The sequence below is a fragment of the Engystomops pustulosus genome, chromosome 4 (assembly GCF_040894005.1).
Source record: "Engystomops pustulosus chromosome 4, aEngPut4.maternal, whole genome shotgun sequence".
Lineage (NCBI taxonomy): Eukaryota > Metazoa > Chordata > Amphibia > Anura > Leptodactylidae > Engystomops > Engystomops pustulosus.
The window spans coordinates 5,352,877-5,424,965 of NC_092414.1; the positions used below are offsets into that span (position 1 = coordinate 5,352,877).

At 46.3% G+C, this 72,089-nt stretch overlaps 1 protein-coding gene across 2 annotated transcripts; it reads left to right on the forward strand.

The window, feature by feature from the left end:
- The first annotated feature begins 1,318 nt into the window (after positions 1-1,318).
- BCL2L14 (BCL2 like 14) lies at positions 1,319-31,768 on the forward strand. 2 transcript variants are annotated; one of them, XM_072144863.1, is made up of 6 exons: positions 1,319-1,406; positions 10,347-10,696; positions 10,768-10,905; positions 16,559-16,626; positions 30,614-30,880; positions 30,980-31,768. In XM_072144863.1, the coding sequence occupies exons 2-6, from the start codon at positions 10,387-10,389 to the stop codon at positions 31,034-31,036; spliced, it is 840 nt and encodes a 279-aa protein (XP_072000964.1). In that variant the 5' UTR covers positions 1,319-1,406; positions 10,347-10,386; the 3' UTR covers positions 31,037-31,768. The 2 variants fall into 2 exon arrangements, with proteins under 2 accessions (XP_072000964.1, XP_072000965.1); XM_072144864.1 differs by lacking the exon at positions 1,319-1,406 and adding an exon at positions 1,439-1,519.
- The last annotated feature ends 40,321 nt before the right edge of the window (positions 31,769-72,089 follow it).

The following is a 72,089-nucleotide window of genomic DNA, read 5'->3' on the forward strand; positions in this document are numbered from 1 at the left end:
ATATCCTGTGTGAGAGGTAGTCACAGCCCCGCCCCCTGCCTGTATATCCTGTGTGATGGTAGTCACAGCCCCGCCCCCTGCTTGTATATCCTGTGTGAGAGGTAGTCACAGCCCCGCCCCCTGCCTGTATACCCTGTGTGAGAGGTAGTCACAGCCCCGCCCCCTGCCTGTATATCCTGTGTGAGAGGTAGTCACAGCCCCGCCCCCTGCCTGTATATCCTGTGAGAGGTAGTCACAGCCCCGCCCCCTGCCTGTATATCCTGTGTGAGAGGTAGTCACAGCCCCGCCCCCTGCCTGTATATCCTGTGTGAGAGGTAGTCACAGCCCCGCCCCCTGTCTGTATATCCTGTGTGAGCGGTAGTCACAGCCCCGCCCCCTGTCTGTATATCCTGTGTGAGCGGTAGTCACAGCCCCGCCCCCTGCCTGTATATCCTGTGTGAGAGGTAGTCACAGCCCCGCCCCCTGCCTGTATATCCTGTGTGAGAGGTAGTCACAGCCCCGCCCCCTGCCTGTGTATCCTGTGTGAGAGGTAGTCACAGCCCCGCCCCCTGCCTGTATATCCTGTGTGAGAGGTAGTCACAGCCCCGCCCCCTGCCTGTATATCCTGTGTGAGAGGTAGTCACAGCCCCGCCCCCTGCCTGTATATCCTGTGTGAGAGGTAGTCACAGCCCCGCCCCCTGCCTGTATATCCTGTGTGAGAGGTAATCACAGCCCCGCCCCCTACCTGTCTATCCTGTGTGAGAGGTAGTCACAGCCCCGCCCCCTGCCTGTATATCCTGTGTGAGAGGTAATCACAGCCCCGCCCCCTACCTGTCTATCCTGTGTGAGAGGTAGTCACAGCCCCGCCCCCTACCTGTCTATCCTGTGTGAGAGGTAGACACAGCCCCGCCCCCTGCCTGTATATCCTGTGTGAGAGGTAGCCCCGCCCCCTGCCTGTATATCCTGTGTGAGAGGTAGCCCCGCCCCCTGCCTGTATATCCTGTGTGAGAGGTAGTCACAGCCCCGCCCCCTGCCTGTATATCCTGTGTGAGAGGTAGTCACAGCCCCGCCCCCTGTCTGTATATCCTGTGTGAGAGGTAGTCACAGCCCCGCCCCCTGCTGATGACATGATCAGGGTATAGTGCGGGCTGGTGCAGGGTGTTGTGTATATACTGTATATATATAGATGTGGGCGGCGGCTCCTGTGCGGTGCGGGGGTCATGTGCTCGGGGTCACTGCTGTCTGTGACCTCTCTCTGGTTTGGGGATTTCCCCTCTGACCTCAGATCTTGCTGTCATGTTGACTCACTGTCTGACACGGGCGACGCCCAGCAGGGGGAGGGGTGACACCCAGTGGGGGGAGGGGCCTGTGGAGAGTCTCCTGTGCTCCCTGGAGAAGACATTAGAGCGGAGGAGCGTCTCCAGCAGGTGAGGAGTCCTGCGCCCCGTCCTGTCCTGAGGGAGGGGGGGGTAGAACATGTACGGGGTCTGCTGGAAGTATTCACCCCCCTGAGTGACCCCTGTGACCCCTCAGTAATGGGGTAAGTGCTGGGGGGTGAATACTTATGCAATGGCTGATTCCGGCTCTTGTAGCTGGTGGGGGGTGAATACTTTTTGATGGGCGGGTCTCTATATCACACACCTGGCACCTGGCTCCGCCTCTTCCTAGTTATAGGCGGGTGTAAAGTGATGACATAAAAAGGTCGATATTTCTAGGATCTCTGCTTGCTGTCAGTAAATTTTCACTCTCCTGCTGACATTCGGGTACTGAAAAGCCGCTGCTTCTCAGCTGAGGGTTTGTTACAATGTGTCCAGCTCAGATAAAGCGACACTGCCCTGATACTTTCTTGCCTCTATTGATACATTGTAGCAGCATGGATGTTACTGTAACAAACCCCCAGCTGTGAGGAGTCTGAGGTTACGATGGTCTTGTGTAAACACAGGGCAGGAAAACCCGAATTGCACCACAACCCACAAGGCAGTATCGTTTTTTTTATTTGCTGAGAACTTTGAACTTTTTAACCCCCCCCCCCCGCCCCTCCCATATATAACCCCAGACCAGTCCAGACTGTGAGCTGCTGCCTGCACACGGGGTGTAAACACTTAACCCTTCCTGCTCTACAGCACACAGGAAACCAGAGGGTTAACAGTGATGTCACGTGATCAGCGGAACTCAAATTCCTACGTGTAAAATAACAAGTCACAACCGCCACATACATGTCACAGGATCATTACTCATCAGTATCATAATAATACTACTATAATACTGCCCCCTATGTACAGGAATATAACTACTATAATACTGCCCCCTATGTACAAGAATATAACTACTATAATACTGCCCCCTATGTACAGGGATATAACTACTATAATGCTGCCCCCTATGTACAGGAATATAACTACTATAATACTGCCCCCTATGTACAAGAATATAACTACTATAATACTGCCTCCTATGTACAGGAATATAACTACTATAATACTGCCCCCTATGTACAGGAATATAACTACTATAATACTGCCCCCTATGTACAAGAATATAACTACTATAATACTGCCCCCTATGTACAGGGATATAACTACTATAATGCTGCCCCCTATGTACAGGAATATAACTACTATAATACTGCCCCCTATGTACAGGAATATAACTACTATAATACTGCCCCCTATGTACAGGGATATAACTACTATAATACTGCCCCCTATGTACAGGAATATAACTACTATAATACTGCCCCCTATGTACAAGAATATAACTACTATAATACTGCCTCCTATGTACAGGAATATAACTACTATAATACTGCCCCTTATGTACAAGAATATAACTACTATAATGCTGCCCCCTATGTACAGGAATATAACTACTATAATACTGCCCCCTATGTACAGGAATATAACTACTATAATACTGCCCCCTATGTACAGGAATATAACTACTATAATACTGCCCCCTATGTACAGGAATATAACTACTATAATACTGCCCCCTATGTACAAGAATATAACTACTATAATACTGCCTCCTATGTACAGGAATATAACTACTATAATACTGCCCCCTATGTACAGGAATATAACTACTATAATACTGCCCCCTATGTACAGGAATATAACTACTATAATACTGCCCCTATGTACAGGAATATAACTACTATAATACTGCCCCCTATGTACAAGAATATAACTACTATAATACTGCTCCCTATGTACAAGAATATAACTACTATAATACTGCCCCCTATGTACAGGAATATAACTCCTATAATACTGACCCCTATGTACAGGAATATAACTACTATAATACTGCCCCCTATGTACAGGAATATAACTACTATAATACTGCCCCCTATGTACAGGAATATAACTCCTATAATACTGCCCCCTATGTACAGGAATATAACTACTATAATACTGCCCCCTATGTACAAGAATATAACTACTATAATACTGCCCCCTATGTACAAGAATATAACTACTATAATACTGCCCCCTATGTACAAGAATATAACTACTATAATACTGCCCCCTATGTACAGGAATATAACTACTATAATACTGCCCCCTATGTACAGGGATATAACTACTATAATACTGCCCCCTATGTACAGGAATATAACTACTATAATACTGCCCCCTATGTACAGGAATATAACTACTATAATACTGATCCCTATGTACAAGAATATAACTACTATAATACTGCCCCCTATGTACAGGAATATAACTACTATAATACTGCCCCCTATGTACCGGAATATAACTACTATAATACTGCCCCCTATATACAGGAATATAACTACTATAATACTGCCCCCTATGTACAAGAATATAACTACTATAATACTGCCCCCTATGTACCGGAATATAACTACTATAATACTGCCCCCTATGTACAGGAATATAACTACTATAATACTGCCCCCTATGTACAGGAATATAACTACTATAATACTGCCCCCTATGTACAGGAATATAACTACTATAATACTGCCCGCTATGTACAGGAATATAACTACTATAATACTGCCCGCTATGTACAGGAATATAACTACTATAATACTGCCCCCTATGTACAGGAATATAACTACTATAATACTGCCCCCTATGTACAGGAATATAACTACTATAATACTGCCCCCTATGTACAGGAATATAACTACTATAATACTGCCCCCTATGTACAAGAATATAACTACTATAATACTGCCCTCTATGTACAGGAATATAACTACTATAATACTGCCCCCTATGTACAGGAATATAACTACTATAATACTGCCCCCTATGTACAGGAATATAACTACTATAATACTGCCCCCTATGTACAAGAATATAACTACTATAATACTGCCCTCTATGTACAGGAATATAACCACTATAATACTGCCCCTATGTACAAGAATATAACTACTATAATACTGCCCCTATGTACAGGAATATAACTACTATAATACTGCCCCCTATGTACAGGAATATAACTACTATAATACTGCCCCCTATGTACAGGAATATAACTACTATAATACTGCCCCCTATGTACAGGAATATAACTACTATAATACTGCCCCCAATGTACAGGAATATAACTACTATAATACTGCCTCCTATGTACAGGAATATAATTACTATAATTCTGCCCCCTATGTACAAGAATATAACTGCTATAATACTGCCCCTATGTACAGGAATATAACTACTATTAAACTGCCCCCTATGTACAGGAATATAACTACTATAATACTGCCCCCTATGTACAAGAATATAACTACTATAATACTGCCCCCTATGTACAGGAATATAACTACTATAATACTGCCCCCTATGTACAGGAATATAACTACTATAATACTGCCCCCTATGTCCAGGAATATAACTACTATAATACTGCCCCCCATGTACAGGAATATAACTACTATAATACTGCCCCCTATGTACAAGAATATAACTACTATAATACTGCCCCTATGTACAAGAATATAACTACTATAATACTGCCCCCTATGTACAAGAATATAACTACTATAATACTGCCCCCTATGTACAGGAATATAACTACTATAATACTGCCCCCTATGTACAGGAATATAACTACTATAATACTGCCCCCTATGTACAGGAATATAACTACTATAATACTGCCCCCTATGTACAAGAATATAACTACTATATTACTGCCCCCTATGTACAAGAATATAACTACTATATTACTGCCCCCTATGTACAAGAATATAACTACTATAATACTGCCCCCTATGTACAGGAATATAACTACTATAATACTGCCCCCTATGTACAAGAATATAACTACTATAATACTGCCCCCTATGTACAAGAATATAACTACTATAATACTGCCCCCTATGTACAAGAATATAACTACTATAATACTGCCCCCTATGTACAAGAATATAACTACTATAATACTGCCTCCTATGTACAAGAATATAACTACTATAATACTATCCCCTATGTACAGGAATATAACTACTATAATACTGCCCCCTATGTACAGGAATATAACTACTATAATACTGCCCCCTATGTACAAGAATATAACTACTATAATACTGCCCCCTATGTACAAGAATATAACTACTATAATACTGCCCCCTATGTACAAGAATATAACTACTATAATACTGCCTCCTATGTACAAGAATATAACTACTATAATACTGCCCCCTATGTACAAGAATATAACTACTATAATACTGCCCCCTATGTACAAGAATATAACTACTATAATACTGCCCCCTATGTACAAGAATATAACTACTATAATACTGCCCCCTATGTACAAGAATATAACTACTATAATACTGCCCCCTATGTACAAGAATATAACTACTATAATACTGCCCCCTATGTACAAGAATATAACTACTATAATACTGCCTCCTATGTACAAGAATATAACTACTATAATACTATCCCCTATGTACAGGAATATAACTACTATAATACTGCCCCCTATGTACAGGAATATAACTACTATAATACTGCCCCCTATGTACAGGAATATAACTACTATAATACTGCCCCCTATGTACAGGAATATAACTACTATAATACTGCCCCCTATGTACAAGAATATAACTACTATAATACTGCCCCCTATGTACAGGAATATAACTACTATAATACTGCCCCCTATGTACAGGAATATAACTACTATAATACTGCCCCCTATGTACAGGAATATAACTACTATAATACTGCCCCCTATGTACAGGGATACAACTACTATAATACTGCCCCCTATGTACAGGGATATAACTACTATAATACTGCCCCCTATGTACAGGAATATAACTACTATAATACTGCCCCCTATGTACAAGAATATAACTACTATAATACTGCACCCTATGTACAGGAATATAACTACTATAATACTGCCCCCTATGTACAGGAATATAACTACTATAATACTGCCCCCTATGTACAAGAATATAACTACTATAATACTGCCCCCTATGTACAGGAATATAACTACTATAATACTGCCCCCTATGTACAAGAATATAACTACTATAATACTGCCCCCTATGTCCAGGAATATAACTACTATAATACTGCCCCCTATGTACAAGAATATAACTACTATAATACTGCCCCCTATGTACAAGAATATAACTACTATAATACTGCCCCCTATGTACAGGAATATAACTACTATAATACTGCCCCCTATGTACAAGAATATAACTACTATAATACTGCCCCCTATGTACAGGAATATAACTACTATAATACTGCCCCCTATGTACAAGAATATAACTACTATAATACTGCCCCCTATGTACAGGAATATAACTGCTATAATACTGCCCCCTATGTACAGGAATATAACTACTATAATACTGCCCCCTATGTCCAGGAATATAACTACTATAATACTACCGCTATGTACAAGGATATAACTACTATAATACTGCCCCCTATGTACAAGAATATAACTACTATAATACTGCCCCCTATGTACAGGAATATAACTACTATAATACTGCCCCCTATGTACAAGAATATAACTACTATAATACTGCCCCCTATGTCCAGGAATATAACTACTATAATACTGCCCCCTATGTACAAGAATATAACTACTATAATACTGCCCCCTATGTACAAGAATATAACTACTATAATACTGTCCCCTATGTCCAGGAATATAACTACTATAATACTGCCCCCTATGTACAGGAATATAACTACTATAATACTGCCCCCTATGTACAGGAATATAACTACTATAATACTGCCCCCTATGTACAGGAATATAACTACTATAATACTGCCCCCTATGTACAAGAATATAACTACTATAATACTGCCCCCTATGTACAAGAATATAACTACTATAATACTGCCCCCTATGTACAAGAATATAACTACTATAATACTGCCCCCTATGTACAGGAATATAACTACTATAATACTGCCCCCTATGTACAGGAATATAACTACTATAATACTGCCCCCTATGTCCAGGAATATAACTACTATAATACTGCCCCCTATGTACAGGAATATAACTACTATAATACTGCCCCCTATGTACAAGAATATAACTACTATAATACTGCCCCCTATGTCCAGGAATATAACTACTATAATACTGCCCCCTATGTCCAGGAATATAACTACTATAATACTGCCTCCTATGTACAGGAATATAACTACTATAATACTGCCCCCTATGTCCAGGAATATAACTACTATAATACTGCCCCCTATGTACAGGAATATAACTACTATAATACTGCCCCCTATGTACAAGAATATAACTACTATAATACTGCCCCCTATGTCCAGGAATATAACTACTATAATACTGCCCCCTATGTACAGGAATATAACTACTATAATACTGCCCCCTATGTACAGGAATATAACTACTATAATACTGCCCCCTATGTACAGGAATATAACTACTATAATACTGCCCCCAATGTACAAGAATATAACTACTATAATACTGCCCCCTATGTACAGGAATATAACTACTATAATACTGCCCCCTATGTACAAGAATATAACTACTATAATACTGCCCCTATGTACAGGAATATAACTACTATAATACTGCCCCCTATGTACAGGAATATAACTACTATAATACTGCCCCCTATGTACAGGAATATAACTACTATAATACTGCCCCCTATGTACAGGAATATAACTACTATAATACTGCTCCCTATGTACAGGAATATAACTACTATAATACTGCCCCCTATGTACAAGAATATAACTACTATAATACTGCCCCCTATGTACAGGAATATAACTACTATAATACTGCCCCCTATGTACAGGAATATAACTACTATAATACTGCCCCCTATGTACAAGAATATAACTACTATAATACTGCCCCCTATGTACAAGAATATAACTACTATAATACTGCCCCCTATGTACAGGAATATAACTACTATAATACTGCCCCCTATGTACAGGAATATAACTACTATAATACTGCCCCCTATGTACAGGAATATAACTACTATAATACTGCCCCCTATGTACAGGAATATAACTACTATAATACTGCCCCCTATGTACAGGAATATAACTACTATAATACTGCCCCCTATGTACAGGAATATAACTACTATAATACTGCCCCCTATGTACAGGAATATAACTACTATAATACTGCCCCCTATGTACAAGACTATAACTACTATAATACTGCCCCCTATGTACAAGAATATAACTACTATAATACTGCCCCCTATGTACAGGAATATAACTACTATAATACTGCCCCCTATGTACAGGAATATAACTACTATAATACTGCCCCCTATGTACAAGAATATAACTACTATAATACTGCCCCCTATGTACAGGAATATAACTACTATAATACTGCCTCCTATGTACAGGGATATAACTACTATAATACTGCCCCCTATGTACAAGAATATAACTACTATAATACTGCCCCCTATGTACAGGAATATAACTACTATAATACTGCCCCCTATGTACAGGAATATAACTACTATAATACTGCCCCCTATGTACAGGAATATAACTACTATAATACTGCCCCCTATGTACAAGAATATAACTACTATAATACTGCCCCCTATGTACAGGAATATAACTACTATAATACTGCCCCCTATGTACAGGAATATAACTACTATAATACTGCCCCCTATGTACAGGGATATAACTACTATAATACTGTCCCCTATGTACAGGGATATAACTACTATAATACTGCCCCCTATGTACAGGAATATAACTACTATAATACTGCCCCCTATGTACAGGAATATAACTACTATAACACTGCCCCCTATGTACAGGAATATAACTACTATAATACTGCTCCCTATGTACAAGAATATAACTACTATAATACTGCCCCCTATGTACAAGAATATAACTACTATAATACTGCCCCCTATGTACACGAATATAACTACTATAATACTGCTCCCTATGTACAAGAATATAACTACTATAATACTGCCCCCTATGTACAGGAATATAACTACTATAACACTGCCCCCTATGTACAGGAATATAACTACTATAATACTGCTCCCTATGTACAAGAATATAACTACTATAATACTGCCCCCTATGTACAAGAATATAACTACTATAATACTGCTCCCTATGTACAAGAATATAACTACTATAATACTGCCCCCTATGTACAGGAATATAACTACTATAATACTGCCCCCTATGTACAGGAATATAACTACTATTATACTGCCCCTATGTACAAGAATATAACTACTATAATACTGCCCCCTATGTACAGGAATATAACTACTATAATACTGCCCCCTATGTACAGGTTTATTCTATAATACTGCCCCCTATGTACAGGAATATAACTACTATAATACTGCCCCCTATGTACAGGAATATAACTACTATAATACTGCCCCCTATGTACAGGAATATAACTACTATAATACTGCCCCCTATGTACAAGAATATAACTACTATAATACTGCCCCCTATGTACAGGAATATAACTACTATAATACTGCCCCCCTATGTACAGGAATATAACTACTATAATACTGCCCCCTATGTACAAGAATATAACTACTATAATACTACCCCTATGTACAGGAATATAACTACTATAATACTACCCCTATGTACAGGAATATAACTACTATAATACTACCCCTATGTACAGGAATATAACTACTATAATACTGCCCCCTATGTACAGGAATATAACTACTATAATACTACCCCTATGTACAGGAATATAACTACTATAATACTGCCCCCTATGTACAGGAATATAACTACTATAATACTACCCCTATGTACAGGAATATAACTACTATAATACTGCCCCCCTATGTACAGGTTTATTCTATAATACTGCCCCCTGGTGGTGACCACGGTCATGGTGTCGGTGCGGGATGAGGCGCTGGAGGAGGTTCCTCTGCAGGAGGAGGAGGAGGGCTTGGAGTTTCGGGTGCTGATGGTCTATGCTCAGCGCACTTTGCCCAGGAGTAGGTACGAGGAGCTGATGAAGGGGAGGTCCGGAGCGGTGGGAGATGTCGCTGCCTCTAATGGGGGACACCTGGAAGACCTCGGACCCTCAGTCCGTCCCAAGAAAGAGAAGAAGAAAAGTTTCCGGCGGATGATGACCCCCATGTGTCTGCGGCCGGCGGGAAGCAAGAAACAGAAGAAAGTGAAATCCCCATCCGGCGGTGAGTGGGGGCTCCGGGGTCTCGGCGCTGAGAGCTTCATCCGTACAACGCGATTCTCCGTGTGTTTGTAGAGAAGTCGGGAGACGCCCGGGTGAGAGGACTGGTCCAGAGACTGGCGGCCATCGTGCAGAGACTGCAGGAGCAGGACCACCAGCAGGTCGGGTTCAGAGGGGTCCGGAGGCTGTACAGCATCGAGCACGACGGAGACGGTGAGAGCCGAGCCCATCATCACAATGTATCACTCCCATCATCCCTGACCCCAGGAGCTCACAATCTAATCTCCACGTCACACACAGTGTATCACTCCCATCATCCCTGACCCCAGGAGCTCACAATCTAATCTCCTATCACTCCCATCATCCCTGACCCAGGAGCTCACAATCTAATCTCCACGTCACACACAGTGTATCACTCCCATCATCCCTGACCCCAGGAGCTCACAATCTAATCTCCTATCACTCCCATCATCCCTGACCCCAGGAGCTCACAATCTAATCTCCTATCACTCCCATCATCCCTGACCCAGGAGCTCACAATCTAATCTCCTATCACTCCCATCATCCCTGACCCTGGAGCTCACAATCTAATCTCCTATCACTCCCATCATCCCTGACCCAGGAGCTCACAATCTAATCTCCTATCACTCCCATCATCCCTGACCCAGGAGCTCACAATCTAATCTCCTATCACTCCCATCATCCCTGACCCCGGAGCTCACAATCTAATCTCCCCGTCACACACAATGTATCACTCCCATCATCCCTGACCCAGGAGCTCACAATCTAATCTCCCCGTCACACACAATGTATCACTCCCATCATCCCTGACCCAGGAGCTCACAATCTAATCTCCTATCACTCCCATCATCCCTGACCCAGGAGCTCACAATCTAATCTCCTATCACTCCCATCATCCCTGACCAAGGAGCTCACAATCTAATCTCCTATCACACACAATGTATCACTCCCATCATCCCTGACCCCGGAGCTCACAATCTAATCTCCTATCACACACAGTGTATCACTCCCATCATCCCTGACCCCAGGAGCTCACAATCTAATCTCCTATCACTCCCATCATCCCTGACCCAGGAGCTCACAATCTAATCTCCTATCACTCCCATCATCCCTGACCCCGGAGCTCACAATCTAATCTCCTATCACACACAGTGTATCGCTCCCATCATCCCTGACACCAGGAGCTCACAATCTAATCTCCTATCACACACAATGTATCACTCCCATCATCCCTGACCCCGGAGCTCACAATCTAATCTCCTATCACTCCCATCATCCCTGACCCCAGGAGCTCACAATCTAATCTCCTATCACACACAGTGTATCACTCCCATCATCCCTGACCCCAGGAGCTCACAATCTAATCTCCTATCACACACAATGTATCACTCCCATCATCCCTGACCCAGGAGCTCACAATCTAATCTCCTATCACACACAGTGTATCACTCCCATCATCCCTGACCCCAGGAGCTCACAATCTAATCTCCTATCACACACAATGTATCACTCCCATCATCCCTGACCCCAGGAGCTCACAATCTAATCTCCTATCACACACAATGTATCACTCCCATCATCCCTGACCCCAGGAGCTCACAATCTAATCTCCTATCACACACAATGTATCACTCCCATCATCCCTGACCCCGGAGCTCACAATCTAATCTCCTATCACTCCCATCATCCCTGACCCCAGGAGCTCACAATCTAATCTCCTATCACACACAGTGTATCACTCCCATCATCCCTGACCCCAGGAGCTCACAATCTAATCTCCTATCACACACAGTGTATCACTCCCATCATCCCTGACCCCAGGAGCTCACAATCTAATCTCCTATCACACACAATGTATCACTCCCATCATCCCTGACCCCAGGAGCTCACAATCTAATCTCCTATCACACACAATGTATCACTCCCATCATCCCTGACCCCGGAGCTCACAATCTAATCTCCTATCATGCCATGCATCACTCCCATCATCCCTGACCCCAGGAGCTCACAATCTAATCTCCTATCACTCCCATCATCCCTGACCCTGGAGCTCACAATCTAATCTCCTATCACTCCCATCATCCCTGACCCCAGGAGCTGACAATCTAATCTCCTATCACACACAGTGTATCACTCCCATCATCCCTGACCCCAGGAGCTCACAATCTAATCTCCTATCACTCCCATCATCCCTGACCCCAGGAGCTCACAATCTAATCTCTTATCACTCCCATCATCCCTGACCCCAGGAGCTCACAATCTAATCTCCTATCACACACAATGTATCACTCCCATCATCCCTGACCCCGGAGCTCACAATCTAATCTCCTATCACTCCCATCATCCCTTACCCCAGGAGCTCACAATCTAATCTCCTATCACTCCCATCATCCCTGACCCCAGGAGCTGACAATCTAATCTCCTATCACACACAGTGTATCACTCCCATCATCCCTGACCCCAGGAGCTCACAATCTAATCTCCTATCACACACAATGTATCACTCCCATCATCCCTGACCCCAGGAGCTCACAATCTAATCTCCTATCACACACAATGTATCACTCCCATCATCCCTGACCCCAGGAGCTCACAATCTAATCTCCTATCACACACAATGTATCACTCCCATCATCCCTGACCCAGGAGCTCACAATCTAATCTCCTATCACACACAATGTATCACTCCCATCATCCCTGACCCCAGGAGCTCACAATCTAATCTCCTATCACTCCCATCATCCCTGACCCTGGAGCTCACAATCTAATCTCCTATCACTCCCATCATCCCTGACCCTGGAGCTCACAATCTAATCTCCTATCACTCCCATCATCCCTGACCCTGGAGCTCACAATCTAATCTCCTATCACTCCCATCATCCCTGACCCCAGGAGCTCACAATCTAATCTCCTATCACACACAGTGTATCACTCCCATCATCCCTGACCCCAGGAGCTCACAATCTAATCTCCTATCACACACAGTGTATCACTCCCATCATCTCTGACCCAGGAGCTCACAATCTAATCTCCTATCACTCCCATCATCCCTGTCCCTGGAGCTCACAATCTAATCTCCTATCACTCCCATCATCCCTGACCCAGGAGCTCACAATCTAATCTCCTATCACTCCCATCATCCCTGACCCCAGGAGCTCACAATCTAATCTCCTATCACACACAGTGTATCACTCCCATCATCCCTGACCCCAGGAGCTCACAATCTAATCTCCTATCACACACAGTGTATCACTCCCATCATCTCTGACCCCAGGAGCTCACAATCTAATCTCCTATCACAAACAATGTATCACTCCCATCATCCCTGACCCAGGAGCTCACAATCTAATCTCCTATCACACACAGTGTATCACTCCCATCATCCCTGACCCCAGGAGCTCACTATCTAATCTCCTATCACACACAATGTATCACTCCCATCATCCCTGACCCAGGAGCTCACAATCTAATCTCCTATCACACACAGTGTATCACTCCCATCATCCCTGACCCAGGAGCTCACAATCTAATCTCCTATCACACACAATGTATCACTCCCATCATCCCTGACCCAGGAGCTCACAATCTAATCTCCTATCACACACAATGTATCACTCCCATCATCCCTGACCCCAGGAGCTCACAATCTAATCTCATATCACACACAATGTATCACTCCCATCATCCCTGACCCCAGGAGCTCACAATCTAATCTCCTATCACACACAATGTATCACTCCCATCATCCCTGACCCAGGAGCTCACAATCTAATCTCCTATCACACACAATGTATCACTCCCATCATCCCTGACCCCAGGAGCTCACAATCTAATCTCCTATCACACACAATGTATCACTCCCATCATCCCTGACCCAGGAGCTCACAATCTAATCTCCTATCACACACAATGTATCACTCCCATCATCCCTGACCCAGGAGCTCACAATCTAATCTCCTATCACACACAGTGTATCACTCCTATCATCCCTGACCCCAGGAGCTCACAATCTAATCTCCTATCACACACAATGTATCACTCCCATCATCCCTGACCCAGGAGCTCACAATCTAATCTCCTATCACATACAATGTATCACTCCCATCATCCCTGACCCCAGGAGCTCACAATCTAATCTCCTATCACACACAATGTATCACTCCCATCATCCCTGACCCAAGAGCTCACAATCTAATCTCCTATCACTCCCATCATCCCTGACCCTGGAGCTCTCAATCTAATCTCCTATCACTCCCATCATCCCTGACCCAGGAGCTCACAATCTAATCTCCTATCACTCCCATCATCCCTGACCCCAGGAGCTCACAATCTAATCTCCTATCACACACAATGTATCACTCCCATCATCCCTGACCTAGGAGCTCACAATCTAATCTCCTATCACACACAAATGTATCACTCCCATCATCCCTGACCCCAGGAGTTCACAATCTAATCTCCTATCACTCCCATCATTCCTGACCCTGGAGCTCACAATCTAATCTCCTATCACTCCCATCATCCCTGACCCAGGAGCTCACAATCTAATCTCCTATCACACACAATGTATCACTCCCATCATCCCTGACCCCAGGAGCTCACAATCTAATCCCCTATCACACACAATGTATCACTCCCATCATCCCTGACCCCAGGAGCTCACAATCTAATCTCCCTATCACACACAATGTATCACTCCCATCATCCCTGACCCAGGAGCTCACAATCTAATCTCCTATCACTTCCATCATCCCTGACCCTGGAGCTCACAATCTAATCTCCTATCACTCCCATCATCCCTGACCCAGGAGCTCACAATCTAATCTCCTATCACTCCCATCATCCCTGACCCCGGAGCTCACAATCTAATCTCCTATCACTCCCATCATCCCTGACCCAGGAGCTCACAATCTAATCTCCTATCACACACAGTGTATCACTCCCATCATCCCTGACCCAGGAGCTCACAATCTAATCTCCTATCACACACAATGTATCACTCCCATCATCCCTGACCCCAGGAGCTCACAATCTAATCTCCTATCACACTCACAATTATCACTCCCATCATCCCTGACCCCAGGAGCTCACAATCTAATCTCCTATCACACACAATGTATCACTCCCATCATCCCTGACCCCAGGAGCTCACAATCTAATCTCCTATCACACTCACAATTATCACTCCCATCATCCCTGACCCCAGGAGCTCACAATCTAATCTCCTATCACACACAGTGTATCACTCCCATCATCCCTGACCCCAGGAGCTCACAATCTAATCTCCTATCACACACAGTGTATCACTCCCATCATCCCTGACACCAGGAGCTGACAATCTAATCTCCTATCACACACAGTGTATCACTCCCATCATCCCTGACCCCAGGAGCTCACAATCTAATCTCCTATCACACACAGTGTATCACTCACATCATCCCTGACCCAGGAGCTCACAATCTAATCTCCTATCACTCCCATCATCCCTGACCCCAGGAGCTCACAATCTAATCTCTTATCACTCCCATCATCCCTGACCCCAGGAGCTCACAATCTAATCTCCTATCACACACAATGTATCACTCCCATCATCCCTGACCCCGGAGCTCACAATCTAATCTCCTATCACTCCCATCATCCCTGACCCCAGGAGCTCACAATCTAATCTCCTATCACACACAGTGTATCACTCCCATCATCCCTGACCCCAGGAGTTGTGGGTAACATCTGTGAATATACCTCTGGGATCTCGGCACTAGAGATGTAGCAGAGCTGAATGTGTCACGGCTCTGGATGTTTTCTGCTGTGAACTGACCGGATGAAGATTTTAAATTTCTCATTTTAGGGGAAGAAAATTTAATTGCAGAAATTGTGGCGATTCTAAGGGCAGAAGGCGACAAACTGGATAAGGAGGTGATTGCAATAAGGCAATAAGTAACATCAGGCAGCCTGCAGGTGGTGCTATTATCTGTTATATATTATACAGGAGGTGCAGTAACATCAGGCAGCCTGCAGGTGGTGCTATTATCTGTTATATATTATACAGGAGGTGCAGTAACATCAGGCAGCCTGCAGGTGGTGCTATTATCTGTTATATTATACAGGAGGTGCAGTAACATCAGGCAGCCTGCAGGTGGTGCTATTATCTGTTATATTATACAGGAGGTGCAGTAACATCAGGCAGCCTGCAGGTGGTGCTATTATCTGTTATATTATACAGGAGGTGCAGTAACATCAGGCAGCCTGCAGGTGGTGCTATTATCTGTTATATTATACAGGAGGTGCAGTAACATCAGGCAGCCTGCAGGTGGTGCTATTATCTGTTATATTATACAGGAGGTGCAGTAACATCAGGCAGCCTGCAGGTGGTGCTATTATCTGTTATATTATACAGGAGGTGCAGTAACATCAGGCAGCCTGCAGGTGGAGCTATTATCTGTTATATTATACAGGAGGTGCAGTAACATCAGGCAGCCTGCAGGTGGTGCTATTATCTGTTATATATTATACAGGAGGTGCAGTAACATCAGGCAGCCTGCAGGTGGTGCTATTATCTGTTATATATTATACAGGAGGTGCAGTAACATCAGGCAGCCTGCGGGTGGTGCTATTATCTGTTATATTATACAGGAGGTGCAGTAACATCAGGCAGCCTGCAGGTGGAGCTATTATCTGTTATATTATACAGGAGGTGCAGTAACATCAGGCAGCCTGCAGGTGGTGCTATTATCTGTTATATTATACAGGAGGTGCAGTAACATCAGGCAGCCTGCAGGTGGTGCTATTATCTGTTATATTATACAGGAGGTGCAGTGACATCAGGCAGCCTGCAGGTGGTGCTATTATCTGTTATATTATACAGGAGGTGCAGTAACATCAGGCAGCCTGCAGGTGGTGCTATTATCTGTTATATATTATACAGGAGGTGCAGTAACATCAGGCAGCCTGCAGGTGGTGCTATTATCTGTTATATTATACAGGAGGTGCAGTAACATCAGGCAGCCTGCAGGTGGTGCTATTATCTGTTATATATTATACAGGAGGAGCAGTAACATCAGGCAGCCTGCAGGTGGTGCTATTATCTGTTATATTATACAGGAGGTGCAGTGACATCAGGCAGCCTGCAGGTGGTGCTATTATCTGTTATATATTATACAGGAGGTGCAGTAACATCAGGCAGCCTGCAGGTGGTGCTATTATCTGTTATATTATACAGGAGGTGCAGTAACATCAGGCAGCCTGCAGGTGGTGCTATTATCTGTTATATTATACAGGAGGTGCAGTAACATCAGGCAGCCTGCAGGTGGTGCTATTATCTGTTATATTATACAGGAGGTGCAGTAACATCAGGCAGCCTGCAGGTGGTGCTATTATCTGTTATATTATACAGGAGGTGCAGTAACATCAGGCAGCCTGCGGGTGGTGCTATTATCTGTTATATTATACAGGAGGTGCAGTAACATCAGGCAGCCTGCGGGTGGTGCTATTATCTGTTATATTATACAGGAGGTGCAGTAACATCAGGCAGCCTGCAGGTGGTGCTATTATCTGTTATATTATACAGGAGGTGCAGTAACATCAGGCAGCCTGCAGGTGGTGCTATTATCTGTTATATTATACAGGAGGTGCAGTAACATCAGGCAGCCTGCAGGTGGTGCTATTATCTGTTATATATTATACAGGAGGTGCAGTAACATCAGGCAGCCTGTGGGTGGTGCTATTATCTGTTATATATTATACAGGAGGTGCAGTAACATCAGGCAGCCTGCAGGTGGTGCTATTATCTGTTATATATTATACAGGAGGTGCAGTAACATCAGGCAGCCTGCAGGTGGTGCTATTATCTGTTATATTATACAGGAGGTGCAGTGACATCAGGCAGCCTGCAGGTGGTGCTATTATCTGTTATATTATACAGGAGGTGCAGTAACATCAGGCAGCCTGCAGGTGGCGCTATTATCTGTTATATATTATACAGGAGGTGCAGTAACATCAGGCAGCCTGCAGGTGGTGCTATTATCTGTTATATTATACAGGAGGTGCAGTAACATCAGGCAGCCTGCAGGTGGTGCTATTATCTGTTATATATTATACAGGAGGTGCAGTAACATCAGGCAGCCTGCAGGTGGTGCTATTATCTGTTATATTATACAGGAGGTGCAGTAACATCAGGCAGCCTGCAGGTGGTGCTATTATCTGTTATATTATACAGGAGGTGCAGTAACATCAGGCAGCCTGCGGGTGGTGCTATTATCTGTTATATTATACAGGAGGTGCAGTAACATCAGGCAGCCTGCAGGTGGTGCTATTATCTGTTATATATTATACAGGAGGTGCAGTAACATCAGGCAGCCTGCAGGTGGTGCTATTATCTGTTATATTATACAGGAGGTGCAGTAACATCAGGCAGCCTGCAGGTGGTGCTATTATCTGTTATATTATACAGGAGGTGCAGTAACATCAGGCAGCCTGCGGGTGGTGCTATTATCTGTTATATTATACAGGAGGTGCAGTAACATCAGGCAGCCTGCAGGTGGTGCTATTATCTGTTATATTATACAGGAGGTGCAGTGACATCAGGCAGCCTGCAGGTGGTGCTATTATCTGTTATATATTATACAGGAGGTGCAGTAACATCAGGCAGCCTGCAGGTGGTGCTATTATCTGTTATATATTATACAGGAGGTGCAGTAACATCAGGCAGCCTGCAGGTGATGCTATTATCTGTTATATTATACAGGAGGTGCAGTAACATCAGGCAGCCTGCAGGTGGTGCTATTATCTGTTATATATTATACAGGAGGTGCAGTAACATCAGGCAGCCTGCAGGTGGTGCTATTATCTGTTATATATTATACAGGAGGTGCAGTAACATCAGGCAGCCTGCAGGTGGTGCTATTATCTGTTATATATTATACAGGAGGTGCAGTAACATCAGGCAGCCTGCAGGTGGTGCTATTATCTGTTATATATTATACAGGAGGAGCAGTAACATCAGGCAGCCTGCAGGTGGTGCTATTATCTGTTATATATTATACAGGAGGTGCAGTAACATCAGGCAGCCTGCAGGTGGTGCTATTATCTGTTATATTATACAGGAGGTGCAGTAACATCAGGCAGCCTGCAGGTGGTGCTATTATCTGTTATATATTATACAGGAGGTGCAGTAACATCAGGCAGCCTGCAGGTGGTGCTATTATCTGTTATATTATACAGGAGGTGCAGTAACATCAGGCAGCCTGCAGGTGGTGCTATTATCTGTTATATATTATACAGGAGGTGCAGTAACATCAGGCAGCCTGCAGGTGGTGCTATTATCTGTTATATATTATACAGGAGGTGCAGTAACATCAGGCAGCCTGCAGGTGGTGCTATTATCTGTTATATATTATACAGGAGGTGCAGTAACATCAGGCAGCCTGCAGGTGGTGCTATTATCTGTTATATTATACAGGAGGTGCAGTAACATCAGGCAGCCTGCAGGTGGTGCTATTATCTGTTATATATTATACAGGAGGTGCAGTAACTTCAGGCAGCCTGCAGGTGGTGCTATTATCTGTTATATATTATACAGGAGGTGCAGTAACATCAGGCAGCCTGCAGGTGGTGCTATTATCTGTTATATTATACAGGAGGTGCAGTAACATCAGGCAGCCTGCAGGTGGTGCTATTATCTGTTATAAATTATACAGGAGGTGCAGTAACATCAGGCAGCCTGCAGGTGGTGCTATTATCTGTTATATATTATACAAGGGGTGCAGTAACATCAGGCAGCCTGCAGGTGGTGCTATTATCTGTTATATTATACAGGAGGTGCAGTAACATCAGGCATCCTGCAGGTGGTGCTATTATCTGTTATATATTATACAGGAGGTGCAGTAACATCAGGCAGCCTGCAGGTGGTGCTATTATCTGTTATATATTATACAGGAGGTGCAGTAACATCAGGCAGCCTGCAGGTGGTGCTATTATCTGTTATATTATACAGGAGGTGCAGTAACATCAGGCAGCCTGCAGGTGGTGCTATTATCTGTTATATTATACAGGAGGTGCAGTAACATCAGGCATCCTGCAGGTGGTGCTATTATCTGTTATATATTATACAGGAGGTGCAGTAACATCAGGCAGCCTGCGGGTGGTGCTATTATCTGTTATATATTATACAGGAGGTGCAGTAACATCAGGCAGCCTGCAGGTGGTGCTATTATCTGTTATATTATACAGGAGGTGCAGTAACATCAGGCAGCCTGCAGGTGGTGCTATTATCTGTTATATATTATACAGGAGGTGCAGTAACATCAGGCAGCCTGCAGGTGGTGCTATTATCTGTTATATTATACAGGAGGTGCAGTAACATCAGGCAGCCTGCAGGTGGTGCTATTATCTGTTATATATTATACAGGAGGTGCAGTAACATCAGGCAGCCTGCGGGTGGTGCTATTATCTGTTATATATTATACAGGAGGTGCAGTAACATCAGGCAGCCTGCAGGTGGTGCTATTATCTGTTATATATTATACAGGAGGTGCAGTAACATCAGGCAGCCTGCAGGTGGTGCTATTATCTGTTATATTATACAGGAGGTGCAGTAACATCAGGCAGCCTGCAGGTGGTGCTATTATCTGTTATATTATACAGGAGGTGCAGTAACATCAGGCAGCCTGCAGGTGGTGCTATTATCTGTTATATTATACAGGAGGTGCAGTAACATCAGGCAGCCTGCAGGTGGTGCTATTATCTGTTATATATTATACAGGAGGTGCAGTAACATCAGGCAGCCTGCAGGTGGTGCTATTATCTGTTATATTATACAGGAGGAGCAGTAACATCAGGCAGCCTGCAGGTGGTGCTATTATCTGTTATATATTATACAGGAGGTGCAGTAACATCAGGCAGCCTGCAGGTGGTGCTATTATCTGTTATATATTATACAGGAGGTGCAGTAACATCAGGCAGCCTGCAGGTGGTGCTATTATCTGTTATATTATACAGGAGGAGCAGTAACATCAGGCAGCCTGCAGGTGGTGCTATTATCTGTTATATTATACAGGAGGTGCAGTAACATCAGGCAGCCTGCAGGTGGTGCTATTATCTGTTATATTATACAGGAGGTGCAGTAACATCAGGCAGCCTGCAGGTGGTGCTATTATCTGTTATATATTATACAGGAGGTGCAGTAACATCAGGCAGCCTGCAGGTGGTGCTGTTATCTGTTATATTATACAGGAAATGCAGTAACATCAGGCAGCCTGCAGGTGGTGCTATTATCTGTTATATTATACAGGAGGTGCAGTAACATCAGGCAGCCTGCAGGTGGTGCTATTATCTGTTATATTATACAGGAGGTGCAGTAACATCAGGCAGCCTGCAGGTGTTGCTATTATCTGTTATATTATACAGGAGGTGCAGTAACATCAGGCAGCCTTCAGGTGGTGCTATTATCTGTTATATATTATACAGGAGGTGCAGTAACATCAGGCAGCCTGCAGGTGGTGCTATTATCTGTTATATATTATACAGGAGGTGCAGTAACATCAGGCAGCCTGCGGGTGGTGCTATTATCTGTTATATTATACAGGAGGTGCAGTAACATCAGGCAGCCTGCAGGTGGTGCTATTGTCTGTTATATTATACAGGAGGTGCAGTAACATCAGGCAGCCTGCAGGTGGTGCTATTATCTGTTATATTATACAGGAGGAGCAGTAACATCAGGCAGCCTGCAGGTGGTGCTATTATCTGTTATATTATACAGGAGGTGCAGTAACATCAGGCAGCCTGCAGGTGGTGCTATTATCTGTTATATTATACAGGAGGAGCAGTAACATCAGGCAGCCTGCAGGTGGTGCTATTATCTGTTATATTATACAGGAGGAGCAGTAACATCAGGCAGCCTGCAGGTGGTGCTATTATCTGTTATATTATACAGGAGGTGCAGTAACATCAGGCAGCCTGCAGGTGGTGCTATTATCTGTTATATATTATACAGGAGGTGCAGTAACATCAGGCAGCCTGCGGGTGGTGCTATTATCTGTTATATTATACAGGAGGTGCAGTAACATCAGGCAGCCTGCGGGTGGTGCTATTATCTGTTATATTATACAGGAGGTGCAGTAACATCAGGCAGCCTGCAGGTGGTGCTATTATCTGTTATATTATACAGGAGGTGCAGTAACATCAGGCAGCCTGCAGGTGGTGCTATTATCTGTTATGTATTATACAGGAGGTGCAGTAACATCAGGCAGCCTGCAGGTGGCGCTATTATCTGTTATATTATACAGGAGGTGCAGTAACATCAGGCAGCCTGCAGGTGGTGCTATTATCTGTTATATTATACAGGAGGTGCAGTAACATCAGGCAGCCTGCAGGTGTTGCTATTATCTGTTATATTATACAGGAGGTGCAGTAACATCAGGCAGCCTGCAGGTGGTGCTATTATCTGTTATATTATACAGGAGGTGCAGTAACATCAGGCAGCCTGCAGGTGGTGCTATTATCTGTTATATATTATACAGGAGGTGCAGTAACATCAGGCAGCCTGCAGGTGGTGCTATTATCTGTTATATATTATACAGGAGGTGCAGTAACATCAGGCAGCCTGCAGGTGGTGCTATTATCTGTTATATTATACAGGAGGTGCAGTGACATCAGGCAGCCTGCAGGTGGTGCTATTATCTGTTATATTATACAGGAGGTGCAGTAACATCAGGCAGCCTGCAGGTGGTGCTATTATCTGTTATATTATACAGGAGGTGCAGTAACATCAGGCAGCCTGCAGGTGGTGCTATTATCTGTTATATTATACAGGAGGTGCAGTAACATCAGGCAGCCTGCGGGTGGTGCTATTATCTGTTATATATTATACAGGAGGTGCAGTAACATCAGGCAGCCTGCAGGTGGTGCTATTATCTGTTATATTATACAGGAGGTGCAGTAACATCAAGCAGCCTGCAGGTGGTGCTATTATCTGTTATATATTATACAGGAGGTGCAGTAACATCAGGCAGCCTGCAGGTGGTGCTATTATCTGTTATATTATACAGGAGGTGCAGTAACATCAAGCAGCCTGCAGGTGGTGCTATTATCTGTTATATATTATACAGGAGGTGCAGTAACATCAGGCAGCCTGCAGGTGGTGCTATTATCTGTTATATTATACAGGAGGTGCAGTAACATCAGGCAGCCTGCAGGTGGTGCTATTATCTGTTATATTATACAGGAGGTGCAGTAACATCAGGCATCCTGCAGGTGGTGCTATTATCTGTTATATATTATACAGGAGGTGCAGTAACATCAGGCATCCTGCAGGTGGTGCTATTATCTGTTATATATTATACAGGAGGTGCAGTAACATCAGGCAGCCTGCAGGTGGCGCTATTATCTGTTATATATTATACAGGAGGTGCAGTAACATCAGGCAGCCTGCAGGTGGTGCTATTATCTGTTATATATTATACAGGAGGAGCAGTAACATCAGGCAGCCTGCAGGTGGTGCTATTATCTGTTATATATTATACAGGAGGAGCAGTAACATCAGGCAGCCTGCAGGTGGTGCTATTATCTGTTATATTATACAGGAGGAGCAGTAACATCAGGCAGCCTGCAGGTGGTGCTATTATCTGTTATATTATACAGGAGGTGCAGTAACATCAGGCAGCCTGCAGGTGGCGCTATTAGCTGTTATATATTATACAGGAGGTGCAGTAACATCAGGCAGCCTGCAGGTGGTGCTATTATCTGTTATATATTATACAGGAGGAGCAGTAACATCAGGCAGCCTGCAGGTGGTGCTATTATCTGTTATATATTATACAGGAGGTGCAGTAACATCAGGCAGCCTGCAGGTGGTGCTATTATCTGTTATATTATACAGGAGGTGTAGTAACATCAGGCAGCCTGCAGGTGGTGCTATTATCTGTTATATATTATACAGGAGGTGCAGTAACATCAGGCAGCCTGCAGGTGGTGCTATTATCTGTTATATATTATACAGGAGGTGCAGTAACATCAGGCAGCCTGCAGGTGGTGCTATTATCTGTTATATTATACAGGAGGTGCAGTAACATCAGGCAGCCTGCAGGTGGTGCTATTATCTGTTATATTATACAGGAGGTGCAGTAACATCAGGCAGCCTGCGGGTGGCGCTATTATCTGTTATATATTATACAGGAGGTGCAGTAACATCAGGCAGCCTGCAGGTGGTGCTATTATCTGTTATATATTATACAGGAGGTGCAGTAACATCAGGCAGCCTGCAGGTGGTGCTATTATCTGTTATATATTATACAGGAGGTGCAGTAACATCAGGCATCCTGCAGGTGGTGCTATTATCTGTTATATATTATACAGGAGGTGCAGTAACATCAGGCAGCCTGCAGGTGGTGCTATTATCTGTTATATATTATACAGGAGGTGCAGTAACATCAGGCAGCCTGCAGGTGGTGCTATTATCTGTTATATATTATACAGGAGGTGCAGTAACATCAGGCAGCCTGCAGGTGGTGCTATTATCTGTTATATATTATACAGGAGGTGCAGTAACATCAGGCAGCCTGCAGGTGGTGCTATTATCTGTTATATATTATACAGGAGGTGCAGTAACATCAGGCAGCCTGCAGGTGGTGCTATTATCTGTTATATATTATACAGGAGGTGCAGTAACATCAGGCAGCCTGCAGGTGGTGCTATTATCTGTTATATTATACAGGAGGTGCAGTAACATCAGGCAGCCTGCAGGTGGTGCTATTATCTGTTATATTATACAGGAGGTGCAGTAACATCAGACAGCCTGCAGGTGGTGCTATTATCTGTTATATATTATACAGGAGGTGCAGTAACATCAGGCAGCCTGCAGGTGGTGCTATTATCTGTTATATTATACAGGAGGTGCAGTAACATCAGGCAGCCTGCAGGTGGTGCTATTATCTGTTATATTATACAGGAGGTGCAGTAACATCAGGCAGCCTGCGGGTGGTGCTATTATCTGTTATATTATACAGGAGGTGCAGTAACATCAGGCAGCCTGCAGGTGGTGCTATTATCTGTTATATTATACAGGAGGAGCAGTAACATCAGGCAGCCTGCAGGTGGTGCTATTATCTGTTATATATTATACAGGAGGTGCAGTAACATCAGGCAGCCTGCGGGTGGTGCTATTATCTGTTATATATTATACAGGAGGTGCAGTAACATCAGGCAGCCTGCAGGTGGTGCTATTATCTGTTATATTATACAGGAGGTGCAGTAACATCAGGCAGCCTGCGGGTGGTGCTATTATCTGTTATATTATACAGGAGGTGCAGTAACATCAGGCAGCCTGCGGGTGGTGCTATTATCTGTTATATATTATACAGGAGGTGCAGTAACATCAGGCAGCCTGCAGGTGGTGCTATTATCTGTTATATATTATACAGGAGGTGCAGTAACATCAGGCAGCCTGCAGGTGGTGCTATTATCTGTTATATTATACAGGAGGAGCAGTAACATCAGGCAGCCTGCAGGTGGTGCTATTATCTGTTATATTATACAGGAGGTGCAGTAACATCAGACAGCCTGCAGGTGGTGCTATTATCTGTTATATATTATACAGGAGGTGCAGTAACATCAGGCAGCCTGCAGGTGGTGCTATTATCTGTTATATATTATACAGGAGGTGCAGTAACATCAGGCAGCCTGCAGGTGGTGCTATTATCTGTTATATATTATACAGGAGGTGCAGTAACATCAGGCAGCCTGCAGGTGGTGCTATTATCTGTTATATTATACAGGAGGTGCAGTAACATCAGGCAGCCTGCAGGTGGTGCTATTATCTGTTATATTATACAGGAGGTGCAGTAACATCAGGCAGCCTGCGGGTGGTGCTATTATCTGTTTTATTATACAGGAGGTGCAGTAACATCAGGCAGCCTGCAGGTGGTGCTATTATCTGTTATATTATACAGGAGGAGCAGTAACATCAGGCAGCCTGCAGGTGGTGCTATTATCTGTTATATATTATACAGGAGGTGCAGTAACATCAGGCAGCCTGCAGGTGGTGCTATTATCTGTTATATATTATACAGGAGGTGCAGTAACATCAGGCAGCCTGCAGGTGGTGCTATTATCTGTTATATTATACAGGAGGTGCAGTAACATCAGGCAGCCTGCAGGTGGTGCTATTATCTGTTATATATTATACAGGAGGTGCAGTAACATCAGGCAGCCTGCGGGTGGTGCTATTATCTGTTATATTATACAGGAGGTGCAGTAACATCAGGCAGCCTGCAGGTGGTGCTATTATCTGTTATATATTATACAGGAGGTGCAGTAACATCAGGCAGCCTGCAGGTGGTGCTATTATCTGTTATATTATACAGGAGGTGCAGTAACATCAGGCAGCCTGCAGGTGGTTCTATTATCTGTTATATTATACAGGAGGTGCAGTAACATCAGGCAGCCTGCAGGTGGTGCTATTATCTGTTATATATTATACAGGAGGTGCAGTAACATCAGGCAGCCTGCAGGTGGTGCTATTATCTGTTATATATTATACAGGAGGTGCAGTAACATCAGGCAGCCTGCAGGTGATGCTATTAGCTGTTATATATTATACAGGAGCTGCAGTAACATCAGGCAGCCTGCAGGTGGTGCTATTATCTGTTATATATTATACAGGAGGTGCAGTAACTTCAGGCAGCCTGCAGGTGGTGCTATTATCTGTTATATATTATACAAGGGGTGCAGTAACATCAGGCAGCCTGCAGGTGGTGCTATTATCTGTTATATATTATACAAGGGGTGCAGTAACATCAGGCAGCCTGCAGGTGGTGCTAATATCTGTTATATTATACAGGAGGTGCAGTAACATCAGACAGCCTGCAGGTGGTGCTATTATCTGTTATATATTATACAGGAGGTGCAGTAACATCAGGCAGCCTGCAGGTGGTGCTATTATCTGTTATATAATATACAAGGGGTGCAGTAACATCAGGCAGCCTGCAGGTGGTGCTATTATCTGTTATATTATACAGGAGGTGCAGTAACATCAGGCAGCCTGCAGGTGGTGCTATTATCTGTTATATATTATACAGGAGGTGCAGTAACATCAGGCAGCCTGCAGGTGGTGCTATTATCTGTTATATTATACAGGAGGTGCAGTAACATCAGACAGCCTGCAGGTGGTGCTATTATCTGTTATATATTATACAGGAGGTGCAGTAACATCAGGCAGCCTGCAGGTGGTACTATTATCTGTTATATTATACAGGAGGTGCAGTAACATCAGGCAGCCTGCAGGTGGTGCTATTATCTGTTATATTATACAGGAGGAGCAGTAACATCAGGCAGCCTGCAGGTGGTGCTATTATCTGTTATATTATACAGGAGGTGCAGTAACATCAGGCAGCCTGCGGGTGGTGCTATTATCTGTTATATTATACAGGAGGTGCAGTAACATCAGGCAGCCTGCAGGTGGTGCTATTATCTGTTATATTATACAGGAGGTGCAGTAACATCAGGCAACCTGCAGGTGGTGCTATTATCTGTTATATTATACAGGAGGTGCAGTAACATCAGGCAGCCTGCAGGTGGTGCTATTATCTGTTATATTATACAGGAGGTGCAGTAACATCAGGCAGCCTGCAGGTGGTGCTATTATCTGTTATATATTATACAGGAGGTGCAGTAACATCAGGCAGCCTGCAGGTGGTGCTATTATCTGTTATATATTATACAGGAGGTGCAGTAACATCAGGCAGCCTGCAGGTGGTGCTATTATCTGTTATATTATACAGGAGGTGCAGTAACATCAGGCAGCCTGCAGGTGGTGCTATTATCTGTTATATTATACAGGAGGTGCAGTAACATCAGGCAGCCTGCAGGTGGTGCTATTATCTGTTATATTATACAGGAGGTGCAGTAACATCAGACAGCCTGCAGGTGGTGCTATTATCTGTTATATTATACAGGAGGTGCAGTAACATCAGGCAGCCTGCAGGTGGTGCTATTATCTGTTATATTATACAGGAGGTGCAGTAACATCAGGCAGCCTGCAGGTGGTGCTATTATCTGTTATATTATACAGGAGGTGCAGTAACATCAGGCAGCCTGCAGGTGGTGCTATTATCTGTTATATATTATACAGGAGGTGCAGTAACATCAGGCAGCCTGCAGGTGGTGCTATTATCTGTTATATATTATACAGGAGGTGCAGTAACATCAGGCAGCCTGCAGGTGGTGCTATTATCTGTTATATATTATACAGGAGGTGCAGTGACATCAGGCAGCCTGCAGGTGGTGCTATTATCTGTTATATATTATACAGGAGGTGCAGTAACATCAGGCAGCCTGCGGGTGGTGCTATTATCTGTTATATTATACAGGAGGTGCAGTAACATCAGGCAGCCTGCAGGTGGTGCTATTATCTGTTATATATTATACAGGAGGTGCAGTAACATCAGGCAGCCTGCGGGTGGTGCTATTATCTGTTATATTATACAGGAGGTGCAGTAACATCAGGCAGCCTGCAGGTGGTGCTATTATCTGTTATATATTATACAGGAGGTGCAGTAACATCAGGCAGCCTGCAGGTGATGCTATTATCTGTTATATTATACAGGAGGTGCAGTAACATCAGGCAGCCTGCAGGTGGTGCTATTATCTGTTATATATTATACTGGTGGTGCAGTAACATCAGGCAGCCTGCAGGTGGTGCTATTATCTGTTATATATTATACAGGAGGTGCAGTAACATCAGGCAGCCTGCAGGTGGTGCTATTATCTGTTATATATTATACAGGAGGTGCAGTAACATCAGGCAGCCTGCAGGTGGTGCTATTATCTGTTATATATTATACAGGAGGTGCAGTAACATCAGGCAGCCTGCAGGTGGTGCTATTATCTGTTATATATTATACAGGAGGTGCAGTAACTTCAGGCAGCCTGCAGGTGGTGCTATTATCTGTTATATATTATACAAGGGGTGCAGTAACATCAGGCAGCCTGCAGGTGGTGCTATTATCTGTTATATTATACAGGAGGTGCAGTAACATCAGGCAGCCTGCAGGTGGTGCTATTATCTGTTATATATTATACAGGAGGTGCAGTAACATCAGGCAGCCTGCAGGTGGTGCTATTATCTGTTATATATTATACAGGAGGTGCAGTAACATCAGGCAGCCTGCAGGTGGTGCTATTATCTGTTATATATTATACAGGAGGTGCAGTAACATCAGGCAGCCTGCAGGTGGTGCTATTATCTGTTATATTATACAGGAGGTGCAGTAACATCAGGCAGCCTGCAGGTGGTGCTATTATCTGTTATATATTATACAGGAGGTGCAGTAACATCAGGCAGCCTGCAGGTGGTGCTATTATCTGTTATATTATACAGGAGGTGCAGTAACATCAGGCAGCCTGCAGGTGGTGCTATTATCTGTTATATATTATACAGGAGGTGCAGTAACATCAGGCAGCCTGCAGGTGGTGCTATTATCTGTTATATATTATACAGGAGGTGCAGTAACATCAGGCAGCCTGCAGGTGGTGCTATTATCTGTTATATTATACAGGAGGTGCAGTAACATCAGGCAGCCTGCAGGTGGTGCTATTATCTGTTATATATTATACAGGAGGTGCAGTAACATCAGGCAGCCTGCAGGTGGTGCTATTATCTGTTATATATTATACAGGAGGTGCAGTAACATCAGGCAGCCTGCAGGTGGTGCTATTATCTGTTATATTATACAGGAGGTGCAGTAACATCAGGCAGCCTGCAGGTGGTGCTATTATCTGTTATATATTATACAGGAGGTGCAGTAACATCAGGCAGCCTGCAGGTGGTGCTATTATCTGTTATATTATACAGGAGGTGCAGTGACATCAGGCAGCCTGCAGGTGGCGCTGTTATTGACTCTTCTCTCCATAGATGACCCAGGGTCAGAGTTCGCTCCAGAGATTCCGCTCGTGCTTGTCTTACGACTTCTTCCGGAGGCTGGCGGAGTCGTACGTGGAGGGGATGGTCCCCACCACTGGGTCGGAGGAGGAGCGTCAGAGCTGTAAGATCGCGCTGTGCTTCCACGCCACCACCCGACTCGCCGCGCTGGACAATCACCCCATGAACCGGATGTTTGGGTTCGGAGCCCGATATCTGAAGGAAGATTACAGCGAGTGGATCCGGGAGCACGGGGGATGGGTAAGATGAAGGGTTAATACCGGGGGGCGCTACGCTAGAAGCTGGTGATATATAACGGATCGGGGCTGACGACTTATCAACAAATGTTTTATCTTCTAGGAAAAAGTAATGGGAATCACAGACGCCCAGGAAGAGGAGGAGTCAGTGGAAGACTAGGGTGCAAGAGGCGGAGTCAGACACCATGTGATCTCAGGGATCTTGGATGAACTCTTTAGGACAATGAGTCTTCTATTTATTTAAATTCCAGGGACAATAGAACATTTTATGCTTTGGACTAAGCTCCGCCCCTGCGCTGCAGAGATGGAAGGGACGGCCCCTGAGGAGCCGGCTGCAAACATTGTCATAGATTCCTGGATACAAGAGGCCGAGGCCGTGTCCTCCTCGGGATTGCTGAGCAGCCGCTGCCCCTCCGCTCATGGGGGTGGATGAGAGGCGGGGCCTGTGGATCGGGCCAAGAGACTTAAAGTTAATGTGATCATTTAATATTATAAGACTTACCTGCCTAGTACAGAGTCCGGGGGGAGGAGCTTGTACTATATAGATCAGTCATATGTCTTGTTTTTTGGTTACGTGATTGGCGAGTCATATGGGAGCTCTCTACCAGTACTGTACCCTACCTCTGCTACCTGTCCTATACTTCCCTGTCCCCTACCTCTGCTTCCTGTCTTATACCAGTACTGTCCCCTACCTCTGCTTCCTGTCTTATACCAGTACTGCCCCCTATCTCTGCTTGCTGTCCCCTGCTGCCCTCTATCTGCACCTGGAGGGAAATCTCATGGGCGTGGTGCTTTTTTATTGAGCAGTGTTGCTTTACAAAGAGGCGGAGCCTGTAATGAATATTCATGAGCCATCCGGACACTTATAATAAAGACATTTCAGGTTCTTCTATTTTGCTCTCCATCACATTGTCCTACAGGGACTGGGCAGAGTGAAGCCCTCAGCCTGATCATGGGTGACAATGGAGAAGCTGCTTGGGGAGACCACGAGCGCCCATGCACCCGAGCACCCACGCTCCCGAGACAATCCATCCCAACATTTCTTCTAGAACATAAACCCTAAACTTCCGTAGTTTTCATAATCCTGAAATCTCTTCCACGTGACAGGAGGAGGAATGGGAAGAGAGCGGCCGAGGCCAACGCTGGAGAAGACATCATAGAGGAGGAGAAATGGGAGGAGAGCGGCCGAGGCCAACGCTGGAGAAGACATCATAGAGGAGGAGGAATGGGAAGGAAGAGCGGCCGAGGCCAACGCTGGAGAAGACATCATAGAGGAGGAGGAATGGGAAGGAAGAGCGGCCGAGGCCAACGCTGGAGAAGACATCATAGAGGGGGAGAAATGGGAAGGGAGAGCGGCCGAGGACAACGCTGGAGAAGACATCATAGAGGAGGAGAAATGGGAAAAGAGAGAGCGGCCGAGGCCAACGCTGGAGAAGACATCATAGAGGAGGAGGAATGGGAAGGAAGAGCGGCCGAGGCCAACGCTGGAGAAGACATCATAGAGGAGGAGGAATGGGAAGGAAGAGCGGCCGAGGCCAACGCTGGAGAAGACATCATAGAGGGGGAGAAATGGGAAGGAAGAGCGGCCGAGGCCAACGCTGGAGAAGACATCATAGAGGAGGAGGAATGGGAAGGAAGAGCGGCCGAGGCCAACGCTGGAGAAGACATCATAGAGGAGGAGGAATGGGAAGGGAGAGCGGCCGAGGACAACGCTGGAGAAGACATCATAGAGGAGAAACACTGGAGAAGACATCACAGAGGAGGAGAAATGGGAAAAGAGAGAGCGGCCGAGGCCAACGCTGGAGAAGACATCACAGAGGAGGAGAAATGGGAAAAGAGAGAGCGGCCGAGGCCAACGCTGGAGAAGACATCATAGAGGAGGAGGAATGGGAAAAGAGAGAGCGGCCGAGGACAACGCTGGAGAAGACATCATAGAGGAGGAGAAATGGGAAAAGAGAGAGCGGCCGAGGCCAACGCTGGAGAAGACATCATAGAGGAGGAGGAATGGGAAGGAAGAGCGGCCGAGGCCAACGCTGGAGAAGACATCATAGAGGAGGAGGAATAGGAAGAGAGCGGCCGAGGCCAACGCTGGAGAAGACATCATAGAGGAGGAGGAATAGGAAGAGAGCGGCCGAGGCCAATGCTGGAGAAGACATCACAGAGGAGGAGGAATAGGAAGAGAGCGGCCGAGGCCAACGCTGGAGAAGACATCACAGAGGAGGAGGAATAGGAAGAGAGCGGCCGAGGCCAACGCTGGAGAAGACATCACAGAGGAGGAGGAATAGGAAGAGAGCGGCCGAGGCCAACGCTGGAGAAGACATCATAGAGGAGGAGGAATAGGAAGAGAGCGGCCGAGGCCAACGCTGGAGAAGACATCATAGAGGAGGAATAGGAAGAGAGCGGCCGAGGCCAACGCTGGAGAAGACATCATAGAGGAGGAGGAATAGGAAGAGAGCGGCCGAGGCCAACGCTGGAGAAGACATCATAGAGGAGGAATAGGAAGAGAGCGGCCGAGGCCAACGCTGGAGAAGACATCATAGAGGAGGAGGAATAGGAAGAGAGCGGCCGAGGCCAACGCTGGAGAAGACATCATAGAGGAGGAGGAATAGGAAGAGAGCGGCCGAGGCCAACGCTGGAGAAGACATCATAGAGGAGGAGGAATAGGAAGAGAGCGGCCGAGGCCAACGCTGGAGAAGACATCATAGAGGAGGAGGAATAGGAAGAGAGCGGCCGAGGCCAACGCTGGAGAAGACATCATAGAGGAGGAGGAATAGGAAGAGAGCGGCCGAGGCCAACGCTGGAGAACACATCATAGAGGAGGATGAATAGGAAGAGAGCGGCCGAGGCCAATGCTGGAGAAGACATCACAGAGGAGGAGGAATAGGAAGAGAGCGGCCGAGGCCAACGCTGGAGAACACATCATAGAGGAGGAGGAATAGGAAGAGAGCGGCCGAGGCCAACCCTGGAGAAGACATCATAGAGGAGGATGAATAGGAAGAGAGCGGCCGAGGCCAACCCTGGAGAAGACATCATAGAGGAGGAGGAATAGGAAGAGAGCGGCCGAGGCCAACGCTGGAGAAGACATCACAGAGGAGGAGGAATGGGAAGGAAGAGCGGCCGAGGCCAACCCTGGAGAAGACATCACAGAGGAGGAGGAATAGGAAGAGAGCGGCCGAGGCCAACGCTGGAGAAGACATCACAGAGGAGGAGGAATGAGAAGAGAGCGGCCGAGGCCAACCCTGGAGAAGACATCATAGAGGAGTAATGGGAACGGAGCAGCTAAGGCCAAGCATTGGAGAAGACATCATAACGGAGGAGGAATAGGAAGGGAGAGCGGCCGAGGCCAACGCTGGAGAAGACATCATAGAGGAGGAGGAATGGAGCGGCCAAGGCCAAGCACTGAAAAAGACATCATAGAGGGGGAGAAATGGGAAGGGAGAGCGGCCGAGGCCAACGCTGGAGAAGACATCATAGAGGAGGAGGAATAGGAAGAGAGCGGCCGAGGCCAACGCTGGAGAAGACATCGTAGAGGAGGAGAAATGGGAAAAGAGAGAGCGGCCGGGGCCAACGCAGGAGAAGACATCATAGAGGAGGAGAAATGGGAAGGGAGAGTGGCCGAGGCCAACGCTGGAGAAGACATCATAGAGGAAATGGAATAGGAAGAGAGCGGCCGAGGCCAACGCTGGAGAAGACATCATAGAGGAGGAGGAATGGGAAGGGAGAGCGGCCGAGGCCAACGCTGGAGAAGACATCATAGAGGAGGAGGAATGGGAAGAGAGCGGCCAAGGCCATCGCTGGAGAAGACATCACAGAGGAGGAGGAATGGGAAGAGAGCGGCCAAGGCCATCGCTGGAGAAGACATCATAGAGGAGGAGGAATGGGAAGGGAGAGCGGCCGAGGCCAACGCTGGAGAAGACACCATAGAGGAGGAGGAATGGGAAGAGAGCGGCCGAGGCCAACGCTGGAGAAGACATCATAGAGGAGGAGTAATGGGAACAGAGCAGCTAAGGCCAAGCATTGGAGAAGACATCATAACGGAGGAGGAATAGGAAGGGAGAGCGGCCGAGGCCAACGCTGGAGAAGACATCATAGAGGAGGAGGAATGGGAAGGGAGCGGCCAAGGCCAAGCACTGAAAAAGACATCATAGAGGGGGAGAAATGGGAAGGGAGAGCGGCCGAGGCCAACGCTGGAGAAGACATCATAGAGGAGGAGGAATAGGAAGAGAGCGGCCGAGGCCAACGCTGGAGAAGACATCGTAGAGGAGGAGGAGGAATGGGAAAAGAGAGAGCGGCCGGGGCCAACGCTGGAGAAGACATCATAGAGGAGGAGAAATGGGAAGGGAGAATGGCCGAGGCCAACGCTGGAGAAGACATCATAGAGGAGATGGAATAGGAATAGAGCGGCCGAGGCCAACGCTGGAGAAGACACCATAGAGGAGAAGGAATGGGAAGGGAGAGCGGCCGAGGCCAACGCTGGAGAAGACATCATAGAGGAGGAAGAATGGGAAGGGAGAGAGGCCGAGGCCAATGCTGGAGAAGACATCATAGAGGATGAGTAATGGGAAGGGAGCAGCTAAGGCCAAGAATTGGAGAAGACATCATAGAGGAGGAGGAATAGGAAGGGAGAGCGGCCGAGGCCAATGCTGGAGAAGACATCATAGAGGAGGAGGAATAGGAAGGGAGAGCGACCGAGGCCAACGCTGGAGAAGACCTCATAGAGGAGAAACACTGGAGAAGACATCGTAGAGGAGGAGGAATGGGAAGAGAGCGGCCGAGGCCAACGCTGGAGAAGACATCATAGAGGAGGAGGAATGGGAAGGGAGAAGCCAAGGCCAACGCTGGAGAAGACGACATAGAGAGGTCTGGCCAGAGGGATGAGAAAAGGGAAGAACCCAATGACATGGAATCTGGTCTGTACTGAAATGACTCATGTGTAGAGCGCCGTGTGAATGGCGTCCACCACTGGTCTGATATGTTCAACATGGGAACGGTAGGTCATTAGACACATCCCTCATACACACCAACACCTCAGGTCTCCATCACGTCCAGGGTCTCCACATGTCTCTAGTTATGTCCAGTCATCTGGCTGCATCCTAGATGACATGGTTTGAGTTCTCGGGTTACCCAACAATTTCTTGATTCCTTGTACAAGGTCAGATTTTTCCGATTACGGAGATTAAAGTTAGACATTTGGAAGCTCTTCATTTCATCTTCACATTCCAGTAGATGCTCTGATACTTCTCAAACATTACGAAAATTGAGGGATCTGTTGCGTCGTCTACACAGGAGTCACAGTGCCACGTTCTGCCTGATCTCAGCGGTGGACGCTTCATGATCCTTCCCACTACGTGGTCTCCCACCAACACACGAGATACAAAAAGCCTCCGTGTCCCATCAAGTGTCGGCATGGAGTAATCATGGGAGTACGAGGTGTCATTGGAGAAGAAGCTTCCTACGGGGAGAAGGTGGAAGGGTTACAGGTAGTCTGGAGTACAGTAGTTCATTGTAGGAGGGTAATGGATCTACAGCTAGAGGACACCATCTATGACTGCCCAGAAATCTAGTTGGAGATCAGACTAACATGGTGGCCAACCCAAGTGGGGCCTTCTCTGTAGTTGTGGCACCTTGTCCATACACCGTGCCAGGCCGTGCCAGATGCATCAGTCAAAGTTCTCATTACAGATAGTGCATGTCGATGCTTTCTCTGTGCCATGAAACAATCAAATTTCCTTCGCATCTCGCACCCTGTTAACCTTCATCATCTCTGCCTAAAAAAAATTACGAAACCAAGACCATAAAGGATTCCCCAACCTGACACATTCTGCAATGTAGAGATACAACTTTATTAGTACACGAAGCACAACTATTGGGAAATGGCCGTGGTTGATGGTTCATGTTCCAGCCTTCCGTGAAGTAGGCCAAGAGTTTGAGTGCCGAGGGGAGTCCTCTCAGCTGTGGAGATGAGGAGCTGACCTACCACTGGAACACCCGGCCACAGAGACGGGTTCTGGAGACGCCACAATTTCTTTACCGGTGACCGTCTTGGTAAAGCTGTGAACAATTTCCGAGAACTCGCAAGTCCCAGCCCGGAACTTTCCATGTGGGAGAAAAGAAGTTATCACCTCCTGGGCCACATCATCTACCATGTCAATGGCTCTGTGTATTATTACCGCACATTTAATCTCTGTCAAGGCCTCGGCGTCCCATCTACTTGGGCAGATGTTACCCTCCAGCAGGGATGATCCTGTTGTTGCAGATTTTGTACTAAAAAAAGTGAGTATGAAGAAGGAACATAAAAGCCACCACTCTGGTCCCTGAGATGCCTTCACCTTCTTCTTAGGACTTTCACGTCTTCAAAACCGATAAACCTCGGTCTCCACTGAACCCAATTTTCGGTCCACATTCCTTTGCTTCATTTCTGAAACAGAATTTGGTGAAGGCTGGACTTCCATGGACCTTTCAGGATGTAGTCCCCAAAAGTGTGTGAACAGAACAGTCAGAGGAAAGAGTCATCGTGTCCCCTCCCGGCAGTAGAAAGGCGGCTCTTGGTACAGATCAAGTTGGTTTTGTTGTTACTTTTTGTTTTGGTATCTTATGGTCTTTCCTGGATTGAGGGCACCACTGCCCCCTAAATTATTGATACTGGGGTTCCCTTACACTTCAATGGAAGTGGAAGCCAAAGATGTATGAGATGTTTACAGGGCACTGAAGCCGCTCATGAACCCACAATGGTGACCTCAATTAGGTTTAGAATCGTTGCCTGGACCTCGTGGAGCATGTACACCTGGTCACCGAAAGGAAGGACAGGGGAGGGGTCGTAGTGATACACGTCCTCGATATCTGGAGAGGATAAGGTGGTGCTCACTCATGTCATGTTCTCGAAAGACAAAAATATCACTGGTCAGTTCTGATCTATAAGCACAACCAGAACCGGAACGTGTGTCTAGGCTCAGGCTTCAGTGGTGAAGTTCTAATGAAGGCGACAATCACGCTTAATCATTGCAAACAACTAAAAAAAAAGCTCAGAATAGATCCCTCCAGTCATAGGCACCACAAAGGCCAAGGACCACCATCTGCTCACCAACCAGGTGTCCCACCTCCTCTTCTCCAGACACTATGGTGGTGATACCTGATAGAGGAAGCTCCGCACCCTCCTCCTCCTCCTCTCCGGACACTATGGTGGTGACACGTGATAGAGGAAGCTCCGCACCCTCCTCCTCCTCCTCTCCGGACACTATGGTGGTGGCACGTGATAGGGGAAGCTCCGCACCCTCCTCCTCTTCTCCGGACACTATGGTGGTGACACGTGAAAGAGGAAGCTCCGCACCCTTCTCCTCCTCTCCGGACACTATGGTGGTGGCACGTGATAGGGGAAGCTCCGCACTCTCCTCCTCTTCTCCGGACACTATGGTGGTGACACGTGATAGAGGAAGCTCCGCACCCTCCTCCTCCTCCTCTCCGGACACTATGGTGGTGGCACGTGATAGGGGAAGCTCCGCACCCTCCTCCTCTTCTCCGGACACTATGGTGGTGACACGTGAAAGAGGAAGCTCCGCACCCTTCTCCTCCTCTCCGGACACTATGGTGGTGGCACGTGATAGAGGAAGCTCCGCACCCTCCTCCTCTTCTCCGGACACTATGGTGGTGGCACGTGATAGAGGAAGCTCCGCACCCTCCTCCTCTTCTCCGGACACTATGGTGGTGGCACATGATAGAGGAAGCTCCGCACCCTCCTCCTCTTCACCTGCAGCATCTCCCACGCCTCCTGCAGAACAAAAATACGTGACCGAGCGCCATCAAAAGGGATGTAGACAACCCAAGATGCTAAAGTCTTCAAGATGCAAAGGGCAAAACAATTGTCCCTCTCCAACACACCAGGGCCTTCGGCAATACCCACACCAGTTCTGGAGGAAAGTTTCCTGGATTTCAGGGCCAAAAGTCTGAGATAGAAGAAGATAGAAAATCAAAGGAATAAGAGAAGTCCAAAGCAAAAACCTAAAAGACCACAAAACGTCTAATACTGAAGTAACATTAACGGGACACTCCGTGTCTCCAGTAGCCTCCGCAATAGAGAAGAGCTGACAGGGGGGTCACAGACAGCACCCACTTTACACCCCAATCTCCCACCTAAAACCACTACAAGCTGAGAGATCCTTCTGCAGTCACCGGATACTACAATACACATCCCGGTGTACAATTGTGCACATTTATACACACGTATCATAGACTCACATACAGTATATACACAAATACTCACATACAGTAAGCATACACTATATATACACACATACAGTATATACACTAATATATATATATATATATATATATACACACACAGACACACATAGTACATATACACTATATATACACATATACACACATACACACATACAGTATATACACTAATATATATATATTTATATATATATACACACAGACACACATAGTACATATACACTATATATATACACACATACAGTATATACACTAATATATACACACATACAGTATATACACTATATATACACACATACAGTATATACACTATATATACACACATACAGTATATACACTAATATATATATATATATATATATATATATACACACACAGACACACATAGTACATATACACTATATATACACACACATACAGTATATACACTAATATATATATATATATATATATATATATACACACACAGACACACATAGTACATATACACTATATATATACACACATACAGTATATACACAAATACTCACATACAGTATATACACAAATACTCACATACAGTATATACACAAATACTCACATACAGTAAGCATACACTATATATACACACATACAGTATATACACAAATACTCACATACAGTATATACACAAATACTCACATACAGTATATACACTATATATACACACATACAGTATATACACAAATACTCACATACAGTATATACACTATATATACACACATACAGTATATACACAAATACTCACATACAGTAAGTATACACTATATATACACACATACAGTAAGTATACACTATATATACACACATACAGTATATACACAAATACTCACATACAGTAAGTATACACTATATATACACACATACAGTAAGTATACACTATATATACACACATACAGTAAGTATACACTATATATACACACATACAGTATATACACAAATACTCACATACAGTAAGTATACACTATATATACACACATACAGTAAGTATACACTATATATACACACATACAGTAAGTATACACTATATATACACACATACAGTATATACACAAATACTCACATACAGTAAGTATACACTATATATACACACTGTGAGACACTGAAGGGGTTAACTGTGGATGGGCGGTATGTTTCCCCTAGGTTTTGCTTCTATGCAAGGCCTTAGTGCTGAGGTGGGTTTGTCCAGCACCTTGGACACAGGTGATGGGAGCAGCCTAATTAGCCTGGTTAAAAGGACTCAGCAGAGTTGAGTGGGTTGTCTCTCTGTGGAAGGAGGCTGAGAGGACACAGCTCTGACCTGTGTGTCTGGAGCAGCCACGTGATTTTTGTTTAGCGTGAGTTAGTGGACTCATTGTATAGTTAGCACCCTGACGGGTAGGTTTTCTTTTGTTTATTCCAATACCTGAATGTAAAGGCTGGTTTTATTTTGCTGCAATAAACGCAGGCGAGACCTGTTTGGACTGTACCCTGGTGTCACTGTCTTGAACTGCATCACAGCACCCCGCTACCACGGTCTCTACTGGGCCAAATCTCCCACATATGGTGCTTCGGATTGCGGGCAGTTCAAAAAGACACACACCTGAAAGGCTTGCTACATCCTGCAACATTGCATGGCCTGGGTGAAAGCAGCAGACAAATTGCAAGATAAAGCCAAGATGGAGGACTTTATTAAATACCTGCAAGAGGAGGCCAGAGCTAATCGGCAGCAGCAGCAGGAAGAGTCCCTGGCTAATCGGCAGCTGCAGCAGGAAGAGTCCCAGGCTAATCGACAGCTGCAGCAAGCCATGCTCCAGCAGCAGGAGGAGAGGTCCCGCCAGCAGCAAGCCATGTTCCAGCAGCAGGAGGAGAGGTCCCGCCAGCAGCAGGAGGAGAGGTCCCGACAGCAGCAAGCCATGCTCCAGCAGCAGGAGGAGAGGTCCCGCCAGCAGCAAGCCATGTTCCAGCAGCAGGAGGAGAGGTCCCGCCAGCAGCAGGAGGAGAGGTCCCGACAGCAGCAAGCCATGCTCCAGCAGCAGGAGGAGAGGTCCCGCCAGCAGCAAGCCATGTTCCAGCTGCAGGAGGAGAGGTCCCGCCAGCAACAAGCCATGCTCCAGCAACAGCAGGAGGAGTCCCGAGCCATGTTCCAGCTGATGATGGAGAAGTTTTCTGGCATTATGGCAGCACCGCAAGCGTCGACTACTGAGGGGTCCCATACTAGTCTACAAGGGTATCCGGTTGTCCAGTGTTCCGCACGGGCTGCAGTACAAAAGGCTTTACAAAAAATGGCGGCGACCGACGACGTGGAGGCGTATCTCACAGTGTTCGAGCGAGTAGCTGAGCGAGAGGAGTTACCGGCTGAGCAGTGGGCAGATGTCCTGGCGCCGTTCCTGACCGGCGAGTCGCAGAAGGCTTACTACGACCTGAGTGAAACGGAGGCCCGTGAGTACCCCCAGCTAAAGGCGGAGATTCTGGCTCGTCTTGGGGTCACCGTTCAAGTTCGCTCCAGCCGGGTCCACCAGTGGGCATACTCTGAAAAACTACCCCCGCGCTCCCAAATGCATGACCTGATCCATCTTGTCCGGAAGTGGTTACAACCAGAGGACTGCACCCCCGCACAGATGGTAGAGAGAGTGGTCCTCGACAAATTCACCCGTTCTCTGCCCTCTCGGCTCCAGCGGTGGGTTGGACAGGCCGGTCCCACAAAAGCTGAGGAGCTGGTGTCCCTAGTAGAGAGGTATCGGGCTACGGAGGACCTGCTACTTACCTCTCCGACACGAAGCAGTGCCAGTGACAGGGTCACCAAACCAGCTGGTAAGACTGCTACTGCGGAAAAGGGGAGACATGTCAGGTTGGGAGGGGGTTCATTGGGGGGCGTGGATACCCAGAAACCCAGTGAGGCTCGTGACAGAGGTCATGGCCGCATCCAGTACTGGCGGTGCCATGAAATGGGCCATATTGCTGCCAACTGTCCACTGTCAGTGGAGCCAATGGACTGCAACCAGACCCGGCGAGTGTCACTGTTTGCCCGGCCGGTTCTGGCGGCCGAGTCAGTCACGGATGCAGAACCCCAAGTGTGTATGGTCACAATCGGTGGTCACACAGTGGAAGCCTTGCTAGACTCAGGGAGTCTGGTCACCCTGGTGCGGGGAACTTTGGTTGATCCTGGACTATACAGTGGGCGGAGAGTGGGAGTGTTGTGTATACATGGGGACACTCGCGATTATCCCACTGCTGTCATCAACCTACATACCCCTTGTGGTACTGTTACCCATGAAGTGGGGGTGGTGGGGACCCTGTTTCATGAGGCTATTATCGGCAGAGACTTACCGGTGTTTTGGGACCTCTGGAGACGAAGACCCACCTCAGGTGCTGTTGCAGATAATGGACATCAGGTATGTCCGGCCTTGGCCCCTGAACCCTTTGAGGCCGATGTACCCACACCAGCAGTAGGGGTGACCCCATGTGATGAATTCTCTCCCCTAGAGGTCCTAGCTGGTGAGGTCGAGGGCCACGAGGAGGTGGCCGACATGCTGGACCTTGAGATTTCCCGTGAAAATTTTGGGGCTGCACAGCTACAGGACCCTACCTTGGTTAAAGCACGGGAGAATGTTAAGGTGATAAATGGGGTACTCCAAATACCAGGGGCTGATAAAATATACCCCCGAATGGTGATTATTGGGGAACTGTTGTACAGGGTCGACCAGATACGGGGTGAGGAGGTTGAGCAACTTGTAGTACCCCAATCTCACCGTAGGCTGGTGCTAGAGTTGGCACACAAACATGTGCTGGGAGGGCACTTAGGTGCTGAGAAGACCAGAGAAAGGATCCTGCAGAGATTTTTCTGGCCCGGGGTGTGGGAGGAGGTAAACCGGTATTGTAGCTCCTGCCCTGAGTGCCAACTTACTGCCCCGGTCTCCCACTTCAGGAGTCCTTTGGTCCCGCTACCGATCATAGAAGTGCCCTTTGAACGGATTGCAATGGATCTGGTTGGCCCCATAGTCAAATCCTCCAGGGGGCACCAATACATCCTAGTTATCCTGGACTACGCTACGCGGTATCCCGAGGCGATTCCATTAAGGAACACCTCCTCCAAAAATATTGCTAGGGAGCTGTTCCAGGTGTTCTCACGCACAGGCCTCCCCAAGGAAATCTTGACTGACCAGGGTACCCCATTCATGTCTAGGGTAATGAAGGAGATGTGCAAGTTACTACAGGTAAAACAGCTCCGCACCTCTGTGTATCATCCTCAGACAGATGGCCTGGTCGAGAGGTTTAATAAGACCTTGAAAGGGATGCTTAAGAGGGTGGTCAGCAAAGATGGGAAGGACTGGGATTGTTTGTTGCCCTATTTGATGTTTGCCATACGTGAAGTTCCCCAGTCCTCCACGGGTTTCTCACCCTTTGAGCTGTTATATGGCCGTTCCCCACGTGGGCTTTTGGATGTAGCCAAGGAGACCTGGGAACAGGAGAGGACCCCCCACCGTAGTGTGATAGAACACGTCTCCCTTATGCAGGACTGCATAGCGGCGGTAATGCCCCTTGTAAAGGAGCACATGACAAGGGCACAAGAGGCCCAGTCTAGGGTCTACAATAGGTCAGCCAGACTCAGGACCTTTAACCCAGGCGACAGAGTGCTAGTTCTGGTGCCCACCGTGGAGAGCAAGTTCTTGGCCAAGTGGCAAGGGCCATATGAGGTCATGGAGAGAGTGGGGAAGGTAACCTACAGGGTATCTCAGCCGGGGAGGAGGAAACCCGAACAGATATACCACGTGAACCTCCTAAAGCCATGGAGGGAAAGAGAGTCCCTGATGGCCATGGGAATAGAGAAGGCGTCTGTCTCCAAGAAGGGGACACCGGAGGTAGGTGTACCCAATGCCAAGGTGCCTGAAGTACGGATCTCGGAGTCCCTCTCCAGGGCCCAGATTCAGGAAGCGAAGGAGTTTGTGCTCCGAAATATGGAGGTGTTCTCTAAGTTACCGGGACGTACTTCAGTCATCAAGCATGACATCATAACCGAACCCCACATCCGGGTACACCAAAAACCCTACCGGGTCCCCGAAGCACGCCGGCTTGCCATTTCCGAAGAAGTCAGGCAGATGTTAGACCTGGGGGTTATCGAGGAGTCTAAAAGTGACTGGTCGAGTCCTATTGTGTTGATTCCCAAACCTGATGGTTCCCTACGGTTCTGCAATGACTTTAGGAAGTTGAACGAGGTGTCCAAATTTGATTCCTATCCCATGCCCAGGGTTGACGAGTTGATAGAGCGGCTGGGACAGGCTAGGTTCTTCTCCACCCTTGACCTGACGAAAGGGTATTGGCAGGTACCCCTGACTGACAGGGCTAAAGAGAAGACCGCTTTTGTTACCCCTGATGGGCTTTTTCAGTACGTGGTACTCCCCTTTGGGCTACATGGGGCTCCCGCCACATTCCAGAGGTTAATGGATCTCGTGCTAAAACCTCACCGGAGTTATGCCTCGGCCTACTTGGATGACATCATAGTTTATAGTAACGATTGGGAGAGTCACCTGGCCAAGGTGCAAGCAGTGGTAGACTCCCTGAGGGCAGCAGGGCTGACAGCGAACCCCCAAAAGTGTGCACTGGGTCTGGAAGAGGCCCGTTACCTGGGTTACCGTATTGGGCGAGGGGTCATCAAACCCAAAGTAAATAAAGTAGAGGCGATCCAGCAATGGCCACGGCCTTTGAGCAAGAAGCAAGTGAGGGCTTTTCTGGGCATAGTGGGATATTATCGCCGATTTATCCCCGATTTTGCGACAATAGCGGCACCCCTGACTGACCTGACTAAGGGTAGCAGGGCGGTCATGGTAAAGTGGAGTGAAGAGGCTGAGGGGGCGTTTCAGCGACTTAAGACGGTTTTGTGTGAGGGACCGATACTGATCACCCCTAACTTCACCAAGACCTTTATTGTGCAGACTGACGCTTCTGACGTGGGCTTGGGGGCTGTCCTGTCCCAAGTAGTGGAGGGTGAGGAACATCCCGTGACATTCCTGAGCCGCAAGCTCACACCTCCTGAGAAGAACTACAGTATAGTTGAGAGGGAGTGCTTGGCGATCAAATGGGCTCTGGAATCCCTGAGGTATTATTTGGTAGGGCGGCAGTTTACACTGGTGACCGATCACTCTCCCCTAACCTGGATGAGTCAGGCCAAGGAGAGGAACGCCAGGGTCACAAGGTGGTTCCTAATGCTCCAGAATTTTAAATTCACGGTAGAACATCGAGCAGGAAAATTGCATGGGAATGCCGATGCCCTATCCCGTACCCACTGTCTGATGGCCAAAAATGTTCGTCCCCACAGGGTCAAACAGAGGGGGAGGGTATGTGAGACACTGAAGGGGTTAACTGTGGATGGGCGGTATGTTTCCCCTAGGTTTTGCTTCTATGCAAGGCCTTAGTGCTGAGGTGGGTTTGTCCAGCACCTTGGACACAGGTGATGGGAACAGCCTAATTAGCCTGGATAAAATGACTCAGCAGAGTTGAGTGGGTTGTCTCTCTGTGGAAGGAGGCTGAGAGGACACAGCTCTGACCTGTGTGTCTGGAGCAGCCACGTGATCTTTGTTTAGTGTGAGCTAGTGGACTATTGTGTATAGTTAGCACCCTGACGGGTAGGTTTTCTTTTGTTTATTCCAATACCTGAATGTAAAGGCTGGTTTTATTTTGCTGCAATAAACGCAGGCGAGACCTGTTTTGGACTGTACCCTGGTGTCCCTGTCTTGAACTGCATCCCAGCACCCCGCTACCACGGTCTCTACTGGGCCAAATCTCCACAACACATACAGTAAGTATACACTATATATACACACATACAGTAAGTATACACTATATATACACACATACAGTAAGTATACACTATATATACACACATACAGTAAGTATACACTATATATACACACATACAGTAAGTATACACTATATATATACACAGACACACATAGTACATATACACTATTTACACACATATTATACACACACATGTACAGCACATACACACCATCTACACATATAAAATACTTAAACAGCATATATACAGCACATGCACAACATATACACTGTACATGCAACATTCCCCCACCGGGGCCTTTTCTTGTGGCCTGGAGGCAGCCGGGGCCCAGAATACCGGAGTGGCTGGCGGTTGCAGCCTAGGCACGCTAGTGTCACGGTGCTTGGTACGGGGAGCGAAGGACTGTCCTACAGCCTGGCAGATCTCCAGCAGGTGGTGGGTGCAAGAAATATGGAGGGAGAGCCCGTGGTGGTATCAGCCGTATCCAGGGATCAGATGGAGGCAACGTTGTGCAAATCAACTCACGGTTCTTTATTGAACAACGGGTAACAGGCAACGGCCAAAACAGTCTCGCAGCAGATTCGGATTCTGGTGATGGAGTGGTCATGGAGAGTGGTCCGCAAGAATAAAGCACCAGCCCGAGAGTACATGCAGGCAGAGATAATGGAGATGGAGCTGTGTCCAAACTGTGGAGGCTGCAGCTCTGTGTTAGAATCTCCTGGCACTTGTCTTGGGAGGGTCAGGAGGGGACAGGATGTCTGCAGTGTAATAATATCACATGTTATGGATAATACATGGTGCAGGGTCAGGAGGGGCCGGGATGTCTGCAGTGTAATAATATCACATGTTATGGATGATACATGGTACAGGGTCAGGAGGGGCTGGGATGTCTGCAGTGTAATAATATCACATGTTATGGATGATACATGGTACAGGGTCAGGAGGGGCCGGGATGTCTGCAGTGTAATAATATCACATGTTATGGATGATACACGGTACAGGGTCAGGAGGGGCCGGGATGTCTGCAGTGTAATAATATCACATGTTATGGATGATACATGGTACAGGGACAGGAGGGGCCGGGATGTCTGTAGTGTAATAATATCACATGTTATGGATGATACATGGTACGGGGTCAGGAGGGGACGGGATGTCTGCAGTGTAATAATATCACATGTTAGGGATGATACATGGTACAGGGTCAGGAGGGGCCGGGATGTCTGCAGTGTAATAATATCACATGTTATGGATGATACATGGTACAGGGTCAGGAGGGGCCGGGATGTCTGCAGTGTAATAATATCACATGTTATGGATGATACATGGTACAGGGTCAGGAGGGGATATCTGCAGTGTAATAATATCACATGTTAGGGATGATACATGGTACAGGGTCAGGAGGGGCCGGGATGTCTGCAGTGCAATAATATCACATGTTATGGATGATACATGGTACAGGGTCAGGAGGGGCCGGGATGTCTGCAGTGTAATAATATCACATGTTATGGATGCTCCATGGTACAGGGTCAGGAGGGGCCGGGATGTCTGCAGTGTAATAATATCACATGTTATGGATGATACATGGTGCAGGGTCAGGAGGAGCCGGGATGTCTGCAGTGTAATAATATCACATGTTATGGATGATACATGGTACAGGGTCAGGAGGGGCTGGGATGTCTGCAGTGTAATAATATCACATGTTATGGATGATACATGGTACAGGGTCAGGAGGGGCCGGGATGTCTGCAGTGTAATAGTATCACATGTTATGGATGATACATGGTACAGGGTCAGGAGGGGCCGGGATGTCTGCAGTGTAATAATATCACATGTTATGGATGATACATGGTACAGGGTCAGGAGGGGCTGGGATGTCTGCAGTGTAATAATATCACATGTTATGGATGATACATGGTACAGGGTCAGGAGGGGCCGGGATGTCTGCAGTGTAATAACATCACATGTTATGGATGATACATGGTACAGGGTCAGGAGGGGCCGGGATGTCTGCAGTGTAATAATATCACATGATATGGATGATACATGGTACAGGGTCAGGAGGGGCTGGGATGTCTGCAGTGTGATAATATCACATGTTATGGATGATACATGGTACAGGGTCAGGAGGGGCCGGGATGTCTGCAGTGTAATAATATCACATGTTATGGATGATACATGGTACAGGGTCAGGAGGGGCCGGGATGTCTGCAGTGTAATAATATCACATGTTATGGATGATACATGGTACAGGGTCAGGAGGGGCCGGGATGTCTGCAGTGTAATAATATCACATGTTATGGATGATACATGGTACAGGGTCAGCAGGGGCCGGCATGTCTGCAGTGTAATAATATCACATGTTATGGATGATACATGGTACAGGGTCAGGAGGGGCTGGGATGTCTGCAGTCTAATAATATCACATGTTATGGATGATACATGGTACAGGGTCAGGAGGGGCTGGGATGTCTGCAGTGTAATAATATCACATGTTATGGATGATACATGGTACAGGGTCAGGAGGGGCTGGGATGTCTGCAGTGTAATAATATCACATGTTATGGATGATACATGGTACAGGGTCAGGAGGGGCCGGGATGTCTGCAGTGTAATAATATCACATGTTATGGATGATACATGGTACAGGGTCAGGAGGGGCCGGGATGTCTGCAGTGTAATAATATCCCATGTTATGGATGATACATGGTACAGGGTCAGGATGTCTGCAGTGTAATAATATCACATGTTATGGGTGATACATGGTACAGGGTCAGGAGGGGCTGGGATGTCTGCAGTGTAATAATATCACATGTTATGGGTGATACATGGTACAGGGTCAGGAGGGGCTGGGATGTCTGCAGTGTAATAATATCACATGTTATGAATGATACACGGCACAGGGTCAGGAGGGGACGGGATGTCTGCAGTGTAATAATATCACATGTTATGGATGATACATGGTACAGGGTCAGGAGGGGCCGGGATGTCTGCAGTGTAATAATATCACATGTTATGGATGATACACGGCACAGGGTCAGGAGGGGACGGGATGTCTGCAGTGTAATAATATCACATGTTATGGATGATACATGGTACAGGGTCAGGAGGGGCCGGGATGTCTGCAGTGTAATAATATCACATGTTATGGATGATACATGGTACAGGGTCAGGAGGGGCCGGGATGTCTGCAGTGTAATAATATCACATGTTATGTATGATACATGGTACAGGGTCAGGAGGGGCAGGGATGTCTGCAGTGTAATAATATCACATGTTATGGATGATACATGGTACAGGGTCAGGAGGGGCCGGGATGTCTGCAGTGTAATAATATCACATGTTATGGATGATACATGGCACAGTGTCAGGAGGGGACGGGATATCTGCAGTGTAATAATATCACATGTTATGGATGGTACATGGTACAGGGTCAGGAGAGGCCGGGATATCTGCAGTGTAATAATATCACATGTTATGGATGATACATGGTACAGGGTCAGGAGGGGTCGGGATGTCTGCAGTGTAATAATATCACATGTTATGGATGATACATGGTACAGGGTCAGGAGGGGTCGGGATGTCTGCAGTGTAATAATATCACATGTTATGGATGATACATGGTACAGGGTCAGGAGGGGCCGGGATGTCTGCAGTGTAATAATATCACATGTTATGGATGATACATGGTACAGGGTCAGGAGGGGCCGGGATGTCTGCAGTGTAATAATATCACATGTTATGGATGATACATGGTACAGGGTCAGGAGGGGCGGGATGTCTGTAGTGTAATAATATCACATGTTATGGATTATACATGGTGCAGGGTCAGGAGGGGCCGGGATGTCTGCAGTGTAATAATATCACATGTTATGGATGATACATGGTACAGGGTCAGGAGGGGCCGGGATGCCTGCAGTGTAATATCACATGTTATGTATGATACATGGTACAGGGTCAGGAGGGGCCGGGATGTCTGCAGTGTAATAATATCACATGTTATGGATGATACATGGTACATGGTCAGGAGGGGCCGGGATGTCTGCAGTGTAATATCACATGTTATGGATGATACATGGTACAGGGTCAGGAGGGGCCGGGATGTCTGCAGTGTAATAATATCACATGTTATGGATGATACATGGTACAGGGTCAGGAGGGGCTGGGACGTCTGCAGTGTAATAATATCACATGTTATGGATGATACATGGTACAGGGTCAGGAGGGGCTGGGATGTCTGCAGTGTAATAATATCACATGTTATGGATGATACATGGTACAGGGTCAGGAGGGGCCGGGATGTCTGTAGTGTAATAATATCACATGTTATGGATGATACATGGTACAGGGTCAGGAGGGGCCGGGATGTCTGCAGTGTAATAATATCACATCTCATGTATGATACATGTTACAGGGTCAGGAGGGGCCGGGATGTCTGCAGTGTAATAATATCACATGTTATGGATGATACATGGTACAGGGTCAGGAGGGGCCGGGATGTCTGCAGTGTAATATCATATGTTATGGATGATGGATGTTACAGGGTCAGGAGGGGCCGGGATGTCTGCAGTGTAATAATATCACATGTTATGGATGATACATGGTACAGGGTCAGGAGGGGCTGGGATGTCAGCAGTGTAATAATATCACATGTTATGGATGATACATGGTACAGGGTCAGGAGAGGCCGGGATATCTGCAGTGTAATAATATCACATGTTATGGATGATACATGGTACAGGGTCAGGAGGGGTCGGGATGTCTGCAGTGTAATAATATCACATGTTATGGATGATACATGGTACAGGGTCAGGAGGGGTCGGGATGTCTGCAGTGTAATAATATCACATGTTATGGATGATACATGGTACAGGGTCAGGAGGGGCCGGGATGTCTGCAGTGTAATAATATCACATGTTATGGGTGATACATGGTACAGGGTCAGGAGGGGCCGGGATTTCTGCAGTGTAATAATATCACATGTTATGGATGATACATGGTACAGGGTCAGGAGGGGCCGGGATGTCTGCAGTGTAATAATATCACATGTTATGGATGATACATGGTACAGGGTCAGGAGGGGCCGGGATGTCTGCAGTGTAATAATATCACATGTTATGGATGATACATGGTACAGGGTCAGGAGGGGCGGGATGTCTGTAGTGTAATAATATCACATGTTATGGATTATACATGGTGCAGGGTCAGGAGGGGCCGGGATGTCTGCAGTGTAATAATATCACATGTTATGGATGATACATGGTACAGGGTCAGGAGGGGCCGGGATGCCTGCAGTGTAATATCACATGTTATGTATGATACATGGTACAGGGTCAGGAGGGGCCGGGATGTCTGCAGTGTAATAATATCACATGTTATGGATGATACATGGTACATGGTCAGGAGGGGCCGGGATGTCTGCAGTGTAATATCACATGTTATGGATGATACATGGTACAGGGTCAGGAGGGGCTGGGATGTCTGCAGTGTAATAATATCACATGTTATGGATGATACATGGTACAGGGTCAGGAGGGGCTGGGACGTCTGCAGTGTAATAATATCACATGTTATGGATGATACATGGTACAGGGTCAGGAGGGGCTGGGACGTCTGCAGTGTAATAATATCACATGTTATGGATGATACATGGTACAGGGTCAGGAGGGGCTGGGATGTCTGCAGTGTAATAATATCACATGTTATGGATGATACATGGTACAGGGTCAGGAGGGGCCGGGATGTCTGTAGTGTAATAATATCACATGTTATGGATGATACATGGTACAGGGTCAGGAGGGGCCGGGATGTCTGCAGTGTAATAATATCACATGTCATGTATGATACATGGTACAGGGTCAGGAGCGGCCGGGATGTCTGCAGTGTAATAATATCACATGTTATGGATGATACATGGTACAGGGTTAGGAGGGGCCGGGATGTCTGCAGTGTAATATCATATGTTATGGATGATGGATGTTACAGGGTCAGAAGGGGCCGGGATGTCTGCAGTGTAATAATATCACATGTTATGGATGATACATGGTACAGGGTCAGGAGGGGCCGGGATGTCTGCAGTGTAATATCATATGTTATGGATGATGGATGTTACAGGGTCAGGAGGGGCCGGGATGTCAGCAGTGTAATAATATCACATGTTATGGATGATACATGGTACAGGGTCAGGAGGGGCCGGGATGTCTGCAGTGTAATAATATCACATGTTATGGATGATACATGGTACAGGGTCAGGAGGGGCAGGGATGTCTGCAGTGTAGGGATATCACATGTTATGGATGATACATGGTACAGGGTCAGGAGGGGCTGGGATGTCTGCAGTGTAATAATATCACATGTTATGGATGATACATGGTACAGGGTCAGGAGGGGCCGGGATGTCTGCAGTGTAGGGATATCACATGTTATGGATGATACATGGTACAGGGTCAGGAGGGGCCGGATGTCTGCAGTGTAATAATATCACATGTTATGGATGATACATGGTACAGGGACAGGAGGGGCCGGATGTCTGCAGTGTAATAATATCACATGTTATGGATGATACATGGTACAGGGTCAGGAGGGTCCAGGATGTCTGCAGTGTAATAATATCACATGTTATGGATGATACATGGTACAGGGTCAGGAGGGGCCGGATGTCTGCAGTGTAATAATATCACATGTTATGGATGATACATGGTACAGGGTCAGGAGGGGCCGGGATGTCTGCAGTGTAATAATATCACATGTTATGGATGATACATGGTACAGGGTCAGGAGGGGCAGGGATGTCTGCAGTGTAATAATATCACATGTTATGGAGGATACATGGTACAGGGTCAGGAGGGGCCGGGATGTCTGCAGTGTAATAATATCACATGTTATGGATTATACATGGTACAGGGTCAGGAGGGGCCGGGATGTCTGCAGTGTAATAATATCACATGTTATAGATGATACATGGTACAGGGTCAGGAGGGGCCGGGATGTCTGCAGTGTAATAATATCACATGTTATAGATGATACATGGTACAGGGTCAGGAGGGGCCGGGATGTCTGTAGTGTAATAATATCACATGTTATGGATGATACATGGCACAGGGTCAGGAGGGGCCGGGATGTCTGCAGTGTAATAATATCACATGCTATGGATGATACATGGTACAGGGTCAGGAGGGGCCGGGATGTCTGCAGTGTAATAATATCACATGTTATGGATGATACATGGTACAGGGTCAGGAGGGGCAGGGATGTCTGCAGTGTAATAACATCACATGTTATGGATGATACATGGTACAGGGTCAGGAGGGGTCGGGATGTCTGCAGTGTAATAATATCACATGTTATGGATGATACATGGTACAGGGTCAGGAGGGGCCGGGATGTCTGCAGTGTAATAATATCACATGTTATGGATGATACATGGTACAGGGTCAGGAGGGGACGGGATGTCTGCAGTGTAATAATATCACATGTTATGTATGATACATGGTACTGGGTCAGGAGGGGCCGGGATGTCTGCAGTGTAATAATATCACATGTTATGGATGATACATGGTACAGGGTCAGGAGGGGCCGGATGTCTGCAGTGTAATAATATCACATGTTATGGATGATACATGGTGCAGGGTCAGGAGGGGCAGGGATGTCTGCAGTGTAATAATATCACATGTTATGGATGATACATGGTACAGGGTCAGGAGGGGTCGGGATGTCTGCAGTGTAATAATATCACATGTTATGGATGATACATGGTACAGGGTCAGGAGGGGCCGGGATGTCTGCAGTGTAATAATATCACATGTTATGGATGATACATGGTACAGGGTCAGGAGGGGACGGGATGTCTGCAGTGTAATAATATCACATGTTATGTATGATACATGGTACTGGGTCAGGAGGGGCCGGGATGTCTGCAGTGTAATAATATCACATGTTATGGATGATACATGGTACAGGGACAGGAGGGGCCGGATGTCTGCAGTGTAATAATATCACATGTTATGGATGATACATGGTACAGGGTCAGGAGGGTCCAGGATGTCTGCAGTGTAATAGTATCACATGTTATGGATGATACATGGTACAGGGTCAGGAGGGGCCGGATGTCTGCAGTGTAATAATATCACATGTTATGGATGATACATGGTACAGGGTCAGGAGGGGCCGGGATGTCTGCAGTGTAATAATATCACATGTTATGGATGATACATGGTACAGGGTCAGGAGGGGCAGGGATGTCTGCAGTGTAATAATATCACATGTTATGGAGGATACATGGTACAGGGTCAGGAGGGGCCGGGATGTCTGCAGTGTAATAATATCACATGTTATGGATTATACATGGTACAGGGTCAGGAGGGGCCGGGATGTCTGCAGTGTAATAATATCACATGTTATAGATGATACATGGTACAGGGTCAGGAGGGGCCGGGATGTCTGCAGTGTAATAATATCACATGTTATAGATGATACATGGTACAGGGTCAGGAGGGGCCGGGATGTCTGTAGTGTAATAATATCACATGTTATGGATGATACATGGCACAGGGTCAGGAGGGGCCGGGATGTCTGCAGTGTAATAATATCACATGTTATGGATGATACATGGTACAGGGTCAGGAGGGGCAGGGATGTCTGCAGTGTAATAACATCACATGTTATGGATGATACATGGTACAGGGTCAGGAGGGGTCGGGATGTCTGCAGTGTAATAATATCACATGTTATGGATGATACATGGTACAGGGTCAGGAGGGGCCGGGATGTCTGCAGTGTAATAATATCACATGTTATGGATGATACATGGTACAGGGTCAGGAGGGGCCGGGATGTCTGCAGTGTAATAATATCACATGTTATGGATGATACATGGTACAGGGTCAGGAGGGGCCGGGATGTCTGTAGTGTAATAATATCACATGTTATGGATGATACATGGTACAGGGTCAGGAGGGGCTGGGATGTCTGTAGTGTAATAACATCACATGTTATGGATGATACATGGTACAGGGTCAGGAGGGGCTGGGATGTCGGCAGTGTAATAATATCACATGTTATGGATGATACATGGTGCAGGGTCAGGAGGGGCCGGGATGTCTGCAGTGTAATAATATCACATGTTATGGATGATACATGGTGCAGGGTCAGGAGGGGCCGGGATGTCTGCAGTGTAATAATATCACATGTTATGGATGATACATGGTACAGGGTCAGGAGAGGCCGGGATGTCTGCAGTGTAATAATATCACATGTTATGGATGATACATGGTACAGGGTCAGGAGGGGCCGGGATGTCTGCAGTGTAATAATATCACATGTTATGGATGATACATGGTACAAGGTCAGGAGGGGCCGGGATGTCTGCAGTGTAATAATATCACATGTTATGGATGATACATGGTACAAGGTCAGGAGGGGCCGGGATGTCTGCAGTGTAATAATATCACATGTTATGGATGATACATGGTACAGGGTCAGGAGGGGCCGGGATGTCTGCAGTGTAATAATATCACATGTTATGGATGATACATGGTACAGGGTCAGGAGGGGCAGGGATGTCTGCAGTGTAATAATATCACATGTTATGGGTGATACATGGTACAGGGTCAGGAGGGGCCGGGATGTCTGCAGTGTAATAATATCACATGTTATGGATGATACACGGTACAGGGTCAGGAGGGGCTGGGATGTCTGCAGTGTAATAATAACACATGTTATGGATGATACATGGTACAGGGTCAGGAGGGGCCGGGATGTCTGCAGTGTAATAATATCACATGTTATGGATGATACATGGTACAGGGTCAGGAGGGGCAGGGATGTCTGCAGTGTAATAATATCACATGTTATGGATGATACATGGTACAGGGTCAGGAGGGGCCAGGATGTCTGCAGTGTAATAATATCACATGTTATGGATGATACATGGTACAGGGTCAGGAGGGGCTGGAATGTCTGCAGTGTAATATCACATGTTATGGATGATACATGGTACAGGGTCAGGAGGGGCAGGGATGTCTGCAGTGTAATAATATCACATGTTATGGATGATACATGGTACAGGGTCAGGAGGGGCCGGGATGTCTGCAGTGTAGGGATATCACATGTTATGGATGATACATGGTACAGGGTCAGGAGGGGCCGGATGTCTGCAGTGTAATAATATCACATGTTATGGATGATACATGGTACAGGGTCAGGAGGGGCCGGGATGTCTGCAGTGTAATAATATCACATGTTATGGATGATACATGGTACAGGGTCAGGAGGGGCTGGGATGTCTGCAGTGTAATAATATCACATGTTATGGATGATACATGGTACAGGGTCAGGAGGGGCCGGGATGTCTGCAGTGTAATAATATCACATGTTATGGATTATACATGGTACAGGGTCAGGAGGGGCCGGGATGTCTGCAGTGTAATAATATCACATGTTATAGATGATACATGGTACAGGGTCAGGAGGGGCCGGGATGTCTGCAGTGTAATAATATCACATGTTATAGATGATACATGGTACAGGGTCAGAAGGGGCCGGGATGTCTGTAGTGTAATAATATCACATGTTATGGATGATACATGGCACAGGGTCAGGAGGGGCCGGGATGTCTGCAGTGTAATAATATCACATGTTATGGATGATACATGGTACAGGGTCAGGAGGGGCAGGGATGTCTGCAGTGTAATAATATCACATGTTATGGATGATACATGGTACAGGGTCAGGAGGGGCCGGGATGTCTGCAGTGTAATAATATCACATGTTATGGATGATACGTGGTACAGGGTCAGGAGGGGTCGGGATGTCTGCAGTGTAATAATATCACATGTTATGGATGATACATGGTACAGGGTCAGGAGGGGCCGGGATGTCTGCAGTGTAATAATATCACGTTATGGATGATACATGGTACAGGGTCAGGAGGGGCCGGGATGTCTGTAGTGTAATAATATCACATGTTATGGATGATACATGGTACAGGGTCAGGAGGGGCTGGGATGTCTGTAGTGTAATAACATCACATGTTATGGATGATACATGGTACAGGGTCAGGAGGGGCTGGGATGTCTGCAGTGTAATAATATCACATGTTATGGATGATACATGGTACAGGGTCAGGAGGGGCCGGGATGTCTGCAGTGTAATAATATCACATGTTATGGATGATACATGGTACAGGGTCAGGAGGGGCCGGGATGTCTGCAGTGTAATAATATCACATGTTATGGATGATATACATGGTACAGGGTCAGGAGGGGCCGGGATGTCTGCAGTGTAATAATATCACATGTTATGTATGATACATGGTACAGGGTCAGGAGTGGCCGGGATGTCTGCAGTGTAATAATATCACATGTTATGGATGATACATGGTACAGGGTCAGGAGGGGCCGGGATGTCTGCAGTGTAATAATATCACATGTTATGGATGATACATGGTACAGGGTCAGGAGGGGCCGGGATGTCTGTAGTGTAATAATATCACATGTTATGGATGATACATGGTACAGGGTCAGGAGGGGCTGGGATGTCTGTAGTGTAATAACATCACATGTTATGGATGATACATGGTACAGGGTCAGGAGGGGCTGGGATGTCTGCAGTGTAATAATATCACATGTTATGGATGATACATGGTGCAGGGTCAGGAGGGGCCGGGATGTCTGCAGTGTAATAATATCACATGTTATGGATGATACATGGTGCAGGGTCAGGAGGGGCCGGGATGTCTGCAGTGTAATAATATCACATGTTATGGATGATACATGGTACAGGGTCAGGAGAGGCCGGGATGTCTGCAGTGTAATAATATCACATGTTATGGATGATACATGGTACAAGGTCAGGAGGGGCCGGGATGTCTGCAGTGTAATAATATCACATGTTATGGATGATACATGGTACAGGGTCAGGAGGGGCTGGGATGTCTGCAGTGTAATAATATCACATGTTATGGATGATACATGGTACAGGGTCAGGAGGGGCCGGGATGTCTGCAGTGTAATAATATCACATGTTATGGATGATACATGGTACAGGGTCAGGAGGGGCTGGGATGTCTGCAGTGTAATAATATCACATGCTATGGATGATACATGGTACAGGGTCAGGAGGGGCCGGGATGTCTGCAGTGTAATAATATCACATGTTATGGATGACACATGGTACAGGGTCAGGAGGGGCCGGGATGTCTGCAGTGTAATAATATCACATGTTATGGATGATACATGGTACAGGGTCAGGAGGGGCCGGGATGTCTGCAGTGTAATAATATCACATGTTATGGATGATGGATGTTACAGGGTCAGGAGGGGCCGGGATGTCTGCAGTGTAATATCACATGTTATGGATGATACATGGTACAGGGTCAGGAGGGGCCGGGATGTCTGCAGTGTAATAATATCACATGTTATGGATGATACATGGTACAGGGTCAGGAGGGGCCGGGATGTCTGCAGTGTAATACGATCACATGTTATGGATGATACATGGTACAGGGTCAGGAGGGGCCGGGATGTCAGCAGTGTAATAATATCACATGTTATAGATGATACATGGTACAGGGTCAGGAGGGGTCGGGATGTCTGCAGTGTAATAATATCACATGTTATGGATGGTACATGGTACAGGGTCAGGAGGGGCCGAGATGTCTGCAGTGTAATAATATCACATGTTATGGATGATACATGGTACAGGGTCAGGAGGGGCCGGGATGTCTGCAGTGTAATAATATCACATGTTATGGATGATACATGGTACAGGGTCAGGAGGGGCCGGATGTCTGCAGTGTAATAATATCACATGTTATAGATGATACATGGTACAGGGTCAGGAGGGGCCGGGATGTGTGTAGTGTAATAATATCACATGTTATGGATGATACAAGGTACAGGGTCAGGAGGGGCAGGGATGTCTGCAGTGTAATAATATCACATGTTATGGATGATACATGGTACAGGGTCAGGAGGGGCCGGGATGTCTGCAGTGTAATAATATCACATGTCATGGATGATACATGGTACAGGGTCAGGAGGGGCCGGGATGTCTGCAGTGTAATAATATCACATGTTATGGATGATACATGGTACAGGGTCAGGAGGGGCCGGGATGTCTGCAGTGTAATAGTATCACATGTTATGGATGATACATGGTACAGGGTCAGGAGGGGCCGGGATGTCTGCAGTGTAATAATATCACATGTTATGGATGATACATGGTACAGGGTCAGGAGGGCCGGGATGTCTGCAGTGTAATAATATCACATGTTATGGATGATACATGGTACAGGGTCAGGAGGGGCCGGGATGTCTGCAGTGTAATACTATCACGTTATAGATGATACATGGTACAGGGTCAGGAGGGGCCGGGATGTCTGCAGTGTAATAATATCACATGTTATGGATGATACAAGGTACAGGGTCAGGAGGGGCAGGGATGTCTGCAGTGTAATAATATCACATGTTATGGATGATACATGGTACAGGGTCAGGAGGGGCCGGGATGTCTGCAGTGTAATAGTATCACATGTTATGGATGATACATGGTACAGGGTCAGGAGGGGCCGGGATGTCTGCAGTGTAATAATATCACATGTTATGGATGATACATGGTACAGGGTCAGGAGGGGCCAGGATGTCTGCAGTGTAATAATATCACATGTTATGGATGATACATGGCACAGGGTCAGGAGGGGCCGGGATGTCTGCAGTGTAATAATATCACATGTTATGGATTATACATGGTACAGGGTCAGGAGTGGCCGGGATGTCTGCAGTGTAATAATATCACATGTTATGGATGACACATGGCACAGGGTCAGGAGGGTTGGGATGTCTGTAGTGTAATAATATCACATGTTATGGATGATACATGGTACAGGGTCAGGAGGGGCCGGGATGTCTGCAGTGTAATAATATCACATGTTATGGATGATAAATGGTACAGGGTCAGGAGGGGCCGGGATGTCTGCAGTGTAATAATATCACATGTTATGGATGATACATGGTACAGGGTCAGGAGGGGCCGGGATGTCTGTAGTGTAATAATATCACATGTTATGGATGATACATGGTACAGGGTCAGGACGGGCCGGGATGTCTGCAGTGTAATAATACCACGTTATGGATGATACATGGTACAGGGTCAGGAGGGGCCGGGATGTCTGCAGTGTAATAGTATAACGTTATGGATGATACATGGTACAGGGTCAGGAGGGTCCGGGATGTCTGCAGTGTAATAATATCACATGTTATGGATGATACATGGTACAGGGTCAGGAGGGGCCGGGATGTCTGCAGTGTAATAATATCACATGTTATGGATGATACATGGTACAGGGTCAGGAGGGGTCGGGATGTCTGCAGTGTAATAATATCACATGTTATGGATGATACATGGTACAGGGTCAGGAGGGGCCGGGATGTCTGCAGTGTAATAATATCACATGTTATGGATGATACATGGTGCAGGGTCAGGAGGGGTTGGGATGTCTGCAGTGTAATAATATCACACGTTATGGATGATACATGGTACAGGATCAGGAGGGGTTGGGATGTCTGCAGTGCAATAATATCACATGTTATGGATGATACATGGTACAGGGTCAGGAGGGGCCGGGATGTCTGCAGTGTAATAATATCCCATGTTATGGATGATACATGGTACAGGGTCAGGAGGGGCCGGGATGTCTGCAGTGTAATAATATCACATGTTATGGATGATACACGGTACAGGGTCAGGAGGGGCCGGGATGTCTGCAGTGTAATAATATCACATGTTATGGATGATACATGGTACAGGGTCAGGAGGGGCCGGGATGTCTGCAGTGTAATAATATCACATGTTATGGATGATACATGGTACAGGGTCAGGAGGGGCCGGATGTCTGCAGTGTAATAATATCACATGTTATGGATGATACATGGTACAGGGTCAGGAGGGGCCGGGATGTCTGCAGTGTAATAATATCACATGTTATGGATGATACATGGTACAGGGTCAGGAGGGGCCGGGATGTCTGCAGTGTAATAATATCACATGTTATGGATGATACATGGTACAGGGTCAGGAGGGGCCGGGATGTCTGCAGTGTAATAATATCACATGTTATGGATGATACATGGTACAGGGTCAGGAGGGGCCGGGATGTCTGCAGTGTAATAATATCACATGTTATGGGTGATACATGGTACAGGGTCAGGAGGGGTCAGGATGTCTGCAGTGTAATAATATCACATGTTATGGATTATACATGGTACAGGGTCAGGAGGGGCCGGGATGTCTGCAGTGTAATAATATCACATGTTATAGATGATACATGGTACAGGGTCAGGAGGGGCCGGGATGTCTGCAGTGTAATAATATCACATGTTATAGATGATACATGGTACAGGGTCAGGAGGGGCCGGGATGTCTGTAGTGTAATAATATCACATGTTATGGATGATACAAGGTACAGGGTCAGGAGGGGCAGGGATGTCTGTAGTGTAATAATATCACATGTTATGGATGATACAAGGTACAGGGTCAGGAGGGGCCGGGATGTCTGCAGTGTAATAATATCACATGTTATGGATGATACATGGTACAGGGTCAGGAGGGGCCGGGATGTCTGCAGTGTAATAATATCACATGTTATGGATGATACATGGTACAGGGTCAGGAGGGGCTGGGATGTCTGCAGTGTAATAATATCACATGTTATGGATGATACATGGTACAGGGTCAGGAGGGGCCGGGATGTCTGCAGTGTAATAATATCACATGTTATGGATGATAAACGGCACAGGGTCAGGAGGGGCAGGGATGTCTGCAGTGTAATAATATCACATGTTATGGATGATACATGGTACAGGGTCAGGAGGGGAAGGGATGTCTGCAGTGTAATAGTATCACATGTTATGGATGATACATGGTACAGGGTCAGGAGGGGCCGGGATGTCTGCAGTGTAATAATATCACATGTTATGGATGGTACTTGGTACAGGGTCAGGAGGGGCCGGGATGTCTGCAGTGTAATAATATCCCATGTTATGGATGGTACATGGTACAGGGTCAGGAGGGGCCGGGATGTCTGCAGTGTAATAATATCACATGTTATGGATGGTACATGGTACAGGGTCAGGAGGGGCTGGGATGTCTGCAGTGTAATAATATCACGTTATGGATGATACATGGTACAGGGTCAGGAGGGGTTGGGATGTCTGCAGTGTAATAATATCACATGTCATGTATGATACATGGTATAGGGTCAGGAGGGGCCGGGATGTCTGCAGTGTAATAATATCACATGTTATGTATGATACATGGTGCAGGGTCAGGAGGAGCCGGGATGTCTGCAGTGTAATAATATCACATGTTATGGATGATACATGGTGCAGGGTCAGGAGGAGCCGGGATGTCTGCAGTGTAATAATATCACATGTTATGGATGATACATGGTACAGGGTCAGGAGGGGCCGGGATGTCTGCAGTGTAATAATATCACATGTTATGGATGATACATGGTACAGGGTCAGGAGGGGCCGGGATGTCTGCAGTGTAATAATATCACATGTTATGGATGATACATGGTACAGGGTCAGGAGGGGCAGGATGTCTGCAGTGTAATAATATGACATGTTATGGATGATACATGGTACAGAGTCAGGAGGGGCTGGGATGTCTGCAGTGTAATAATATCACATGTTATGGATGATACATGGTACAGGGTCAGGAGGGGCTGGGATGTCTGCAGTGTAATAATATCACATGTTATGGATGATACATGGTACAGGGTCAGGAGGGGATGTCTGCAGTGTAATAATATCACATGTTATGGATGATACATGGTACAGGGTCAGGAGGGGCCGGGATGTCTGCAGTGTAATAACATCACATGTTATGGATGATACATGGTACAGGGTCAGGAGGGGTCGGGATGTCTGCAGTGTAATATCACATGTTATGGATGATACATGGTACAGGGTCAGGAGGGGCAGGATGTCTGCAGTGTAATAATATCACATGTTATGGATGATACATGGTACAGGGTCAGGAGGGGCTGAGATGTCTGCAGTGTAATAATATCACATGATATGGATGATACATGGTACAGGGTCAGGAGGGGCCGGGATGTCTGCAGTGTAATAACATCACATGTTATGGATGATACATGGTACAGGGTCAGGAGGGGCTGGGATGTCTGCAGTGTAATAATATCACATGTTATGGAGGATACATGGTACAGGGTCAGGAGGGGCCGGGATGTCTGCAGTGTAATAACATCACATGTTATGGATGATACATGGTACAGGGTCAGGAGGGGCTGGGATGTCTGCAGTGTAATAATATCACATGTTATGGAGGATACATGGTACAGGGTCAGGAGTGGCCGGGATCTCCGCAGTGTAATAATATCACATGTTATGGATGATACATGGTACTGGGTCAGGAGGGGCCAGGATGTCTGCAGTGTAATAATATCACATGTTATGGATGATATATGGTGCAGGGTCAGGAGGAGCCCGAGATGTCTGCAGTGTAATAATATCACATGCTATGGATGATACATGGTACAGGGTCAGGAATGGCCTGGATGTCTGCAGTGTAATAATATCACATGTTATGGATGATACATGGTACTGGGTCAGGAGGGGCCAGGATGTCTGCAGTGTAATAATATCACATGTTATGGATGATATATGGTGCAGGGTCAGGAGGGGCAGGGATGTCTGCAGTGTAATAATATCACATGTTATGGATGATACATGGTACAGGGTCAGGAGGGGTGGGGGATGTCTGCAGTGTAATAATATCACATGTTATGGATGATACATGGTACAAGGTCAGGAGGGGCAGGGATGTCTGCAGTGTAATAATATCACATGCTATGGATGATACATGGTACAGGGTCAGGAGGGGCCGGGATGTCTGCAGTGTAATAATATCACATGTTATGGATGATACATGGTGCAGGGTCAGGAGGGGCTGGGATGTCTGCAGTGTAATAATATCACATGTTATGGATGATACATGGTACAGGGTCAGGAGGGGCCAGGATGTCTGCAGTGTAATAATATCACATGTTATGGATGATACATGGTACAGGGTCAGGAGGGGATGGGATGTCTGCAGTGTAATAATATCACATGTTATGGATGATACATGGTACAGGGTCAGGAGGGGCGGGATGTCTGTAGTGTAATAATATCACATGTTATGGATGATACATGGTACAGGGTCAGGAGGGGCCGGGATGTCTGCAGTGTAATAATATCACATGTTATGGATGATACATGGTACAGGGTCAGGAGGGGCCGGGATGTCTGCAGTGTAATAATATCACATGTTATGGATGATACATGGTACAGGGTCAGGAGGGGCCGGGATGTCTGCAGTGTAATAATATCACATGTTATGGATGGTACATGGTACCGGGTCAGGAGGGGCCGGGATGTCTGCAGTGTAATAATACCACATGTTATGGATGATACATGGTACAGGGTCAGGAGGGGTCGGGATGTCTGCTGTGTAATAATATCACATGTTATGGGTGATACATGGTACAGGGTCAGGAGGGGCCGGGATGTCTGCAGTGTAATAATATCACATGTTATGGATGATACATGGTACAGGGTCAGGAGGGGTTAGGATGTCTGCAGTGTAATAATATCACATGTTATGGATGATACATGGTACAGGGTCAGGAGGGGCTGGGATGTCTGCAGTGTAATAATATCACATGCTATGGATGATACATGGTACAGGGTCAGGAGGGGCCGGGATGCTTGCAGTGTAATAATATCACATGTTATGGATGATACATGGTACAGGGTCAGGAGGGGCCGGGATGTCTGCAGTGTAATAATATCACATGTTATGGATGATACATGGTACAGGGTCAGGAGGGGCCGGGATGTCTGCAGTGTAATAATATCACATGTTATGGATGATCCATGGTACAGGGTCAGGAGGGGCCGGGATGTCTGCAGTGTAATAATATCACATGTTATGGATGATACATGGTACAGGGTCAGGAGGGGCTGGGATGTCTGCAGTGTAATAATATCACATGTTATGGATGATACATGGTACAGGGTCAGGAGGGGCCGGGATGTCTGCAGTGTAATAATATCACATGTTATGGATGATACATGGTACAGGGTCAGGAGGGGCCGGGATGTCTGCAGTGTAATAATATCACATGTTATGGATGATACATGGTACAGGGTCAGGAGGGGCCGGGATATCTGTAGTGTAATAATATCACATGTTATGGATGATACATGGTACAGGGTCAGGAGGGGCCGGGATGTCTGCAGTGTAATAATATCACATGTTATGGATGATACATGGTGCAGGGTCAGGAGGGGCTGGGATGTCTGCAGTATAATAATATCACATGTTATTGATGATAAATGGTACAGGGTCAGGAGGGGCCGGGATGTCTGCAGTGTAATAATATCACATGTTATGGATGATACATGGTAAAGGGTCAGGAGGGGCCGGGATGTCTGCAGTGTAATAATATCACATGTTATGGATGATACATGGTACAGGGTCAGGAGGGGCTGGGACGTCTGCAGTGTAATAATATCACATGTTATGGATGATACATGGTACAGGGTCAGGAGGGGCTGGGATGTCTGCAGTGTAATAATATCACATGTTATGGATGATATATGGTACAGGGTCAGGAGGGGCTGGGACGTCTGCAGTGTAATAATATCACATGTTATGGATGATACATGGTACAGGGTCAGGAGGGGCTGGGACGTCTGCAGTGTAATAATATCACATGTTATGGATGATACATGGTACAGGGTCAGGAGGGGCTGGGATGTCTGCAGTGTAATAATATCACATGTTATGGATGATACATGGTACAGGGTCAGGAGGGGCTAGGATGTCTGCAGTGTAATAATATCACATGTTATGGATGATATATGGTACAGGGTCAGGAGGGGCCGGGATGTCTGCAGTGTAATAATATCACATGTTATGGATGATACATGGTACAGGGTCAGGAGGGGCTGGGATGTCTGCAGTGTAATAATATCACATGTTATGGATGATACATGGTACAGGGTCAGGAGGGGCCGGGATGTCTGCAGTGTAATAATATCACATGTTATGGATGATACATAGTACAGGGTCAGGAGGGGTCGGGATGTCTGCAGTGTAATAATATCACATGTTATGGATGATACATGGTACAGGGTCAGGAGTGGCCGGGATGTCTGCAGTGTTATAATATCACATGTTATGGATGATACATGGTACAGGGTCAGGAGGGGCCGGGATGTCTGCAGTGTAATAATATCACATGTTATGGATGATACATGGTACAGGGTCAGGAGGGGCCAGGATGTCTGCAGTGTAATAATATCACATGTTATGGATGATACATGGTACAGGGTCAGGAGGGGCTGGGATGTCTGCAGTGTAATAGTATCACATGTTATGGATGATACATGGTACAGGGTCAGGAGGGGTCGGGATGTCTGCAGTGTAATAATATCACATGTTATGGATGATACATGGTACAGGGTCAGGAGAAGCCGGGATGTCTGCAGTGTAATAATATCACATGTTATGGATGATACATGGTGCAGGGTCAGGAGGGGCTGGGATGTCTGCAGTATAATAATATCACATGTTATGGATGGTACATGGTACAGGGTCAGGAGAGGCCGGGATGTCTGCAGTGTAATAATATCACATGTTATGGATGATACATGGTACAGGGTCAGGAGGGGTCAGGATGTCTGCAGTGTAATAATATCACATGTTATGGATGATACATGGTACAGGGTCAGGATGTCTGCAATGTAATAATATCACATGTTATGGATGATACATGGTACAGGGTCAGGAGGGGCAGGGATGTCTACAGTGTAATAATATCACATGTTATGGATGGTACATGGTACAGGGTCAGGAGGGGCCGGGATGTCTGCAATGTAATAATATCACATGTTATAGATGATACATGGTACAGGGTCAGGAGGGGCCGGGATGTCTGCAGTGTAATAATATCACATGTTATGGATGATACATGGTACAGGGTCAGGAGGGGCCGGGATGTCTGCAGTGTAATAATATCACATGTTATGGATGATACATGGTACAGGGTCAGGAGGGGCCGGGATGTCTGCAGTGTAATAATATCACATGTTATGGATGATACATGGTACAGGGTCAGGAGGGGCCGGGATGTCTGTAGTGTAATAATATCACATGTTATGGATTATACATGGTGCAGGGTCAGGAGGGGCCGGGATGTCTGCAGTGTAATAATATCACATGTTATGGATGATACATGGTACAGGGTCAGGAGGGGCAGGATGTCTGCAGTGTAATAATATCACATGTTATGGATGATACATGGTACAGGGTCAGGAGGGGTCGAGATGTCTGCAGTGTAATAATATCACATGCTATGGATGATACATGATACAGGGTCAGGAGGGGCCGGGATGTCTGCAGTGTAATAATATCACATGTTATGGATGATACATGGTACAGGGTCAGAAGGGGCCGGGATGCCTGCAGTGTAATATCATATGTTATGTATGATACATGGTACAGGGTCAGGAGGGGCCGGGATGTCTGCAGTGTAATAATATCACATGTTATGGATGGTACATGGTACAGGGTCAGGAGGGGCCGGGATGTCTGCAGTGTAATAATATCACATGTTATGGATGATACATGGTACAGGGTCAGGAGGGGCCGGGATGTCTGCAGTGTAATAATATCACATGTTATGGATGATACATGGTACAGGGTCAGGAGGGGCTGGGATGTCTGCAGTATAATAATAGCACATGTTATGGATGATACATGGTACAGAGTCAGGAGGGGCCGGGATGTCTGCAGTGTAATAATATCACATGTTATGGATGATACATGGTACAGGGTCAGGAGGGGCCGGGATGTCTGCAGTGTAATAATATCACATGTTATGGATGATACATGGTACAGGGTCAGGAGGGGCCGGGATGTCTGCAGTGTAATAATATCACATGTTATGGATGATACATGTTACAGGGTCAGGATGTCTGCAATGTAATAATATCACATGTTATGGATGATACATGGTACAGGGTCAGGAGGGGCAGGGATGTCTACAGTGTAATAATATCACATGTTATGGATGGTACATGGTACAGGGTCAGGAGGGGCCGGGATGTCTGCAATGTAATAATATCACATGTTATAGATGATACATGGTACAGGGTCAGGAGGGGCCGGGATGTCTGCAGTGTAATAATATCACATGTTATGGATGATACATGGTACAGGGTCAGGAGGGGCCGGGATGTCTGCAGTGTAATAATATCACATGTTATGGATGATACATGGTACAGGGTCAGGAGGGGCTGGGATGTCTGCAGTGTAATAATATCACATGTTATGGATGATACATGGTACAGGGTCAGGAGGGGCTGGGATGTCTGCAGTGTAATAATATCACATGTTATGGATGATACATGGTACAGGGTCAGGAGGGGCTGGGATGTCTGCAGTGTAATAATATCACATGTTATGGATGATACATGGTACAGGGTCAGGAGGGGCCGGGATGTCTGCAGTGTAATAATATCACATGTTATGGATGATACATGGTACAGGGTCAGGAGGGGCTGGGATGTCTGCAGTGTAATAATATCACATGTTACGGATGATACATGGCACAGGGTCAGGAGGGGACGGGATGTCTGCAGTGTAATAATATCACATGTTATGGATGATACATGGTACAGGGTCAGGAGGGGCTGGGATGTCTGCAGTGTAATAATATCACATGTTATGGATGATACATGGTACAGGGTCAGGAGGGGCCGGGATGTCTGCAGTGTAATAATATCACATGTTATGGATGATACATGATACAGGGTCAGGAGGGGCCGGGATGTCTGCAGTGTAATAATATCAAGTTATGGATGATACATGGTACAGGGTCAGGAGGGGCCGGGATGTCTGCAGTGTAATAATATCACATGTTATGGATGATACATGGTACAGGGTCAGGAGGGGCCGGGATGTCTGCAGTGTAATAATATCCCATGTTATGGATGATACATGGTACAGGGTCAGGAGGGGCCGGGATGTCTGCAGTGTAGTGATATCACATGTTATGGATGATACATGGTACAGGGTGAGGAGGGGCCGGATGTCTGCAGTGTAATAATATCACATGTTATGGATGATACATGGTACAGGGTCAGGAGGGGTTAGGATGTCTGCAGTGTAATAATATCACATGTTATGGATGATACATGGTACAGGGTCAGGAGGGGCCGGTATGTCTGCAGTGTAATAATATCACGTTATGGATGATACATGGTACAGGGTCAGGAGGGGCCGGGATGTCTGTAGTGTAATAATATCACATGTTATGGATGATACATGGTACAGGGTCAGGAGGGGCCGGGATGTCTGCAGTGTAATAATATCACATGTTATGGATGATACATGGTACAGGGTCAGGAGGGGCCGGGATGTCTGCAGTGTAATAATATTACATGTTATGGATGATACATGGTACAGGGTCAGGAGGGGCCGGGATGTCTGCAGTGTAATAATATCACATGTTATGGATGATACATGGTACAGGGTCAGGAGGGGCCGGATGTCTGCAGTGTAATAATATCACATGTTATGGATGATACATGGTACAGGGTCAGGAGGGGCCGGGATGTCTGCAGTGTAATAATATCACATGTTATGGATGATACATGGTACAGGGTCAGGAGGGGCCGGGATGTCTGCAGTGTAATAATATCACATGTTATAGATGATACATGGTACAGGGTCAGGAGGGGCCGGGATGTCTGTAGTGTAATAATATCACATGTTATGGATGATACATGGTACAGGGTCAGGAGGGGCCGGGATGTCTGCAGTGTAATAATATCACATGTTATGGATGATACATGGTACAGGGTCAGGAGGGGCCGGGATGTCTGCAGTGTAATAATATTACATGTTATGGATGATACATGGTACAGGGTCAGGAGGGGCCGGGATGTCTGCAGTGTAATAATATTACATGTTATGGATGATACATGGTACAGGGTCAGGAGGGGCCGGGATGTCTGCAGTGTAATAATATCACATGCTATGGATGATACGTCGTACAGGGTCAGGATGGGCAGGGATGTCTGCAGTGTAATAATATCACATGTTATGGATGATACATGGTACAGGGTCAGGAGGGGTCGGGATGTCTGCAGTTTAATAGTATCACATGTTATGGATGATACGTGGTACAGGGTCAGGAGGGGCAGGGATGTCTGCAGTGTAATAATATCACATGTTATGGATGATACATGGTACAGGGTCAGGAGGGGTCGGGATGTCTGCAGTTTAATAGTATCACATGTTATGGATGATACATGGTACAGGGTCAGGAGGGGCCGGGATGTCTGCAGTGTAATAATATCACATGTTATGGATGATACATGGTACAGGGTCAGGAGGGGCCGGGATGTCTGCAGTGTAATAATATCACGTTATGGATGATACATGGTACAGGGTCAGGAGGGGCCGGGATGTCTGCAGTGTAATAATATCACATGTTATGGGTGATACATGGTACAGGGTCAGGAGGGGCCGGGATTTCTGCAGTGTAATAACATCACATGTTATGGATGATACATGGTACAGGGTCAGGAGGGGCTGGGATGTCTGCAGTGTAATAATATCACATGTTATGGATGATACATGGTACAGGGTCAGGAGGGGCCGGGATGTCTGCAGTGTAATAATATCACGTTATGGATGATACATGGTACAGGGTCAGGAGGGGCCGGGATGTCTGCAGTGTAATAATATCACATGTTATGGATGATACATGGTACAGGGTCAGGAGGGGTTGGGATGTCTGCAGTGTAATAATATCACATGTTATGGATGATACATGGTACAGGGTCAGGAGGGGCCGGGATGTCTGCAGTGTAATATCACATGTTATGGATGATACATGGTACAGGGTCAGGAGGGGCTGGGATGCCTGCAGTGTAATATCACATGTTATGTATGATACATGGTATAGGGTCAGGAGGGGCTGGGATGTCTGCAGTGTAATAATATCACATGGTATGGATGATACATGGTACAGGGTCAGGAGGGGTCGGGATGTCTGCAGTGTAATAATATCACATGTTATGGATGGTACATGGTACAGGGTCAGGAGGGGCTGGGATGTCTGCAGTGTAATAATATCACATGGTATGGATGATACATGGTACAGGGTCAGGAGGGGTCGGGATGTCTGCAGTGTAATAATATCACATGTTATGGATGATACATGGTACAGGGTCAGGAGGGGCAGGGATGTCTGCAGTGTAATATCACATGTTATGTATGATACATGGTATAGGGTCAGGAGGGGCTGGGATGTCTGCAGTGTAATAATATCACATGTTATGGATGATATATGGTTCAGGGTCAGGAGGGGTCGGGATGTCTGCAGTGTAATAACATCACATGTTATGGATGATACATGGTACAGGGTCAGGAGGGGCCGGGATGTCTGCAGTGTAATAATATCACATGTTATGGATGATACATGGCACAGGGTCAGGAGGGGCCGGGATGTCTGCAGTGTAATAATATCACATGTTATGGATGGTACATGGTACAGGGTCAGGAGGGGCTGGGATGTCTGCAGTGTAATAATATCACATGTTATGGATGATACATGGTACAGGGTCAGGAGGGGCCGGGATGTCTGCAGTGTAATAATATCACATGTTATGGATTATACATGGTACAGGGTCAGGAGGGGCCGGGATGTCTGCAGTGTAATAATATCACATGTTATGGATGATACATGGTACTGGGTCAGGAGGGGCCAGGATGTCTGCAGTGTAATAATATCACATGTTATGGATGATACATGGTGCAGGGTCAGGAGGGGCAGGGATGTCTGCAGTGTAATAATATCACATGCTATGGATGATACATGGTACAGGGTCAGGAGGGGCCGGGATGTCTGCAGTGTAATAATATCACATGTTATGGATGGTACATGGTACCGGGTCAGGAGGGGCCGGGATGTCTGCAGTGTAATAATACCACATGTTATGGATGATACATGGTACAGGGTCAGGAGGGGTCGGGATTTCTGCAGTGTAATAATATCACATGTTATGGGTGATACATGGTACAGGGTCAGGAGGGGCCGGGA

Bases quoted from the DNA above. Each gene is read 5' to 3' on its own strand.
- BCL2L14 (XM_072144863.1), top strand. From the start codon at position 10,387: ATGGTGTCGGTGCGGGATGAGGCGCTGGAGGAGGTTCCTCTGCAGGAG. The intron at 10,697-10,767 runs GTGAGTGGGGGC...GTGTGTTTGTAG, and splicing joins AGTGAAATCCCCATCCGGCG to AGAAGTCGGGAGACGCCCGG. The intron at 16,627-30,613 runs GTGATTGCAATA...TTCTCTCCATAG, and splicing joins GCGACAAACTGGATAAGGAG to ATGACCCAGGGTCAGAGTTC.